Here is a 68,906-nt window from a genome sequence, read left to right on the forward strand (position 1 = left end):
TTGTCTTTTTTGGGAAAACTCTGTCCTCCGGGATCCACCTGAGACTCTTCTCAGGCATCTCCCAGAGTCTTTTGACCCCTGTTTTAGGGAGCTGAGATCCCGGGAAGCAGCCCCAGACTCCTCCAGGGAAGCTTCCCGAGGGGTTTCGTCTTTCTTATGGAAACTCTGTCCTCCGGGATCTCCTTGTGGCTCCTTCCAGGCATCTTCCGGAGTCTTTTGACCCCTGTTTTCGGGATGTGAGATCCCGGGAAGCAGCCCCAGACTCCTCCAGGGAAGCTTCCCGAGGTTTTTCTTCTCTTTTAGGGAAACTCTATCCTCCAGGATCCACCTGAGACTCCTCCCAGGCATCTTCCAGAGTCTTTTGACCCCTGATTTTGGGATGTGAGATCCCGGGAATCAGCCCCAGACTTCTCCAGGGAAGCTTCCCGAGGGGTTTCTTCTTTCTTAGGAGAACTCTGTCCTCCGGGATCCACCTGAGACTCCTCCCAGGCATCTTCCAGAGTCTTTTGACCGCTGTTTTAGGGAGCTGGGATCCCGGGAAGGAGCCCCAGACTCCTCCAGGGAAGCTTCCCGAGGGGTTTTTGTCTTTTTTGGGAAAACTCTGTCCTCCGGGATCCACCTGAGACTCCTCCCAGGCATCTCCCAGGGTCTTTTGACCCCTGTTTTCGGGATGTGAGATCCCGGGAAGCAGCCCCAGACTCCTCCAGGGAAGCTTCCCGAGGGGTTTCTTCTTTTTTAGGAAAACTCTGTCCTCCGGGATCTCCTTGTGGCTCATTCCACGCATCTTCCGGAGTCTTTTGACCCCTGTTTTCGGGATGTGAGATCCCGGGAAGCAGCCCCAGACTCCTCCAGGGAATCTTCCCGAGGGGTTTTTGTCTTTTGTTGGAAAATTCTGTCCACCGGGGTCCACCTGAGACTCCTCCCAGGCATCTCCCAGAGTCTTTTGACCCCTTTTTTTAGGGAGCTGAGATCCCGGGAAGCAGCCCCAGACTCCTCCAGGGAAGCTTCCCGAGGGGTTTCTTCTTTTTTATGGGAAAACTCTGTCCTCCGGGATGCACCTGAGACTCCTTCCAGGCATCTTCCGGAGTCTTTTGACGCCTGTTTTTGGATATGAGATCCCGGGAAGCAACCCCAGACTCCTCCAGGGAAGCTTCCCGAGGGGTTTTTGTCTTTTTTGGGAAAACTCTGTCCTCCGGGATCCACCTGAGACTCCTCCCAGGCATCTCCCAGAGTCTTTTGACCCCTGTTTTCGGGAGCTGATATCCTGGGAAGCAGCGCCAGAGTTCTCCAGGGAAGCTTCCCGAGGGGTTTCTTCTTTTTTATGGGAATACTGTGCTCCGTAATTCCGCTGTGGCTCCTCCCAGGCATCTTCCAGAGTCTTTTGACCCCTGTTTTCGGGATGTGAGATCCCGGGAAGCAGCCCCAGACTCCTCCAGGGAAGCTTCCCGAGGGCTTTCTTCTTTTTTAGGAAAACTCTATCCTCTGGGATCCACCTGAGACTCCTCCCAGGCATCTCCCAGAGTCTTTTGACCCCTGTTTTCGGGAGCTGATATCCTGGGAAGCAGCGCCAGACTCCTCCAGGGAAGCTTCCCGAGGGGTTTTTGTCTTTTTTGGGAAAACTCTGTCCTCCGGGATCCACCTGAGACTCCTCCCAGGCATCTCCCAGAGTCTTTTGACCCCTGTTTTTGGGAGCTGAGATCCCGGGAAGCAGCCCCGGACTCCTCCAGGGAAGCTTCCCGAGGGGTTTCGTCTTTCTTATGGAAACTCTGTCCTCCGGGATCTCCTTGTGGCTCCTTCCAGGCATCTTCCGGAGTCTTTTGACCCCTGTTTTCGGGATGTGAGATCCCGGGAAGCAGCCCCAGACTCCTCCAGGGAAGCTTCCCGAGGTTTTTCTTCTCTTTTAGGGAAACTCTATCCTCCAGGATCCACCTGAGACTCCTCCCAGGCATCTTCCAGAGTCTTTTGACCCCTGATTTTGGGATGTGAGATCCCGGGAATCAGCCCCAGACTTCTCCAGGGAAGCTTCCCGAGGGGTTTCTTCTTTTTTAGGGAAATACTCTCCTCCGGAATTCCCCTGTGGCTCCTCCCAGGCATCTTCCAGAGTCTTTTGACCCTTGTTTTATGGAGCTGAGATCCCGGGAAGCAGCCCCAGACTCCTCCAGGGAAGCTTCCAGAGGGGTTTCTTCTTTTTTAGGAAAACTGTACCCTCCGGGATCCACCTGAGACTCCTCCCAGGCATCTCCCAGAGTCTTTTGACCCCTTTTTTTAGGGAGCTGAGATCCCGGGAAGCAGCCCCAGACTCCTCCAGGGAAGCTTCCCGAGGGGTTTCTTCTTTTTTAGGAAAACTCTGTCCTCCGGGATGCACCTGAGACTCCTTCCCCGCATCTTCCGGAGTCTTTTGACGCCTGTTTTCGGGATGTGAGATCCTGGGAAGCAGCCCCAGACTCCTCCAGGGAAGCTTCCCAAGGGGTTTCTTCTTTCTTAGGGAAACTCTGTCTTCTGGGATCACCTTGTGGCTCCTTCCAGGCATCTTCCGGAGTCTTTTGACCCCTGTTTTCGGGATGTGAGATCCCGGGAAGCAGCCCCAGACTCCTCCAGGGAAGCTTCCCGAGTGGTTTTTGTCTTTTTTGGAAAAACTCTGTCCTCCGGGATCCACCTGTGGCTTCCCCCAGGCATATTCCGGAGATTTTGACCCCTTTTTTCAGGATGTGACATCCCGGGAAGCAGCCCCAGACTCCTCCAGGGAAGCTTCCCGAGGCGTTTCTTCTTTTTCAGGAAAACTCTATCCTCCGGGATCCACCTGAGACTCCTCCCAGGCATCTCCCAGAGTCTTTTGACCCCTTTTTTTAGGGAGCTGAGATCCCGGGAAGCAGCCCCAGACTCCTCCAGGGAAGCTTCCCGAGGGGTTTCTTCTTTTTTATGGGAAAACTCTGTCCTCCGGGATCCACCTGAGACTCCTCCCAGGCATCTCCCAGAGTCTTTTGATGCCTGTTTTCGGGATGTGAGATCCCGGGAAGCAGCCCCAGACTCCTCCAGGGAAGCTTCCCGAGGGGTTTCTTCTTTTTTAGGAAAACTCTGTCCTCCGGGATCCACCTGAGACTCCTCCCAGTCATCTCCCAGAGTCTTTTGACCCCTGTTTTCGGGATGTGAGATCCCGGGAAGCAGCCCCGGACTCCTCCAGGGAAGCTTCCCAAGGGGTTTCTTCTTTCTTATGGAAACTCTGTCCTCCGGGATCTCCTTGTGGCTCCTTCCAGGCATCTTCCGGAGTCTTTTGACCCCTGTTTTCGGGATGTGAGATCCCGGAAAGCAGCCCCAGACTCCTCCAGGGAAGCTTCCCGAGGTTCTTCTTCTCTTTTAGGGACACTCTATCCTCCAGGATCCACCTGAGACTCCTCCCAGGCATCTCCCAGAGTCTTTTGACCCCTGTTATTGGGATGTGAGATCCCGGGAAGCAGCCCCAGACTCCTCCAGGGAAGCTTCCCAAGGGGTTTCTTCTTTTTTAGGGAAACTCTGTCCTCCGGGATCACCTTGTGGCTCCTTCCAGGCATCTTCCGGAGTCTTTTGACCCCTGATTTCGGGATGTGAGATCCCGGGAAGCAGCCCCAGACTTCTCCAGGGAAGCTTCCCGAGGGGTTTCTTCTTTCTTAGGAAGACTCTGTTCTCTGGGATCCAGATGTGGCTCCTCCCAGGCATCTCCCAGAGTCTTTTGACCCCTGTTTTCAGGAGCTGAGATCCCGGGAAGCAGCCCCAGACTCCTCCAGGGAAGCTTCCCGAGGGGTTTCTTCTTTTTTATGGGAACACTGTGCTCCGTAATTCCGCTGTGGCTCCTCCCAGGCATCTTCCAGAGTCTTTTGACCGCTGTTTTAGGGAGCTGGGATCCCGGGAAGGAGCCCCAGACTCCTCCAGGGAAGCTTCCCGAGGGGTTTTTGTCTTTTTCAGGAAAACTCTGTCCTCCGGGATCCACCTGAGACTCCTCCCAGGCATCTCCCAGAGTCTTTTGACCCCTGTTTTAGTGAGCCGAGATCCCGGGAAGCAGCCCCAGATGTGAGATCCCGGGAAGCAGCCCCCGACTCCTCCAGGGAAGGTACCCGAGGGGTTTCTTCTTTTTTAGGGAAACTCTCTCCTCCGGGATCCACCTGAGATTCCTCCCAGGCATCTCTCAGAGTCTTTTGACCCCTGATTTCGGGATGTGAGATCCCGGGAAGCAGCCCCAGACTCCTCCAGGGAAGCTTCCCGAGGGGTTTCTTCTCTTTTAGGAAAACTCTGTCCTCTGGGATCCACCTGAGACTCCTCCCAGGCATCTCCCAGAGTGTTTTGACCCCTTTTTTTGGGATGTGAGATCCCGGGAAGCAGCCCCAGACTCCTCCAGGGAAGCTTCCCGTGGGGTTTCTTCTTTTTCAGGGAAATACTTTGCTCTGGAATCTCCATGTGGCTCCTCCCAGGCATCTCCCAGAGTCTTTTGACCCCTGTTTTAGGGAGCTGAGATCCCGGGAGGCAGCCCCAGACTCCTCCAGGGAAGCTTCCCGAGGGTTTTTTGTCTTTTTTGGGAAAACTCTGTCCTCCGGGATCCACCTGAGACTCCTCCCAGGCATCTCCCAGAGTCTTTTGACCCCTGTTTTTGGGAGCTGAGATCCCGGGAAGCAGCCCCGGACTCCTCCAGGGAAGCTTCCCGAGGGGTTTCTTCTTTTTTAGGGAAACTCTGTTCTCCGGGATCTCCTTGTGGCTCCTCCCAGGCATCTCCCAGGGTCTTTTGACCCCTGTTTTCGGGATGTGAGATCCCGGGAAGCAGCCCCAGACTCCTCCAGGGAAGCTTCCCGAGGTTTTTCTTCTCTCTTTTAGGGAAACTCTGTCCTCCGGGACCCACCTGAGACTCCTCCCAGGCATCTCCCAGAGTCTTTTGACCCCTGTTTTTGGGATGTGAGATCCCGGGAAGCAGCCCCAGAATCCTCCAGGGAAGCTTCCCGAGGGGTTTTTGTCTTTTTTGGGAAAACTGTGTCCTCCGGGATCCACCTGAGACTCCTCCCAGGCATCTCTCAGAGTCTTTTGACCCCTGATTTCGGGATGTGAGATCCCGGGAAGCAGCCCCAGACTCCTCCAGGGAAGCTTCCTGAGGCGTTTCTTCTTTCTTAGGGAAACTCTTTCCTCCGGGATCACCTTGTGGCTGCTTCCAGGCATCTTCCGGAGTCTTTTGACCCCTGATTTTGGGATGTGAGATCCCGGGAAGCAGCCCCAGACTTCTCCAGGGAAGCTTCCTGAGGGGTTTCTTCTTTCTTAGGAAAACTCTGTTCTCTGGGATCCACCTGAGACTCCTCCCAGGCATCTCCCAGAGTCTTTTGACCCCTGTTTTCGGGATGTGAGATCCCGGGAAGCAGCCCCAGACTCCTCCAGGGAAGCTTCCCGAGGGGTTTCTTCTTTTTTATGGGAATACTGTGCTCCGTAATTCCGCTGTGGCTCCTCCCAGGCATCTTCCAGAGTCTTTTGACCCCTGATTTCGGGATGTGAGATCCCGGGAAGCAGCCCCAGACTCCTCCAGGGAAGCTTCCCGAGGGGTTTTTGTCTTTTTTGGGAAAGCTCTGTCCTCCGGGATCCACCTGAGACTCCTCCCAGGCATCTCCCAGAGTCTTTTGACCCCTGTTTTCGGGAGCTGATATCCCGGGAAGCAGCCCCAGACTCCTCCAGGGAAGCTTCCCGAGGGGTTTTTGTCTTTTTTGGGAAAACTCTGTCCTCCGGGATCCACCTGAGACTCCTCCCAGGCATCTCCCAGAGTCTTTTGACCCCTGTTTTTGGGAGCTGAGATCCCGGGAAGCAGCCCCGGACTCCTCCAGGGAAGCTTCCCGAGGGGTTTCGTCTTTCTTATGGAAACTCTGTCCTCCGGGATCTCCTTGTGGCTCCTTCCAGGCATCTTCCGGAGCCTTTTGACCCCTGTTTTCGGGATGTGAGATCCCGGGAAGCAGCCCCAGACTCCTCCAGGGAAGCTTCCTGAGGTTTTTCTTCTCTTTTAGGGAAACTCTATCCTCCAGGATCCACCTGAGACTCCTCCCAGGCATCTTCCAGAGTCTTTTGACCCCTGATTTTGGGATGTGAGATCCCGGGAATCAGCCCCAGACTTCTCCAGGGAAGCTTCCCGAGGGGTTTCTTCTTTCTTAGGAAAACTCTGTTCTCTGGGATCCACATGAGGCTCCTCCCAGGCATCTCCCAGAGTTTTTTGACCCCTGTTTTAGGGAGCTGAGATCCCGGGAAGCAGCCCCAGACTCCTCCAGGGAAGCTTCCCGAGGGGTTTCTTCTTTTTTATGGGAACACTGTGCTCCGTAATTCCGCTGTGGCTCCTCCCAGGCATCTTCCAGAGTCTTTTGACCGCTGTTTTAGGGAGCTGGGATCCCGGGAAGGAGCCCCAGGCTCCTCCAGGGAAGCTTCCCGAGGGGTTTTTGTCTTTTTTGGGAAAACTCTGTCCTCCGGGATCCACCTGAGACTCCTCCCAGGCATCTCCCAGGGTCTTTTGACCCCTGTTTTCGGGATGTGAGATCCCGGGAAGCAGCCCCAGACTCCTCCAGGGAAGCTTCCCGAGGGGTTTCTTCTTTTTTAGGAAAACTCTGTCCTCTGGGATCCAGCTGTGGCTCCTCCCAGGCATCTCCCAGAGTCTTTTGACCCCTGTTTTCGGGATGTGAGATCCCGGGAAGCAGCCCCAGACTCCTCCAGGGAAGCTTCCCGAGTGGTTTTTGTCTTTTTTGGAAAAACTCTGTCCTCCGGGATCCACCTGTGGCTTCCCCCAGGCATATTCCGGAGATTTTGACCCCTGTTTTCAGGATGTGACATCCCGGGAAGCAGCCCCAGACTCCTCCAGGGAAGCTTCCCGAGGCGTTTCTTCTTTTTCAGGAAAACTCTATCCTCCGGGATCCACCTGAGACTCCTCCCAGGCATCTCCCAGAGTCTTTTGACCCCTTTTTTTAGGGAGCTGATATCCCGGGAAGCAGCCCCAGACTCCTCCAGGGAAGCTTCCCGAGGGGTTTCTTCTTTTTTATGGGAAAACTCTGTCCTCCGGGATCCACCTGAGACTCCTTCCAGGCATCTTCCGGAGTCTTTTGACGCCTGTTTTCGGGATGTGAGATCCCGGGAAGCAACCCCAGACTCCTCCAGGGAAGCTTCCCGAGGGGTTTTTGTCTTTTTTGGGAAAACTCTGTCCTCCGGGATCCACCTGAGACTCCTCCCAGGCATCTCCCAGAGTCTTTTGACCCCTTTATTAGGGAGCTGAGATCCCGGGAAGCAGCCCCAGACTCCTCCAGGGAAGCTTCCCGAGGGGTTTCTTCTTTTTTAGGAAAACTCTGTCCTCTGGGATCCAGCTGTGGCTCCTCCCAGGCATCTCCCAGAGTCTTTTGACCCCTGTTTTCGTGGTGTGAGATCCCGGGAAGCAGCCCCAGACTCCTCCAGGGAAGCTTCCCGAGGGGTTTTTGTCTTTTTTGGGAAAACTCTGTCCTCCGGGATCCACCTGAGACTCCTCCCAGGCATCTCCCAGAGTCTTTTGACCCCTGTTATTGGGATGTGAGATCCCGGGAAGCAGCCCCAGACTCCTCCAGGGAAGCTTCCCAAGGGGTTTCTTCTTTTTTAGGGAAACTCTGTCCTCCGGGATCACCTTGTGGCTCCTTCCAGGCATCTTCCGGAGTCTTTTGACCCCTGATTTCGGGATGTGAGATCCCGGGAAGCAGCCCCAGACTCCTCCAGGGAAGCTTCCCGAGGGGTTTCTTCTTTTTTATGGGAACACTGTGCTCCGTAATTCCGCTGTGGCTCCTCCCAGGCATCTTCCAGAGTCTTTTGACCGCTGTTTTAGGGAGCTGGGATCCCGGGAAGGAGCCCCAGACTCCTCCAGGGAAGCTTCCCGAGTCGTTTTTGTCTTTTTTGGGAAAACTCTGTCCTCCGGGATCCACCTGAGACTCCTCCCAGGCATCTCCCAGAGTCTTTTGACCCCTGTTTTAGTGAGCCGAGATCCCGGGAAGCAGCCCCAGATGTGAGATCCCGGGAAGCAGCCCCCGACTCCTCCAGGGAAGGTACCCGAGGGGTTTCTTCTTTTTTAGGGAAACTCTCTCCTCCGGGATCCACCTGAGATTCCTCCCAGGCATCTCTCAGAGTCTTTTGACCCCTGATTTCGGGATGTGAGATCCCGGGAAGCAGCCCCAGACTCCTCCAGGGAAGCTTCCCGAGGGGTTTCTTCTCTTTTAGGAAAACTCTGTCCTCTGGGATCCACCTGAGACTCCTCCCAGGCATCTCCCAGAGTGTTTTGACCCATTTTTTTGGGATGTGAGATCCCGGGAAGCAGTCCCAGACTCCTCCAGGGAAGCTTCCCGTGGGGTTTCTTCTTTTTCAGGGAAATACTTTGCTCTGGAATCTCCATGTGGCTCCTCCCAGGCATCTCCCAGAGTCTTTTGACCCCTGTTTTAGGGAGCTGAGATCCCGGGAGGCAGCCCCAGACTCCTCCAGGGAAGCTTCCCGAGGGTTTTTTGTCTTTTTTGGGAAAACTCTGTCCTCCGGGATCCACCTGTGGCTCCTCCCAGGCATCTCCCAGAGTCTTTTGACCCCTGTTTTTGGGAGCTGAGATCCTGGGAAGCAGCCCCGGACTCCTCCAGGGAAGCTTCCCGAGGGGTTTCTTCTTTCTTATGGAAACTCTGTCCTCCGGGATCTCCTTGTGGCTCCTTCCAGGCATCTTCCGGAGTCTTTTGACCCCTGTTTTCGGGATGTGAGATCCCGGGAAGCAGCCCCAGACTCCTCCAGGGAAGCTTCCCGAGGTTTTTCTTCTCTTTTAGGGAAACTCTGTCCTCCAGGATCCACCTGCGACTCCTCCCAGGCATCTCCCAGAGTCTTTTGACCCCTGTTTTTGGGAGCTGATATCCCGGGAAGCAGCCCCAGACTCCTCCAGGGAAGCTTCCCGAGGGGTTTCTTCTTTTTTAGGAAAACTCTGTCCTCTGGGATCCAGCTGTGGCTCCTCCCAGGCATCTCCCAGAGTCTTTTGACCCCTGTTTTCGGGATGTGAGATCCCGGGAAGCAGCTGCAGACTCCTCCAGGGAAGCTTCCCGAGGGGTTTCTTCTTTTTTATGGGAATACTGTGCTCCGTAATTCCGCTGTGGCTCCTCCCAGGCATCTTCCAGAGTCTTTTGACCCCTGTTTTCGGGATGTGAGATCCCGGGAAGCAGCCCCAGACTCCTCCAGGGAAGCTTCCCGAGGGGTTTTTGTCTTTTTTGGGAAAGCTCTGTCCTCCGGGATCCACCTGAGACTCCTCCCAGGCATCTTCCAGAGTCTTTTGACCCCTGATTTTGGGATGTGAGATCCCGGGAATCAGCCCCAGACTTCTCCAGGGAAGCTTCCCGAGGGGTTTCTTCTTTCTTAGGAAAACTCTGTTCTCTGGGATCCAACTGAGACTCCTCCCAGGCATCTCCCAGAGTATTTTGACCCCTGTTTTTGGGAGCTGATATCCCGGGAAGCAGCCCCGGACTCCTCCAGGGAAGCTTCCCGAGGGGTTTCGTCTTTCTTATGGAAACTCTGTCCTCCGGGATCTCCTTGTGGCTCCTTCCAGGCATCTTCCGGAGTCTTTTGACCCCTGTTTTCGGGATGTGAGATCCCGGGAAGCAGCCCCAGACTCCTCCAGGGAAGCTTCCTGAGGTTTTTCTTCTCTTTTAGGGAAACTCTATCCTCCAGGATCCACCTGAGACTCCTCCCAGGCATCTTCCAGAGTCTTTTGACCCCTGATTTTGGGATGTGAGATCCCGGGAATCAGCCCCAGACTTCTCCAGGGAAGCTTCCCGAGGGGTTTCTTCTTTCTTAGGAAAACTCTGTTCTCTGGGATCCACATGAGGCTCCTCCCAGGCATCTCCCAGAGTTTTTTGACCCCTGTTTTAGGGAGCTGAGATCCCGGGAAGCAGCCCCAGACTCCTCCAGGGAAGCTTCCCGAGGGGTTTCTTCTTTTTTATGGGAACACTGTGCTCCGTAATTCCGCTGTGGCTCCTCCCAGGCATCTTCCAGAGTCTTTTGACCGCTGTTTTAGGGAGCTGGGATCCCGGGAAGGAGCCCCAGACTCCTCCAGGGAAGCTTCCCGAGGGGTTTTTGTTTTTTTTGGGAAAACTCTGTCCTCCGGGATCCACCTGAGACTCCTCCCAGGCATCTCCCAGGGTCTTTTGACCCCTGTTTTCGGGATGTGAGATCCCGGGAAGCAGCCCCAGACTCCTCCAGGGAAGCTTCCCGAGGGGTTTCTTCTTTTTTAGGAAAACTCTATCCTCTGGGATCCACCTGAGACTCCTCCCAGGTATCTCCCAGAGTCTTTTGACCCCTGTTTTTGGGAGCTGATATCCCGGGAAGCAGCCCCAGACTCCTCCAGGGAAGCTTCCCGAGGGGTTTTTGTCTTTTTTGGGAAAACTCTGTCCTCCGGGATCCACCTGAGACTCCTCCCAGGCATCTCCCAGAGTGTTTTGACCCCTGTTTTTAGGGAGCTGAGATCCCGGGAAGCAGCCCCAGACTCCTCCAGGGAAGCTTCCCGAGGGGTTTCTTCTTTTTTAGGAAAACTCTGTCCTCTGGGATCCAGCTGTGGCTCCTCCCAGGCATCTCCCAGAGTCTTTTGACCCCTGTTTTCGGGATGTGAGATCCCGGGAAGCAGCCCCAGACTCCTCCAGGGAAGCTTCCCGAGGGGTTTTTGTCTTTTTTGGGAAAACTCTGTCCTCCGGGATCCACCTGAGACTCCTCCCAGGCATCTCCCAGAGTCTTTTGATGCCTGTTTTCGGGATGTGAGATCCCGGGAAGCAGCCCCAGACTCCTCCAGGGAAGCTTCCTGAGGGGTTTTTGTCTTTTTTGGGAAAACTCTGTCCTCCGGGATCTCCTTGTGGCTCCTTCCAGGCATCTTCCGGAGTCTTTTGACCCCTGTTTTCGGGATGTGAGATCCCGGGAAGCAGCCCCAGACTCCTCCAGGGAAGCTTCCCGAGGGGTTTCTTCTTTTTTAGGAAAACTCTGTCCTCTGGGATCCAGCTGTGGCTCCTCCCAGGCATCTCCCAGAGTCTTTTGACCCCTGTTTTCGGGATGTGAGATCCCGGGAAGCAGCCCCAGACTCCTCCAGGGAAGCTTCCCGAGGGGTTTTTGTCTTTTTTGGGAAAACTCTGTCCTCCGGGATCCACCTGAGACTCCTCCCAGGCATCTCCCAGAGTCTTTTGATGCCTGTTTTCGGGATGTGAGATCCCGGGAAGCAGCCCCAGACTCCTCCAGGGAAGCTTCCCGAGGGGTTTTTGTCTTTTTTGGGAAAACTCTGTCCTCCGGGATCTCCTTGTGGCTCCTTCCAGGCATCTTCCGGAGTCTTTTGACCCCTGTTTTCGGGATGTGAGATCCCGGGAAGCAGCCCCAGACTCCTCCAGGGAAGCTTCCCGAGGTTTTTCTTCTCTTTTAGGGAAACTCTATCCTCCAGGATCCACCTGCGACTCCTCCCAGGCATCTCCCAGAGTCTTTTCACCCCTGTTTTTGGGAGCTGATATCCCGGGAAGCAGCCCCAGACTCCTCCAGGGAAGCTTCCCGAGGGGTTTCTTATTTTTTAGGAAAACTCTGTCCTCTGGGATCCAGCTGTGGCTCCTCCCAGGCATCTCCCAGAGTCTTTTGACCCCTGTTTTCGGGATGTGAGATCCCGGGAAGCAGCCGCAGACTCCTCCAGGGAAGCTTCCCGAGGGGTTTCTTCTTTTTTATGGGAATACTGTGCTCCGTAATTCCGCTGTGGCTCCTCCCAGGCATCTTCCAGAGTCTTTTGACCCCTGTTTTCGGGATGTGAGATCCCGGGAAGCAGCCCCAGACTCCTCCAGGGAAGCTTCCCGAGGGGTTTTTGTCTTTTTTGGGAAAGCTCTGTCCTCCGGGATCCACCTGAGACTCCTCCCAGGCATCTCCCAGAGTCTTTTGACCCCTGTTTTCGGGAGCTGATATCCCGGGAAGCAGCCCCAGACTCCTCCAGGGAAGCTTCCCGAGGGGTTTTTGTCTTTTTTGGGAAAACTCTGTCCTCCGGGATCCACCTGAGACTCCTCCCAGGCATCTCCCAGAGTATTTTGACCCCTGTTTTTGGGAGCTGATATCCCGGGAAGCAGCCCCGGACTCCTCCAGGGAAGCTTCCCGAGGGGTTTCGTCTTTCTTATGGAAACTCTGTCCTCCGGGATCTCCTTGTGGCTCCTTCCAGGCATCTTCCGGAGTCTTTTGACCCCTGTTTTCGGGATGTGAGATCCCGGGAAGCAGCCCCAGACTCCTCCAGGGAAGCTTCCTGAGGTTTTTCTTCTCTTTTAGGGAAACTCTATCCTCCAGGATCCACCTGAGACTCCTCCCAGGCATCTTCCAGAGTCTTTTGACCCCTGATTTTGGGATGTGAGATCCCGGGAATCAGCCCCAGACTTCTCCAGGGAAGCTTCCCGAGGGGTTTCTTCTTTCTTAGGAAAACTCTGTTCTCTGGGATCCACATGAGGCTCCTCCCAGGCATCTCCCAGAGTTTTTTGACCCCTGTTTTAGGGAGCTGAGATCCCGGGAAGCAGCCCCAGACTCCTCCAGGGAAGCTTCCCGAGGGGTTTCTTCTTTTTTATGGGAACACTGTGCTCCGTAATTCCGCTGTGGCTCCTCCCAGGCATCTTCCAGAGTCTTTTGACCGCTGTTTTAGGGAGCTGGGATCCCGGGAAGGAGCCCCAGACTCCTCCAGGGAAGCTTCCCGAGGGGTTTTTGTCTTTTTTGGGAAAACTCTGTCCTCCGGGATCCACCTGAGACTCCTCCCAGGCATCTCCCAGGGTCTTTTGACCCCTGTTTTCGGGATGTGAGATCCCGGGAAGCAGCCCCAGACTCCTCCAGGGAAGCTTCCCGAGGGGTTTCTTCTTTTTTAGGAAAACTCTATCCTCTGGGATCCACCTGAGACTCCTCCCAGGTATCTCCCAGAGTCTTTTGACCCCTGTTTTTGGGAGCTGATATCCCGGGAAGCAGCCCCAGACTCCTCCAGGGAAGCTTCCCGAGGGGTTTTTGTCTTTTTTGGGAAAACTCTGTCCTCCGGGATCCACCTGAGACTCCTCCCAGGCATCTCCCAGAGTGTTTTGACCCCTGTTTTTAGGGAGCTGAGATCCCGGGAAGCAGCCCCAGACTCCTCCAGGGAAGCTTCCCGAGGGGTTTCTTCTTTTTTAGGAAAACTCTGTCCTCTGGGATCCAGCTGTGGCTCCTCCCAGGCATCTCCCAGAGTCTTTTGACCCCTGTTTTCGGGATGTGAGATCCCGGGAAGCAGCCCCAGACTCCTCCAGGGAAGCTTCCCGAGGGGTTTTTGTCTTTTTTGGGAAAACTCTGTCCTCCGGGATCCACCTGAGACTCCTCCCAGGCATCTCCCAGAGTCTTTTGACCCCTGTTTTCGGGAGCTGATATCCCGGGAAGCAGCCCCAGACTCCTCCAGGGAAGCTTCCTGAGGGGTTTTTGTCTTTTTTGGGAAAACTCTGTCCTCCGGGATCTCCTTGTGGCTCCTTCCAGGCATCTTCCGGAGTCTTTTGACCCCTGTTTTCGGGATGTGAGATCCCGGGAAGCAGCCCCAGACTCCTCCAGGGAAGCTTCCCGAGGTTTTTCTTCTCTTTTAGGGAAACTCTATCCTCCAGGATCCACCTGCGACTCCTCCCAGGCATCTCCCAGAGTCTTTTCACCCCTGTTTTTGGGAGCTGATATCCCGGGAAGCAGCCCCAGACTCCTCCAGGGAAGCTTCCCGAGGGGTTTCTTATTTTTTAGGAAAACTCTGTCCTCTGGGATCCAGCTGTGGCTCCTCCCAGGCATCTCCCAGAGTCTTTTGACCCCTGTTTTCGGGATGTGAGATCCCGGGAAGCAGCCGCAGACTCCTCCAGGGAAGCTTCCCGAGGGGTTTCTTCTTTTTTATGGGAATACTGTGCTCCGTAATTCCGCTGTGGCTCCTCCCAGGCATCTTCCAGAGTCTTTTGACCCCTGATTTCGGGATGTGAGATCCCGGGAAGCAGCCCCAGACTCCTCCAGGGAAGCTTCCCGAGGGGTTTTTGTCTTTTTTGGGAAAGCTCTGTCCTCCGGGATCCACCTGAGACTCCTCCCAGGCATCTCCCAGAGTCTTTTGACCCCTGTTTTCGGGAGCTGATATCCCGGGAAGCAGCCCCAGACTCCTCCAGGGAAGCTTCCCGAGGGGTTTTTGTCTTTTTTGGGAAAACTCTGTCCTCCGGGATCCACCTGAGACTCCTCCCAGGCATCTCCCAGAGTCTTTTGAGCCCTGTTTTTGGGAGCTGATATCCCGGGAAGCAGCCCCGGACTCCTCCAGGGAAGCTTCCCGAGGGGTTTCGTCTTTCTTATGGAAACTCTGTCCTCCGGGATCTCCTTGTGGCTCCTTCCAGGCATCTTCCGGAGTTTTTGACCCCTGTTTTCGGGATGTGAGATCCCGGGAAGCAGCCCCAGACTCCTCCAGGGAAGCTTCCTGAGGTTTTTCTTCTCTTTTAGGGAAACTCTATCCTCCAGGATCCACCTGAGACTCCTCCCAGGCATCTTCCAGAGTCTTTTGACCCCTGATTTTGGGATGTGAGATCCCGGGAATCAGCCCCAGACTTCTCCAGGGAAGCTTCCCGAGGGGTTTCTTCTTTCTTAGGAAAACTCTGTTCTCTGGGATCCACATGAGGCTCCTCCCAGGCATCTCCCAGAGTTTTTTGACCCCTGTTTTAGGGAGCTGAGATCCCGGGAAGCAGCCCCAGACTCCTCCAGGGAAGCTTCCCGAGGGGTTTCTTCTTTTTTATGGGAACACTGTGCTCCGTAATTCCGCTGTGGCTCCTCGCAGGCATCTTCCAGAGTCTTTTGACCGCTGTTTTAGGGAGCTGGGATCCCGGGAAGGAGCCCCAGACTCCTCCAGGGAAGCTTCCCGAGGGGTTTTTGTCTTTTTTGGGAAAACTCTGTCCTCCGGGATCCACCTGAGACTCCTCCCAGGCATCTCCCAGGGTCTTTTGACCCCTGTTTTCGGGATGTGAGATCCCGGGAAGCAGCCCCAGACTCCTCCAGGGAAGCTTCCCGAGGGGTTTCTTCTTTTTTAGGAAAACTCTATCCTCTGGGATCCACCTGAGACTCCTCCCAGGTATCTCCCAGAGTCTTTTGACCCCTGTTTTTGGGAGCTGATATCCCGGGAAGCAGCCCCAGACTCCTCCAGGGAAGCTTCCCGAGGGGTTTTTGTCTTTTTTGGGAAAACTCTGTCCTCCGGGATCCACCTGAGACTCCTCCCAGGCATCTCCCAGAGTGTTTTGACCCCTGTTTTTAGGGAGCTGAGATCCCGGGAAGCAGCCCCAGACTCCTCCAGGGAAGCTTCCCGAGGGGTTTCTTCTTTTTTAGGAAAACTCTGTCCTCTGGGATCCAGCTGTGGCTCCTCCCAGGCATCTCCCAGAGTCTTTTGACCCCTGTTTTCGGGATGTGAGATCCCGGGAAGCAGCCCCAGACTCCTCCAGGGAAGCTTCCCGAGGGGTTTTTGTCTTTTTTGGGAAAACTCTGTCCTCCGGGATCCACCTGAGACTCCTCCCAGGCATCTCCCAGAGTCTTTTGATGCCTGTTTTCGGGATGTGAGATCCCGGGAAGCAGCCCCAGACTCCTCCAGGGAAGCTTCCCGAGGGGTTTCTTCTTTTTTAGGAAAACTCTGTCCTCCGGGATCCACCTGAGACTCCTCCCAGTCATCTCCCAGAGTCTTTTGACCCCTGTTTTCGGGATGTGAGATCCCGGGAAGCAGCCCCGGACTCCTCCAGGGAAGCTTCCCAAGGGGTTTCTTCTTTCTTATGGAAACTCTGTCCTCCGGGATCTCCTTGTGGCTCCTTCCAGCCATCTTCCGGAGTCTTTTGACCCCTGTTTTCGGGATGTGAGATCCCGGGAAGCAGCCCCAGACTCCTCCAGGGAAGCTTCCCGAGGTTCTTCTTCTCTTTTAGGGACACTCTATCCTCCAGGATCCACCTGAGACTCCTCCCAGGCATCTCCCAGAGTCTTTTGACCCCTGTTATTGGGATGTGAGATCCCGGGAAGCAGCCCCAGACTCCTCCAGGGAAGCTTCCCAAGGGGTTTCTTCTTTTTTAGGGAAACTCAGTCCTCCGGGATCACCTTGTGGTTCCTTCCAGGCATCTTCCGGAGTCTTTTGACCCCTGATTTCGGGATGTGAGATCCCGGGAAGCAGCCCCAGACTTCTCCAGGGAAGCTTCCCGAGGGGTTTCTTCTTTCTTAGGAAGACTCTGTTCTCTGGGATCCAGATGTGGCTCCTCCCAGGCATCTCCCAGAGTCTTTTGACCCCTGTTTTCAGGAGCTGAGATCCCGGGAAGCAGCCCCAGACTCCTCCAGGGAAGCTTCCCGAGGGGTTTCTTCTTTTTTATGGGAACACTGTGCTCCGTAATTCCGCTGTGGCTCCTCCCAGGCATCTTCCAGAGTCTTTTGACCGCTGTTTTACGGAGCTGGGATCCCGGGAAGGAGCCCCAGACTCCTCCAGGGAAGCTTCCCGAGGGGTTTTTGTCTTTTTTGGGAAAACTCTGTCCTCCGGGATCCACCTGAGACTCCTCCCAGGCATCTCCCAGAGTCTTTTGACCCCTGTTTTAGTGAGCCGAGATCCCGGGAAGCAGCCCCAGATGTGAGATCCCGGGAAGCAGCCCCCGACTCCTCCAGGGAAGGTACCCGAGGGGTTTCTTCTCTTTTAGGGTAACTCTCTCCTCCGGGATCCACCTGAGATTCCTCCCAGGCATCTCTCAGAGTCTTTTGACCCCTGATTTCGGGATGTGAGATCCCGGGAAGCAGCCCCAGACTCCTCCAGGGAAGCTTCCCGAGGGGTTTCTTCTCTTTTAGGAAAACTCTGTCCTCTGGGATCCACCTGAGACTCCTCCCAGGCATCTCCCAGTGTCTTTTGACCCCTGTTTTTGGGAGCTGAGATCCCGGGAAGCAGCCCCGGACTCCTCCAGGGAAGCTTCCCGAGGGGTTTCTTCTTTCTTATGGAAACTCTGTCCTCCAGGATCTCCTTGTGGCTCCTCCCAGGCATCTTCCGGAGTCTTTTGACCCCTGTTTTCGGGATGTGAGATCCCGGGAAGCAGCCCCAGACTCCTCCAGGGAAGCTTCCCGAGGGGTTTCTTCTTTTTTAGGGAAATAATGTGTCCTGCAATTCCGCTGTGGCTCCTTCCACGCATCTTCCGGAGTCTTTTGACCGCTGTGTTTGGGATGTGAGATCCCGGGAAGCAGCCCCAGACTCCTCCAGGGAAGCTTCCTGAGGGGTTTCTTCTTTTTTAGGGAAATACTGTGCTCCTGAATTCCGCTGTGCCTCCTCCCAGGCATCTCCCAGAGTCTTTTGACCCCTGTTTTTAGGGAGCTGCGATCCCGGGAAGCAGCCCCAGACTCCTCCAGGGAAGCTTCCCGAGGGGTTTCTTCATTTTTAGGAAAACTCTGCCCTCCGGGATCCACCTGAGACTCCTCCCAGGTATCTCCCAGAGTCTTTTGACCCCGGTTTTCGGGAGCTGATATCCCGGGAAGCAGCCCCGGACTCCTCCAGGGAAGCTTCCCGAGGGGTTTCTTCATTTTTAGGAAAACTCTGCCCTCCGGGATCCACCTGAGACTCCTCCCAGGCATCTCCCAGAGTCTTTTGTCGCCTGTTTTTGGGATGTGAGATCCCCGGAAGCAGCCCCAGACTCCTCCAGGGAAGCTTCCCGAGGGGTTTCTTCTTTTTTAGGGAAATACTTTCCTCCAGAATTCCTCTTTGGCTCCTTCCAGTCATCTTCCAGAGTCTTTTGAACCCTGTTTTATGGAGCTGAGATCCCAGGAAGCAGCCCCAGACTCCTCCAGGGAAGCTTCCCAAGGTTTTTCTTCTTTTTTAGGAAACCTCTGTTGTCTGGGATCCACCTGAGACTCCTCCCAGGCATCTCCCGGAGTGTTTTGACCCCTGTTCGTGGGATGTGAGATCCTGGGAAGCAGCCCCAGACTCCTCCAGGGAAGCTTCCCGAGGGGTTTCTTCTTTTTTAGGAAAACTCTGTCCTTCAGGATCCACCTGAGACTCCTCCCAGGCATCTCCCAGAGTCTTTTGACCCCTGTTTTTGGGATGTGAGATCCCGGGAAGCAGCCCCAGACTCCTCCAGGGAAGCTTCCCGAGGGGTTTCTTCGTTTTTAGGTAAGCTCTGTCCTCCGGTATCTCCTTGTGGCTCCTTCCAGGCATCTTCCGGAGTCTTTTGACCCCTGGTTTCGGGATGTAATATCCTGGGAAGCAGCCCCGGACTCCTCCAGGGAAGCTTCCCGAGGGGTTTTTGTCTTTTGTTGGAAAATTCTGTCCTCTGGTGTCCACCTGAGACTCCTCCCAGGCATCTCCCAGAGCGTTTTGACCCCTGTTTTAGTGAGCCGAGATCCCGGGAAGCAGCCCCAGCCTCCTCCAGGGAAGCTTCTAGAGGGGTTTCTTCTCTTTTAGGAAAACTCTGTCCCCTGGGATCCAGCTGTGGCTCCTCCCAGGCATCTCCCAGAGTGTTTTGACCCCTGTTTTTGGGATGTGAGATCCCGGGAAGCAGCCGCAGACTCCTCCAGGGAAGCTTCCCGAGGGGTTTCTTCTTTTTCAGGGAAATACTTTGCTCTGGAATCTCCATGTGGCTCCTCCCAGGCATCTCCCAGAGTCTTTGACCCCTGTTTTTAGGGAGCTGAGATCCTGGGAAGCAGCCCCAGACTCCTCCAGGGAAGCTTCCCGAGGGGTTTCTTCTTTTTTAGGGAAATACTGTGTCCTGGAATTCCGCTGTGGCTCCTCCCAGGCATCTTCCAGAGTCTTTTCACCGCTGTGTTTGGGATGTGAGATCCCGGGAAGCAGCCCCAGACTCCTCCAGGGAAGCTTCCCGAGGGGTTTTTTCTTTCTTAGGAAAACTCTGTCCTCCGGGATCTCCTTGTGGCTCCTCCCAGGCATTTTCCAGAGTCTTTTGACCCCTGTTTTCGGGATGTGAGATCCCGGGAAGCAACCCCAGACTCCTCCAGGGAAGCTTCCCGAGGGGTTTCTTCTTTTTTAGGAAAACTCTGTCCTTCGGGATCCACCTGAGACTTCTCCCAGGCATCTCCCAGAGTCTTTTGACCCCTGTTTTTAGGGAGCTGAGATCCTGGGAAGCAGCCCCAGACTCCTCCAGGGAAGCTTCCTGAGGGGTTTCTTCTTTTTTAGGGAAACTCTGTCCTCTGGGATCCACCTGAGACTCCTCCCAGGCATCTCCCAGAGTGTTTTCCCCTCCGGTTTCGGGATGTGAGATCCCGGGAAGCAGCCCCCGACTCCTCCAGGGAAGCTTCCCAAGGGGTTTCTTCTTTTTTAGGGAAACTCTCTCCTCCGGGATCCACCTGAGACTCCTCCCAGGCATCTCCCAGAGTCTTTTGACCCCTGTTATTGGGATGTGAGATCCCGGGAAGCAGCCCCAGACTCCTCCAGGGAAGCTTGCCGTGGGTTTTTCTTCTTTTTTAGGAAAACTCTGTCCCCTGGGATCCACCTGAGACTCCTCCCAGGCATCTCCCAGAGTCTTTTGACCCCTGTTTTCGGGATGTGAGATCCCAGGAAGCAGCCCCAGACTCCTCCAGGGAAGCTTCCCGAGGGGTTTCTTCTTTTTTAGGGAAACTCTGTCCTCTGGGATCCACCTGAGACTCCTCCCAGGCATCTCCCAGAGTCTTTTGTCGCCTGTTTTTGGGATGTGAGATCCCCGGAAGCAGCCCCAGACTCCTCCAGGGAAGCTTCCTGAGGGGTTTCTTCTCTGTTAGGAAAACTCTGTCCTCCGGGATCCACCTGAGGCTCCTCCCAGGCATCTCCCAGAGTCTTTTGTCGCCTGTTTTCGGGATGTGAGATCCCGGGAAGCAGCCCCAGACTCCTCCAGGGAAGCTTCCCGAGGGGTTTTTCTCTTTTTTGGGAAAACTCTGTCCTCCGGGATCCACCTGAGACTCCTCCCAGGCATCTCCCAGAGTCTTTTGACCCCTGGTTTTGGGAGCTGAGATTCCGGGGAGCAGCCCCAGCCTCCTCCAAGTGAGATACACAATATTTTTTTTCTTTTTTCAGAAAGATCCTTACTCCAGGATCTGGCTGAAACTCGTCCCCGCCATGTCTTGGAGTCTTACGAACTGTTCTTTAGGGACCTGAGATTACAGGTACCAGCCCCAGGCTGCTTCAAGGAATATATCCAAGACGATTTTTTTTTCCTGTAACGTCTATGGTCTCCGTCTACCTGTGAATCCTCCCAGTATCTCCCACAGTGTTTTGGCCTTTTGATTCTGGGCCCTGAGATTCAAGGTAGAAGCCCCAGACTCCTCCAAGGGAGCTACTTGAGATGATTTTTCTTTTTGTACAATTGTTAATCCTCCAGGATCCACCTTGGCCTTGTCTCAGGCACGTCCCAGGTTCTCCTGACCTCTGCTTTAGGGACCTGAAATCCGAGATGGCAGCCCTGGACTCCTTCAGAGAATCTTCCTGAGATTTTGTTTCCTCTTTTTTACCAGGGAAGGTACCCCAGGGGATTTTTATTCTTTAGAGGAAAACTCCCTCCTCTGGGATCCACCTGAGACTCCTCCCAGGCATCTCCTGGAGTCTTTTGATCTCGTTCTAGGGACCTGAGATCCCGGTTACAGCCCCAGATGCCTCCAAGTGAGATACCCGATATGTTTTTCCTCCTTTCAAGACAATGCTCTCTGCTCCGGGACCCACCCTTGACTCCTCCCAGGCATCTCTCGGACCCCAGACTCTCCAAGGCACCTTCCTTCTCTTTTGCAGAGTTATATGTGCTTCAGGACCCACCGACCCTCCCATTTGGGGTAGGTCAGGGTTTGAGTTCTCTTCTGTGAGTTCACAAACCCACAGCTCCAGGGACGCAGGGGCTGGGAAAGGCATTCCACGTGGAGCAAGCCCTGCACCAGCATTTCGGGACAGTGAGGGCAAGCAATTTAATGTGACCAATTTGAATGGAACAATCCAGGAATTCCTTACTTACAGAAACTCACTTGGTTACAGCCCACGCTAAGGGATGCTGGACTAAACTCACACTCCTTTTCTTTGGAGGAATTCTGAAAGGAAAAGGAACCAAAGAACTGTTACACCATGTAGAATTCTGTTGTACAGGAGCTGTTTATTTGTTTGCTTGCTTTAAGAACTAAAGGTGGTTTCAAAACCCCAAAACGCAAGATAACCAAAGTACAGAACAAGACACTAGAGCTAAAACAAAGACATCTGTCTTGTCTGTACTATTGAGAGAAACCCTTGTCCAAGTCTGAGGCTAAGACCCCATCCAGCCACGCCTGGGCTCCATAAGGAGTTTAGAAAGCAAGGGGACCCACTCTGAACCTCGTGACTCAATGGGAGGCGCTTCCTCACTCTTTGGCTGTCCAGTCTCTGTAAGAATCAGTCTAACTTGATTCTGCCTGATTTTTCCTTTGTTTCTTCCATGCAGTAATTAATCATAGAATGGTTCTGGTTGGAAGGGACCTTTAGAGGCCATCTAGTGCAGCCCCCCTGCAATGAGCTGGGACATCTTCAACTAGATCAGGTTGCTCAGAGCCCCGTCCCACCTGACCTGGAATGTTTCCAGGGATGGGGCATCCCCCACCTCTCTGGGCAACCTGTCCCAGTGTCTCGCCACCCTCAGCATAAAAAAAAAGAAATCTTCCCAGATGCCCCATCCCTGCTCATCTCAGGGGGTTTGGACTAGGTGGCCTCCAAAGGTCCCTTCCAACCCAAACTATTCTGTGACTTCACTGATGTTTCCCTGTTGGCTCCTATGACCTCAGCAGCCCCGGCTCGTCTCCATAGGGCTCCAAGTGCGCTGCACCCAGCACGTCTCGGAGCAACAGGCTGAGGGCCCTCGCTGGCACCCCGTCCCTCTACCCGTAGCACGTTCCCACAGCTCGTCATGGGCAAGCCTGATACTGTCCCCCTCCCGCTTCAAGCCCAGTTTAAAGCTCTGGCAATGGGCCCTGACAGCTTGTGAGCAAAGACCCTCTTCCCCCGTTCAGAAAGGGGAATCCCATCTGACCCCAGCAAGCCTGGCACAGTGTAGGCCATCCCATTTGCAAAAAAACCCAAAATTGCAGTGGTGACACCAGCCTTGGAGCCATGTATTGCTAGACTGGGACTGCCTCTTTCTTCTAATGTTGCTGCGCGCAGCTGGAAGGAGAGAGGGAAAAATAACCCGTGCTCCAGATTCCCTTACCAACCGCCCCAGGGCCCTGAAGCCTCTTCTGGTTGCCCTTGGACTACGCATTGTGGCTTCACGGCCACCCACGTGGAAGGGCAGTAATAGGCACTAGTCCCAGGGCCGAACCAGGCTGGGAAGTTTCCTAGAGGTGTCCTTAGCCCGGGCCCCAGGGAGGCAGCAGCCTTCCCTGAGAGGAGGGCCTGTCCGGCGTATTGGACCCTCTGCTCTCCTTAGAAGGGCCTGGCCTACAACTGTCACCCGTCTCTTCTTCCTCCCAGAGGTGGTTGCGGCAGGGGGACAGGCCTTTCTGACCTTGGCAACACCTCTGGTGTAGATGGCTCCTCATCCACATCACCCACGGACTGGCCTCCCACATGCGGAGTGGAGCGCGGAGGACGTGCCTCTGTGGCGGGCGGGTCCCACAGCTGAGCTCCTCCGGCGAGGGTGGCGGCCACCGGCCGGACTCCCCTCTGGAGCCTCGCCAGGCCAAGGGCCGCGCCGCGCTCCGTGTGCCCGCTGCGCTCGCGGCGCTGCTGCTCGCTGGCACTCCCCGAGCTGCTTCGGAGAGGGGCGGAGGGTGGCCGAGACCCGCTGGGCCGCGGCCCGGCCCGGCCCCGGAGCGGCTCCCTCGGCGACCGGCCGCTGCCGCCGGTACCGCGCGTTTGAGCCTCCCGCCGTTGCCCCGGCAACGCCCAGACCTCGCCAACGGCTCTCGCGAGATCTGAGGGGCTCCCGCTCGGCTGTGTTCGGCCCCGCTCGCTTCCTCTCGGCTCTTTTCGGCCTCACTCGGCTCTGCTCGGCCCCGCTCGGTTCCTCTCGGCTCTCTTCGGCCGCGTTCGTCTCCGCTCTATCTCGCTCGGTTCCTCTCGGCTCTGCTCGGTCCCGCTCGCTTCCTCTCCGATCCGCTCGGCTCTGTTCGGACCGGCTCGGCTCGGCTCGGCTCGGCTCGGCTCGGCTCGGCTCGGCTCGGCTCGGCTCGGCCGGAGCAGCGGCAGAGCCGGCAGCAGGACAAGCGGCACCGGGCAGATGGGCTCCCCCCTTCTAGGGGGGGCAGGAGCACAAAAACGTCCTGCGCTAAGAGGAGAAGCGGAGACGCCTCTTCCCATCCCGACTTCTCTCGCCAAGGAGCTCTCTGCCCCCATCGCGCTGACTGCAGCAGCCGGGAGCATCGGGCTCCAGAGCCACCAGTGCCACCAGTACGGCACCAGTGCCGCCAGCCGCCGGGAGGGTCTGGCTTTTCCAGCCCTGACGGGATGCCAAGGAGAAGAGAGGGAAGAGTTCCCCCGGGAAACAGCCCGGCTTGCTCGTTTCTGCTCCTCCTTTCCCAAGTACCTTTCCCTTTCCTTTTAGAAGGCGGCCAAATCTGCCCCAGTCTTCACCTTTTTAGTGCTGTGAAGCAGAGTCCCGGCTAATACTGGAAACCTCTGCTGCTTCCTGGGGGGAAAGCGTGTTTTCTGCCAGGGGAAGGCTCAGTAAAGTAACACGCAGTTCCGAGTCGATGCTTGTTTTATTAGAACCTCATCTAAGAACTTTTCCACGTGACATTCCCGATGTATGACACTCGAGGATCACAATCTTAAAGCTTGTTGCTCTTTTTCCAAAAACTCTAGGCTGTGAAGAAAAGGACATTCTAACCCAACATCTTCAGGATGTTGAGTTGAGAAGATAAACAAAACAGACTTTCCGTTAAAGCGTTTAATAGGTAAGACAAGCAATGTGAAAAGCTGAATTACACGAGAAACAATACCACCTGACACTCACACTACAAGGTGACCTTTCCACCACAATCAGGACTTCCAGGTCAGTTCTTCCCACCAAAAAGATGCTGTAGTGGCGAAAAGATCATGCTGGGGAAGCAACAACAACAAGAGCACGTTATACTTCAAAGGCTTCTCTGAGAGTTGTACTAACAAGGTCATTTCTGTCCACTAGAAAGACACAGCCCCAGCGCAAAAGAAATCAGAGGAAGAGTGAAAAAATAGAGGAAACATGAAGAATAACTTGGCCACAAGGGTCTGGGCTCAGTAGTCAAAGGGACTGGCTACGTTAGGATTAAGAAGGACTTTTATTCCTTCCGAAACTAAGTCACCTATCAGTCACTGCCGATGGTCCACGTGTGCTGCACAGGGAACGCACCGCTCCCGCGGGATACAGCTCCACGGCTTCAGAGCGCTCCTTTGGCCAGCAGCGCCCAGCAACACTTTGCGCCGTTACTTTAGTTTGCGTTTCAAATGGTGTCTTTGAGAGTCAAGGTGGCCAAAGCCACAGTGGCTGAGCGGCCAAATAAAGGTCCTGCTTTATTTGGACCTGAAGGTCCATCCCGGGAAGGCCCTGTTAGAAGGGGGAGCGTTGAAGTCCTTTAGGAATGGGGCTGGAGATGGCTCTCCTCAGCTGATGAAAGCCCCGTTGGGTGGGGGCTGGGACTGGGGGCAGGAACCCTCCCGTGGCCGGGGGGGTGGTTCCCAAAGACAGCTCAGAAGAGGAACATTGACTGGGAACGTTGCCCCTGACCACAGGACATCCCTGAATGTTTCGTTGCCCTGGGAGACTTTGGTTTAACCCCAGAAAAGGCGTCTCCGTTCTTCAGGATCCCGCAGAATCGCCTGAACCGCCCCAATCAGGCCCAGCCTCCCCCACAGGCTCGGACACAGCCAGGCCTGCACCTGCTCAGAGCTGCGGTGTTAGTACCTTCTCCAGAACGTTGAGACACCTTTTCCTTTGGACTCCGCGCTTCCCTTGTTCGCCGTTGGGTCCGTTGGCTGCAGCAGCTGCACCGTGCCTTCAGCCTGACTGGCTGCTGTTCTTCGTTCGAGGTCAGATTCCCCAGATCCCCCTGCAAGGAACGGCAGAAGAACGAACCACAAGCTGGCTCTCTCCACACTCCCTGCGTACCAACGGCACACCCCGATACTGAGGGGGGGGTCCGGGCTCCGATGGCCGTGACGTTGGAAGGTGTCACGGCCATCCCCACGCAGACTGGCTTGGACATGGGCTCCCATCTCCCAGCCCGGCTCCCAAAGAGCCGCGTGGCCTCGCTCTGTGGCTGGGAGCGTGTGCCGCGGGGAGGGAGTCTCAGCCAAAATCCCTGCTGACCTACCGCTTCACGGTGGGTCTAATGCCTCATCTCGCCTGCTGAAAAATGCCAAACGTGCTTTTTAAAGGAAAACTCACACCAACGTAATCCTCGCAGCTTTGGAGGGAATCGGCCGGTTTGAATGGGACAATGCACAAACTCCTTACTTACAGAAAAGCGCTTGGTTACAGCCCACGCCAAGGAATGCTGGACTAAACTCACGCTCCTTTGCTTTGGAGGAATTCTGAAAGGAAAAGGAACCCAAGAACCATTACACCATGTCAAATTCCATCGGGCAGGAGATTTTTGCTTGTTCGCTCGCTGTAAGAACTAAAAGGCAAGGTCTACGCTCTTGTTCTGCCATTTGAATTTCTTTTCCTGCCACTACGAGGACTTTCTTCACCTATATATTTCCGCCTCTCCCTCCTCAGGACATTCGCACGCCCAACCTAAAGCTGTAATTCATTGAGTGGACTTTAACATAGCAGATAGGGAAAGAATAACAGCAGCTGTGGCACAGGCAGAGATTTTTAAAAAAGCACGAAGAGAGGTGCTGTGGGAAATAACAGCCACTGGACAATACAGGCCCCTGAACATCAGGCCTGCGAAGACACAGTCATAGGAAACAGAGTAACAGGGAAGGGACAAAAGCGAACAGCCACGGAAGCACGAGGTGAGCCAGGAATACCCAGGAGGAAGGCTATCAGCGAGACGAAGGAGCACAGACAACAAAATCAGCACGTAAGCTTCTTGAGGAGAGGATAAACCAGCTTTGTCACAGAGAGAGGAGAAGAGAAGAGGAGATCCGCTCCCCGATGGCGTTTCTCTTGCACTCAGCTCAGGCTGATGCAAAATTCCAAACTGTAGGTGGCCTGAGGTCTTTGCAGTTCAGTCTCGGAGCATTAACTAAGTCAGGAAAATTATCTGCAGTGACAGTCCGAGCGTCTCTCAGTTCTCTTTTCTCCTCCTTTGGCTGCTGGTGCACGCGCTAAGTGGAAAGCTGCGCAGGCTCAGCACCGCGCATCCTGACCAGACAGCCTGCTGGCGAGATCGCAGGCCGAGAAGGTATTTGGATGGGAGCTGGAAATGCCATCTCTGTCCCAGCCATGTGACGGCGGCACTTCCACGCTCCTCCTTCTGGATCGAGTGCCCGTCTTGTAACATCAGTCCTATGGGCACTAAGTAGACGGATTTCCTTCCTGTGTAACGAGACCCTTCCCTTTTTGAGATGCGTTCTGAAGCACCAGGTGGATCTGGATCCAAGGCCATGCGCTGCTGATAAAGGGAACAAGAGCCCTAGAGGAATGATCAGAAGAAGCCTGGGGAAGTACAGGGGCTACGGATACGTTTTTTCCTAAGCCTAATTTTTCTTCTGATCCTGAATACCAGAAGAAAGCAAATGGAAAGCAAATCAAACGGAAAGCAGGTCACAGAAGCACCTGGCGCTGATCTCCTAAAAAAACGCACTGAGGGAGAGACCATCTGCCCGTGATTTCAGGCGATGCTCGTGACACCTGCTCTGGTATTCATAAACACAACAGCTGGTGTCCGGACGTCCCTCTCAGTGCAACAGTGCTCTGACTCGTGCAGATTTCAGGTGCGAGTCGTGGTGGCACAAGCACCCGTTCCAGAGAAGGTTCTTCTCACCTGAATTGGTATTTGCTGAGAAGACGAGTCATTCCTCATGTCCTGGTTCCGACGGGGATAGGGTTAATTCTCCCCGGGCTCCGGCAGGGACACAGGTGTTCTATCCCATGGGAGCCATGCCCAGTCTGCAGCCAGCAGCTGCCGGGGAGGGGGCGGGAAGTCGCCGCTTGGGAGCGGGCTGGGGTGTCCCGGGACCGGTCGGTGAGCGGTGGAAAAGCTTATGTCATCTCCCGGGAAAACTCATCACTTGGCCAAGATTGACGAGCAGGAATAACAAATGCCTCAATGCAGGCGAAAAGGGAAAAACAAACTACCCGAAGGCATTTTTATACTTGCCACTTTAAGAATCTAGGACTAAACAGATGCTGTTGTCTCGTTCTGAATATTCCGTCGCTTACCGTTTCACATCCCTGCTTTGCTTTACTCCGACAGTCACCGTGCCTGGCTCCAGTCCTAAAAAGAAGTCAAAGGAGGAAGAACTGAGGTTACAAAACGTCACAAAAAGGAAGCAAACTTGTCAACGGCTACTCCAACTATTTAATTAGATATCAGGGTTTTGGTACCTCTAGACAAGAAGACAGATACCCTTAATCTGTCTTGGTCCTCATGCTTCAAAGTCTCCTTTCAAAAATGAAACTAGGCACTCCTTCCAGTGTCAGGCTTTCTGCTTTTCTAGTAAAACCAACGAGCAGTTCAAGAGGAAAAAGAAGCATTACATGACACGGAGAGTGGGATGAGCAGCAGGTTGAGAAAGGCCGCAAATCCTACAAGGTTACTGACACCAAGAGAAGGGCAGGGAGCAGAGAACCGCAGAAGCTCGTACAAGACTCGGTCATGGAGCAATGAGATGGCAGCGGAAACTCTGTGCAGAGAGGTACCAAGTGACGCACGTGGGGAAAACCAGCCCTGGATTCACACACAACATTGTGCCGATCAGTATCACTGGGGAGGGACACCTGGAGATTCTGAGAGCTCGACGCTCAATAGCACCCCAGGAAAACTCAAATACAAATCCCCCGTGAGGAATTATGAGCAAAAAACCTTGTCCAAACCAAAAAAAAAGACCAAGAGGTGGCCTGAGTAAAGCAGGCAAACTCCTTCCCAGGGCGACTGCTGAGACTGAACGAGCTCTTCAGTCTAACAGAGCGACTGGAAAAAAGTGATAGAGGGCTCGAAGCTGATGCCTCACCTCGCCAATTTAATTATGAAATCAAGAATACACTTTAAAATGATTTACTGGAATACGTAACTTCAGGGGCAAGACTCAGGACTAAGAGGGAGCTGCCAGACCGCATCACGACAGAGCCCTTTCTGGCCTCGTATTTTATGCATCTACAACTCACGTCTTGGCCAAAAGAGATCAGAATGTATTCTGGATCCTGGTCTCATTCTTCACTCGTTTCCAGCGGTTTTATTGTGACTAGGAACTGACGGGGGGGAGGGAAACTAAAGGACTACATTTATACGAGCAGGAAAAGAACCGGCTTCGGACTTCTCCCGTTATAATCTCGACATGAAATCCATCTGGGGAGCGGGCAGAATCTAAGGCAAAAAAGGAGATGATCTGACATGGTCTGTACATCGCCACGGAAGGGGAAGGTGAGCATCGACACCTCCCATCACAATGCTGCATCTGGGACTCTCTGCAGATACCTGCGAACACTGAGTACAGACACAAATTGTCTTTTTGTCAAACGCGACACTCTACGAAAGAAAGAAGGCGGCCAGACTATAACTAACAACGGCCTGCCTCGGAAAGGGAATCAAGAACGAAGCGTGAAGGGAGCCGCCATAACCAGCACTGCACCCTCGCGCTGAAGGCGGCCAACAGGCCCCTGAGGTGCATTAGGAGGCGTTTTGCCAGCAGCTCGAGGGAGGTGATCCTTCCCCTCTGCTCAGGGCTGCTGAGGGCTGGGTGCTGCTCCGTCCAGACTGGGCTCCCTGGGACAAGACGGGGACTCGCCGGGGGGAGCCCAGCAAAGGGCCACAAAGATGATGAAGGGACTGGAGCACTGTTCCGATGTGGAGAGGCTGGGAGAGCTGGGACTGTTCAGCCTGGAGATGGCTCAGGGGGGCTCTTACCAACGCACACCTGATGGGAGGGAAGGAAGAAGAGGGAGCCGCGCTGTCCACCTGAGGGGGGCACGTCCTGGGCAACCTGCTCTGGGTGACCCGGCCTGAGCAGGAGGGGTTGGACTCAGTGATATCAAAGGTGCCGTGCAACCTCAACGATTCCGTGAAAGCCACAGAGAGGGATCTCGGCCTCAAGACGAGCGGCAGCATTCACCAGCCGACCCAGAGGAACAGGCTGGTGTGCAGCTAGAAAGCTGCTCCCGGCCCTTCCCGTCCACCCCGGGCTCAGGTGTGCAACCCTGCTTTGTCTCGCTGCTGAGGTCCCATCCCGCTGCGACTCTCCAGAGAATGTGGACACAAAGGAGATAAACGGGGAGACCTCTAGTTAATGGCACGGGAACCCGAAAGCATAGGATAACTTTCTGCAAACATGGGCGATGCTGCTTAGGTTCTGTCACCTACGGAAAAGAAGGAAGAAGACAAATGGGGCAAAGGATTATATAGGGATGAAATTGGAGGAAGGTACAAGAGACGTTAAAAACACTGGTATGTGCCCTGGAGGACTATTTGGTAGTCAACTCACCTGTCCGTACCCAACGGTGGGCGTGAGGTCTCTGCTCCGACTTCCACTCTCCTCCTCTTCACCGCTTCTTCCGCTGCAGGACTTTCGGACGCTTCATTGCTTCTCTTGACCTTCAAAACATTGCTAACTTCGTATTGATAAAATTCGATTTTGACTTTTCTATTTTAGAACAAAATTCAGAGTTAATATACATTCATCTTTCGCAAAATCATTCGTCCTTATACAACAAAAACCGAAAAAGGCTTGAGGAAGAAGAGATCAGCTGCCTTATTCAAACAGAAGACGAGCACTGAGAGGCCATCCAGAGAATTATGCTCAACCGCTTTCACCACGAAATACTGCTTGCCATCTTCAGAGGAGGGCCAGGGAATGCCATTAGCAGGAATGTAATGCTGGCAGAGAGAGCGGGAGTTTCTTCCGGGCCATTTGGACAGGAACCCTTCACTAATTCACTCCAGTTTTAGTCACTTACCCGTATCGAAAACAAACCTACCCCGAGCTCTCATTCAACAAAAACTTTCCAAAGAAGCTTAACTTTGTTGTTTACGACACACACAGCACCTCGGAAACTACCTCCTGATTCAGCCATATCGACCCCATCCTACAGACTCTCCCGCTGAAGAGACCGGTTGACAGCTCAGCTCAGACTTGTAGAAAACACACTGAACCGAAGCCAGCAGGGCTCCTCAGGCAGGACTCCGTTCAAAGGCCGATGGAACCAACAGGACCATTTCTCCCAGCTTGGGTGGTTACGGGGGAGAATTCAGTGCCACCTTACGGTGCCTGATGGACAGCCAGAAACAGGAGAACTACAGCATTGCCGAGAGCTATGTTCTGCTTCTTCAGACTATTTAGTATATAACTTAAACCACAAACAACAAACCAAAAACAGGTACAAAACTTACAAGCGCATCACTGCCCTCGTTTCCTTCTTTACCTGTAACAGACGTATCACAAAATTTGGTGAATATTTGGTGACTGGACTGTCTTTAACCAGCTTAAAAGTACATTTTTGCATTGCACCTCACTTCCGGAGAACAAGACAAACTCCTCAGAAACCATGTTGGACTTGCATATGATACGTTGAAACCGAAAAACGGCAAACGCAGCTCTTTCAGAACTAGAATTCCTGCGAGGAATACCCGTGTCGATGGGATGGGGACAACTGCTTCTCTTGAAGCGTCAAAGGAGTCTTCAGAAGAGAAGAGGGAACATTTGCCAATCACACAAGAGACGTTATTACCAGAATTACTGTAATAATTTAGAAAAACAAATGCATTCTTTCTTTGGGACAACAGAAACAAAGAGTGTGGAGTTCAATGTCAACAAACGTCATCAAGCACAAGGAGGCAAAACACAGGTTCCATCTACACGTGCTGGCTCCAGCCGAGCTACCGACATTAAAGAACGAAGGTCGGGAGCCGCTGGGCGCTGCTTCATCCACATACTAGCTGAAGAGTCAGCAGGGCTTGGGAAGGCAAAGGGAGAGTCAGGAAATGTCAGGAAAGCAATACAGGACACGAGAGAACACACTGTTCCGCTCTATTTCAAATCCACGGTACGGCCGTGCTGCGTGCAGTTTTGCTCCCTCCAATTCAAAGACACGGTAGGTGAAAGGAAAGGGAAAAGCGAGACACAGATGAGAGATGTTTCCAGAAATGATGCAAACGTAACCATAGTGACTTACCACAAGGTACATTCTGCTGAAATGAGTTGAGTTCTAGATAGACAGTGCAAATGTAGGGATAAGGCACGAGAAGGACGTTCTCATGTTTGAATCTCATCTCCGATAATCTCTCCCATTTATTCAGATCTGCGAACGATGATAAGAACAGAGCACTAACATTCCAAAGGAGCAGGCATCCTGACAACGTCTCCTTGGAAAGCTGCAAAAGTCACACCACAGGGCACATGTGCCGAAGGCAGCAAATACAATCTGGCGGTAGGAACCGCGGGAAACACCACGAGCGACACCTTACAAGAAACACTTGTCCAGGTGATCCTCTCCCAGAGCTCGCACAGCTGGGGAGTAACTAAGAGCTACGCTCCAGCGAGGAGCCCGACACCCAGACTGCAGGACACCTCATCACGCCAGGCCTCTGAGCTGGCACTTCTCACTAGGGCCCAGCGCTGGCTGCGCGTGGGCATGGACTGCCAAGTTCTGGAAACACAAGCCCACGAGCCAAACCCTCCTCGAGCATGCAGGCAAGACTGGCTGAGCTCTAGCCACGCAAACCAACAACCCCAACATTTGTTTGGGCGCTTCCTGTCTGACGATGCTCTTGGCCGCTTTCTCTTCCTGGCAGGAACAGGAATAAGTTGCTCTCCTACGTACCAGCTTCTGACAGAGAGCGAGGACGACCTCCTCCTTGCCTGCTACTACGAGGTGCGGCAATAGCGCGCTCTTCCAAGACTGGAAGGGAACGCCTTGGAGGAGGAAACACCTGGATGTCCATTACTCCTGGGCACCCAGAACCACAGGAGGGGATGCCAAAGGGCCTGATCCGATGCCCAAACTGACACACCTCAGGACTGAAAAGGCTTCTCATTCGACCAGTTTACTTTTCTCTTCAACAAGAGCCTCAGCAGAGTAACTGCTTTTGAACCCTTTACACTACGGCACCTACAATATTTAATCCTAAGGTACCTTAAGAGAAAACTACCGCGGTCTTCTCTACGAGTGGCCAACGTTGCTGAGCCTGCAGGGAGCATCTGACGTTTGTCAGCCTTTTTATGCACTAGCTTTGCTTGCAATCGCATTAGGTGGGCTTCCTGGGACTTTATCAATACACATGCATTTTCTCTGGCTAAATCTGATTCGGAATGCAGGGGCGTTCATCTGAAATCCCCGCAAAACTCTCTTTTCACATCAGTTCTCTGGTGAAGGCAACAACTGAGGAGGACCTTCAGCTAAGGTAAAACTGCAAAGCTCAAAGGAGTCGTACTCCAGCTAAAGCTCTGCACGCCACTGGACACGAAGGTCGAATTACACAGTGCCCAACAGAGACAACTCATTGAACCTCTTCTTTTACGAACAGGAAAGAAAGGATACACGGAAAGACAGTGAAGTGGTCTGTAGAAAATGGATGTAAATCATCAAGATTTCCAAGGATTACTCGAATCGCTTCCTGGGGAGGCCAAAAAAAGAAACGAGAGAAGAATATTAACAATACAGCCACAATTCGACTGTGAAGTACAGTTTCAAGGCACGGAAAAAATTTACAATTACTTTACAGCTTGCACGAATCAGGGAAGAGCAGGTTCTAGCTATTTTGCTTTTCCTCCTCCCCTTCTTCTCCCCACTCCCTCCCATCACCCAGAGTGCGCTGCACTCACAGGCTCATAGAAACTGAAGTGAATTAATATCGTAGTCTTGAGCTAACGCAGAAGCATCGCTATGGAGAACGGAGGCGTGCTTTTAAATTTAAGAAATTCTGCATTTCAGAATTCTCCTTTTTGCCAGCAAAACACATGCAGCGTTGACCTCTTTCAAAAGTGAACATATTCCTCTTTTTCTGAATATTGACCAAGTTCAGTTACAGAGGAACTGCAATTCAGCCCCAGCTAACTCCTGCTTTACCATCGGGAAACTTTTTCTAGTAATACCTTTCAGTATTTTCAAAAGCAAAAAAGACCAAAATAATCAAATGATTATTTTCTGCATCAATTAAAATCAGCATATTTTCATCCATAATATTTATAATGCTATTACTCTACTCTGAAGGGGTTTTTTTAAAGTAAGTAATGGGAGCATTTCTGAGCAGGCAGGATATTTGACTCATTGTCTCGGGAACGGCAGGAGGTTTCTTCTGTCTCAGGAAGAAGACGACAACAACAGAGCTCATCAGCGGTCACCAAGCTCGGTCACAAAGTACTGGCATCATCAACAGAACGTCCACTGCTCCCACCAGCTCCTCAGCTGCGAGGAAAGCGCGTGCAATTGAGCCTTAGATCAGCTGCTGCCCCGCTGGCTCACCAGTACCACCACAGCTCCTGAACAAAGGGGAGGGTGCCGCAGCTCGTCAGGCCTGAGCACTTCAAAGCACTGCTCAGGTCTGGGGCTGAAGTTTCACGTATCCAGTTTTAACAGTCGGTCGCTTCTTGGAAATACTTCAAATAAAACCATTACTCTTCTACGCTAACGCTGCCTGTTGGTGACGGCTTCTCATTTGCCACATTTTTTCACCCTCGTGCTCTCCAGGGAAGTTCCCCATCGCTCTCACTCGAAACGCTGCATTGGACAAAATGTCCTCAGTCCCGTAACAAACAAAACATTTGCTCAGCTTAACGTGCAGACAAAGTGCCAGGGACCTGCTTCCTCTCCTACCTCTAACTCCTTGACAGCACTTCCAGCGTTGAGATCAGGAGCACTGTGAAACAAACAGAGACAGTTCATCCCAGCCTCATCAAAGAGCAACGCAGCTGCATTCGTTGGAAGAGTTTAAACATCCACAAATCATCATTCCCACTGCACACAGAAAATACTTAGCAGGCAGATGAACTCCTGATTTACTGTTTGTAAAAAACATCTGGTATTCCACAAGGACTGTTTCTTTTCAATTTTCTGCCCCTTTGCGTTTTGCGTGAGGATACAATGGACGGGAGATCAGATCTTTTCAGGTGATCCTCAGGAACCTCTAGGACTGGGGTTTTGACAAGGCGCCCTCAAACCAGCACCTCTGTCTTCCAGCCGATGGCGATGCCAGTCCCCGCAACGGACTAAAAGCAGGAACCAGCAGGACACATCTCTGAATCCCCTCCACGGCGCAAACCTGCAGAGGAACGGGCCTTCACAGCATTGGACCTAAGCCCTGCGATGCTGGGAGCTGTGTACTGCCTGCATCAAGCTGTCTCCTGCTTTTCTCAGCCAGCTTCTCAAAGCTGTTTGCGGCTAGGTGTCGGCCAACAATCAAATGCAGAGGGAGAGAGGTCCCAAAGAAAATCCGAACCCATTAAAAAGTAAAGAAATCACATAACTGTTGCTTGGAAGTAAGTAAATACAGTGGAGCGTAAGGAATTATGGCACACGAGTGCTCCCTGGTACGTGCTCTGGGAGGCAGCCATTCTCCTATCCTCCACATTCAGGGTCCCCAGCCCTGAACCTTCTGACTGCCCCAGGATCTTCTGAACGCTACACGACACCACAACACACCTTCCTCTCCAAAATCAACACGGAGAACTAAACGAGGAAGGTTAATCCTCCTGGATCCGACACTATTGCAGCAAAATGCTCAAGCAAAGCTAAAGAAACGACTGCGTTTCAACTCATCCCAAAATAAAGTCATGCAACAGAATTTCAAAGAGCCAGCCTACAAAGGAAAAAGGAGACAAGCGTGGCACAAGATCGGAGGTAGCTTCAGGTCTGGAGACAGACCAGGTGGCACGATGTTCATAGCACACGCTCCTCCATCCTGCTGCAGCCAACAACAGCCACCTCCCGAGCGAACCCAGGCTCTGGCAATGGCTGCGCGCGTCTGATTGCAAAAGGAAATCCACGCACACTCATGAAACCACCCTCGAGGCAGGTGCTCGAGTCATTGCCTGTGGCATTTCAGCCCTGCTGCAACCTCACGGCCATGACAAGGGGGGTTTGGGGACGGCACGGTGCTGTTCTTTTTCTCTGACACAGGGATACTCGCTGGCTCAAAAGGATCTCAGTTCTAGTTCCTGCACGGTTGCCACCGTCTCAAGAGAGAGTTAACTCAACAGTCTGTAAGACCTTCCAAAAGCCTCTGAGGGCACCAGCCTCCAACTGCTGTCTGCTGATGACCACAGCCCTGCAGGATGTACACGGGGAGCCACATTATGCTGAGCCACTGCTTTGGGCTGCTTTTATTTGGGAATACTATTGTTCTTAACGATTAATCAGAGGCTGAGACAGCAACAACTCATCAAGTTTCAGACCAAGTTTGAGCTCTACAGAACACTCCTTCAGCAGGACACAATCTAGAAGCACTTGCTTTGGAATACCAGCCTTAAACCCGAGCAGCTCCAGTTCCTTTTCCAGAGTAGCTCAAACACCTGTGACTATTACGGAGCGCAGCCTCCACGATTCTGAGTCCCCTCTCAAACGAAAAGCTCCAGAGCTCCTTGAGGAAGCTGGTCAAGGTTTTGCCCACTCACAAAAGCACTTGCCCATCATCTCTGTGTGTCTGACCAGCAGGCACAAGAAGGTTCCTCCAGGGCAATACCCTCGGGGAAAGTCTTTTTTTCACCTCTACAAGATCATCCTCTTGACTTGTCTGACATCTTCCCCACGTGGTGGGGATCTGACCCAGCACCCTGTGCTTTAGTTACCAACTGACCAAAGGGATATCCCACAGCACAGGACGTCACGCTTAGCAATAAAACCAGGGAAAGAAGGAGGAAGGGGGGACGCTCAGCGTTATGGTGTTTGTCTTCCCAAGCAACTCTTAGGTGTGATGGAGCCCGGCTTTCCTGGAGATTAAACACCCGCCCGCCGATGGCAAGCAGAGAACGAATTCCTGATTTTGCTTTGTTTGCACGCACGGCTTTTGCTTTACTAATTAAAGTCTTTATCTCAACCCACTTTATCCTTATTTCTACCCCTCCGATTCTCTCCCTCACCCCACTGCGGGGCACCGAGTGAGCGGCTGTGCGGGGCTTCCTTGTCAGCTGGGACTAAAGCACTACAAAGACTCTAGGGCTTTTCAGGTAAACACAGAATCACAAAACGCTGTCGGTAAAAACAGCCTCTCTGTCCACTGAAGCACAAAACCCACACGTGGCAGTGAAACAGGAGCGTTTTTTACAGCTCAAATTACTCTCTTGAGCCAATGCTCAGCCTGTGCAAGCCCAGCAGCAACTTTTAAGTGACCACTTTCGGGGTCAGTGAAAGAAGGCAGGAAAGGAGGAGCCCCCAGACCTGAGTTTAGTGTCTCATACTCACTCACTGCTACCCGCAGCCGCCAAACCGCGGGGTGACTTTGCAGCTTTAACACGCTTACCTGCTGAAGTTGCCATACCGGATTTTAAATTTGTACACAAGCCCGCCTGCATGAAGGAACCTTGTTTCAGGCAACGGGTAGGTAAACGGTTTCAGCGACATCTTTCTTTCTCCCAGGATACAGCCTAGGGGAGCAGGAGAGTCAAAGGTCAATGGCTAAAACCCTCCACCAGATCTCACTCTGTCCTACGAGAAGAAGGGATGGCGCGCAGTGTTTCCTCGAGAGGCCATCTGCCGAGAGAACAGGCTTCCCACCCGCGTCTCCTACCAGTCCGACAATCGCCGATTCGGGCATTCCAATAAAGCAGGGTGGGTTTGGGCAGGCTTCGAGGACGGGCTTGCAGCAGACAGCCACCCGCCTCCAGCTGCGCTGCTCGGGCGGTGTCCCCACCAACGGCCCCGAGGCCGTACGGGCCCCTTGCCCCGGGGGAAGGCAACAAGGCCCGGGCAGGGCCGTGTGGCAGCCCGGGACCGACCCCGGCCCTGAGGGACCCCCGGCGGCGGCGGCGGCCCCCGCAGCCCCTGCGGGTGCGGCCCGGAGAAACGCGTCCCCCCCCGCCGCCCCCCGGCCTCTGCCGGACGCCAGCGGCGAGAGGCAGCGCCTGCGGCCCCCGCAGCCCCGGGGCGCAGGGAGGGCCCGGGGCCGACCGGGCACGCCGGGGGAAGGCCGGGCCCCGCCGCGGACGCTGGCGCCGCTCCCCGGCCTGCCCCGGGGGGAGATGTCGCCGCCGCCTCCGCGGCCCCGCTGCCGGCCCCGACGCCCCCGGGCAGCCCCGGCGCTGGCGCCCAGCGGGCGGAGGCCCCGCCGCGCCCGCCCGTGCCTCAGGCGGGGCCGGGCCCGCGGCCGGAGCCGAGCCCAGCCGAGGGCAGCCGGGCGGGGCCGAGCCGGGCCCGTACCCGCTCCCTCCGCTCCGGCCGCCCGCTCTGCACCGGCCGCTGCTGCTGCTGCGCTTCAGAGGTGTAATAAATAGAATCATGTTTGTTAATCAAATCAGGCTTTCTTAAAGGCTGGTGAAAACTTACACTGTTTCGACTCTTCACATACTTGAATCGCAGGCATCCAGCGGGCTGTCTGGGGCACTTTGATACCTCAAGGCCTAAATCACAGGCATCTGGTGTGTTTTAACACTTCAAAGGGAAGAGCTAAGTTGTGAGACAAGCTGAAAAGAGTCTCCCCAAGGACACTGATAAAGATGAGGAGCCTTCAGCCCCACGACCATCAGGAGGCGGGACAAGACCGACCCCCTAGCAACACGTCGCTCAGACACGGAATATACCAGGATTGACACATATACGGGAACCAGAAGAGTATAGAATCAACTACTTTCGGGGAGTGGGTGTGCGCCGTTGGCGGAGCAAAGACTCCCCGGCCGCCCAGCGCTGTTTTGCTTGTTGCCGCTTGCTTAATAAACTAATTCGATTAATTGGACTGGTTCCTGTCAATTATTGGGCCACAATCTATAACAAATTTGGTGCCGTGACTCGGATAGAGGCAATTTGGCTGTAAACCTCACGGGGGGGCGCCCCGCTGAGTAAGCGGCCCCTGTTGGGGGTTTTTACACCCAAAACCTCTACCGACAAACTCGAAATTCGGCAGTAAGCAAATAAAAGCCGGCAACCCCGTAAACTTTGTGCACGAAGACCCGAACGAAGACTCAGGAGTGAGTAAGTATAGGCCGGTGATCCGTTCGGTTGGGGTTGGGTATCCCGTAGTGTGCCTGTGTGAGACGTCCACTTGAGGACGAAGCAAGTGCGGACCCCTTAGTAGTGCGGTTCCCATCTACCGCGAGGGACTGGGCCACGAACAGGGGGAAAAGATTGTGTGTGTGTGTGAAGGCACTCTGGAAAATGGGACAGAAGAAAAGCAAGCCTTCTGATCCCATGGGTGGGTCGGTGCCTAAGGTTAGGTTACCCCAGATACCGCCAGACAGTTCGTTAGGATTAATGATTAAATATTGGGATGATTACCCTTCTAGGCAGGGTAAGGATAAAGCAAAAATGATACGTTATTGTATGGAAGTTTGGGGTGGGAAACAAATTAGAAGTGACCACCTGTATTGGCCCGTTTTTGGGTCCTTTGAAGATTGGATATGCCAGGCTTTACATATTTATGTTAATTCTAAGGAACCCTTTAGCCTGGAGGAGAGTGAATATGCACACTTGTGGATAAGGTCAGAGACTAGAGTAAATCTATATCACTTGAGAGAGAAGAAACAGGGGGGTAGGAAAAAAAAAAAAACCAATTTGTAGCTAAATCATGGACGGACATTAGAAAGAAGCTGGAGAAAGTGGAGGATTGGCAGGATAGGGGTTTGGATGAATTGTTAAGGGAAGCCCAGAAAGTGTATGTCCGCAGGGAGGAGGAAATACATAAGAGACAAGCCAGAATGTTGGTAGCTGCAGTCAGAGAAGGGCAAAGGATGTCAACCCCTGGAAAAGGGTTTGAAGCTCGCCAGATAAGACAGGAGACCCGAAAACCTTTAAGAGGGAGAGAATGGGAAACTGTGGTTTGTTTTTATTGTGGAGGAAAAGGGCATGTTAAAAAGGACTGCAGAAAGAGAATGATGGATGAGAAAATGTTCAAAGACTAGGGGTGTCAGGGGCTCTATTTGCTGGGAACCCGAGAAAAAAAAAAAAAAAAACCAAAAAAAAAACCAAACCACCAGAGCCCTTGATAAAACTAAAAGTGGGTCCCCAGCAACAAGAAATTGAGTTCCTAGTGGACTCGGGAGCAGAAAGATCTACCGTTCAAAAATTGCCCCAAGGATGTAAAATATCCTCGGCGACTATACAGGTTATTGGAGCAAAAGGAGAACCTTTTGGAATACCCGTAATAAAGAATGTGTTTTTTGAAACCCATTCTAAGGTAGGGGTGGGGTCCCTGCTACTCATGCCTGAAGCAGGCTATAATTTATTGGGCCGAGATTTGATGATTGAATTAGGAATTGGCTTAGAAGTAAAAAATGAAACACTAAAAAAAAAATAAAATTAAACTGTGTCCCTTACGAGTAATAGATGAAGAGAAAATAAATCCTGAAGTCTGGTACACCCCGGAAACAGTAGGTAAGTTAGATATTGAACCCTTTTCAGTAACAATAAGGAACCCAGAAATACCAGTCAGAATAAAACAATACCCCCTTCCTAGAGAAGGGAGACTAGGTTTGAAACCTGAGATCCAAAGATTACTTGAAAAGGGCTTGCTAGAACCCTGTATGTCTCCTTTTAATACTCCCATCCTGCCTGAAAAAAAAAAAAAAAAAAAAAAAAAAAAAAAAAAAAAAAGCCGGATGGAAAATATAGGTTAGTACATGACTTACGAGAAATTAACCAGAGAACAATAGCTAGATTCCCGGTGGTGGCGAATCCACACACCCTCCTGAGTCAAATAGGGCCCGATAATCAATGGTATAGTGTAATAGATCTGAAGGATGCATTCTGGGCATGCCCTCTCAAAGAAGATTGCCGAGATTACTTTGCTTTTGAATGGGAAGACCCAGATAACCATCGGAAACAATTACGGTGGACGGTATTGCCCCAAGGGTTTACCGAATCTCCGAACTTGTTCGGACAAGCCTTAGAACAAATCCTGAAGGGGTATGAGTTAAGTGAAGGAGTCACGCTGGTCCAATATGTGGATGATTTGCTCCTAGCTGGTGATAGCGAAGAAAAAGTGAGGCAGGAAAGTATTAAGTTACTCAATTTTTTGAGTTTACAAGGATTGAAGGTATCAAAATCAAAACTACAATTTGTTGAGAAAGAAGTAAAATATCTGGGACACAGACTAAGCAAGGGAACTAAGAAATTAGACCCCGAAAGGGTGAATGGCATATTGTCATTACCGGCTCCTAGAACTAAAAGACAGGTTAGGCAATTATTAGGTCTCTTTGGCTATTGCAGGCAATGGATTGAGAACTATAGCAAAAAGGTGAAGTTCCTCTATACCAAATTAACTAAGGATGGATTATGGAAATGGTCGGAGGATGATGATAAACAATTAGAAACACTAAAAACTGATTTAGTAAATGCCCCGGTTTTGAGCCTGCCAGATGTAAAGAAACCATTTTATCTATTTATCAGTGTTGATGAAGGGACCGCATTTGGGGTATTAGCACAAGAATGGGCAGGAAGAAAGAAACCTGTGGGATACTTATCTAAACTCCTGGACCCTGTAAGTAGGGGTTGGCCTACCTGCCTTCAAGTGGTAGTAGCCGCAGCCCTTTTGGTAGAGGAAGCCCATAAAATTACCTTTGGAGGAGAATTGAGGGTATTATCACCTCACAACATCAGGGGAATTTTGCAACAAAAAGCTGACAAATGGATAACAGATGCTCCTAAAATATAAATGCATCCTAATTTCCTCTCCCAAACTGGAACTCGAGGTAACAAGCGTGCAGAATCCAGCACAGTTTTTGTATGGGGAGCCGAGTGACAAAATAAATCATGATTGTCTTTACAACATTGAGGAGCAAACAAAAATCAGACCAGATTTAGATGAGGAAGAACTTGGAGAAGGAGAAAAGCTATTTGTAGATGGATCATCCCGGGTAGTTGAAGGAAAGAGAAAATCAGCATTTGCAATCATTGATGGGAAAACATTTAGTGTAATAGAATCAGGACCTCTGAGCCCTAGTTGGTCTGCACAGGCTTGTGAACTATATGCTGTATTAAGAGCCTTGCAACTTTTAAAAGGTAAAATTGGAACCATATATACTGATTCAAAATATGCCTTTGGCGTAGTGCATACTTTTGGAAAAATTTGGGAAGAAAGGGGTTTAATAAATTCTCAAGGAAAAGGATTAATACACCAGGAATTAATAATCCAGGTCTTACAAGCATTACGAGGACCAGCGGGAATAGCCGTAGTACATTTAAAAGGACACCAAAAAGGATTAAGCCCATTAGTCAGAGGAAACAATCTTGCTGATCAAGAAGCAAAAAGAGCGGCATTAATGGTGATCCAGACTAAAAGAACTCGGGAGGACTGTATAACTTGTGGAAAGGAATCAGACGAATTCCCATGTTATGAGTGTTGGAAGGATTTTGGAATCGATGCAGTCCCTTGCAGATGTCTAATTTATGATGAGTGTGACAACCCCAAGTATAGCCATTGCCATCTACACGGAAAAATTCACTCAATCCTGAGTTTTACAGTGCAGGAAAAAGATAAGCTGACTCAGATGGGAATCAGGGAGACAGAAAAAGGAAAGTGGAAACTCCCGGATGGCCGGAAAGTTCTCCCAAAACCTCTGGCTTTGAAAATCATGCAAAAATTCCATGAGAACACCCATTGGGGAACTCAGGCGTTAGTGGGTCAGTTTGCCACAAAGTATGTGTGCATTGGTATATACAATATAGCAAAGAGAACAGTTAGCGAATGTATGACATGCAAAAGGGTCAATAAACATCAGTTACGGGGAAAAAGCCCTGGGGGGAAGGGAACTGGCTCACAGACCATTTGCTAAAATCCAGCTAGACTTCACTGAACTTCCAAAGGTGGGACGATATAAATACTTATTAGTAATCATAGACCACCTAACCCATTTTGTGGAAGCTTTCCCGACAGCTAGAGCCACCGCTCAAACCGTAGTGAAGACTTTGCTGGAAAATATAATCCCTAGGTATGGATCCATTGAGGTAATAGACTCTGATAGGGGCTCCCATTTTGTTTCAAAAATAGCAAGGGAAGCTCTCTCCTCTTTGGGGACAAAATGGGAATATCATACTCCCTGGCATCCACAAAGCTCGGGAAAGGTAGAAAGAGTAAATGGGGAAATAAAGAAACAGCTCACAAAATTGATGTTAGAAACTAAGATGTCATGGGTAAAGTGCCTCCCCTTAGCACTATTGAATATAAGAACACAGCCCCGAACTGATGTAGGAATTTCCCCCTTTGAAATGTTATATGGGATGCCATACGATTTAGAAATTCCGCAGGACCACCCCCAACTTGAAAATTCACAAATTAGACCTTATATAATTCAACTCATGGCCAGGAGAGTAAAGCTGCGGAATAAGGGCTTAGTAGTACAGAGACCCCCCTTGGATGTAGCCATGCATAACATAAAGCCAGGAGACAAAGTGCTAATCAAATCATGGAAAGAGTCCTCATTAACCCCCCCCCGCGTTGGGAAGGGCCCTATCTCGTTTTACTCACCACAGAAACAGCCATCCGGACAGCAGAGAGAGGCTGGACTCATGCGAGCCGCGTAAAAGGACCATTAAAAAAACTATTCTTGGGAAGTGACAAGCCCGCCTGGAGATCTGAAGATTGCCTTCCGGAGGTTGTAAATGGACACACATATAACTGTGGTACAAGTGAGCGACTACAGCATATCGGTGGGGTACGGTTACGGTGATACAGGGGACATAAGAATCAAGTGTGACATTCTGAGCTGTAATTGTTATCCTTTTTATTTGTTTTATTTGTAAAGGGTGTCGAGAACGGAGGGGGACCCATTGCCGTTACGGGATACCCCCTCGAGGGGTTTGCCAACCTTGTGGGGACAAAGAGCGTGAGCTCACCAAATTGGCTCTAAACATAAAAATATTTAATGGTGAAATCCAGGAGCAATCTAGTGAATGGCGGGAGATATTTGCACAGGGTATTAAACCCGAGTACTATTACTATCACCCTAGCGAACCTGCTCCATTTGTAATTGACATTATTAAAGTGTGTTGTCGCAAGACACTTAAAGGGGTTCAGTGCGATTCACCTGAAATGCACAGAAGCAAGCGACTAAAAATTGCATTTATTCTCCTGAAGACTACCCCTGCTGCCGAGAAGATGATACCCCTCGTGGCTCGAAGCAACCGAGTTGACGAGCGAGGCAGAGGAGTACAAAGCTGTGGAGAACAGAACCCAAAGAGTGGGACTGTACAAAGCCACTGGGAGGACTGCCTCAGTGTTAACCAAGGGAATCGCAGGAAATGCCCCGGGAGGAGTGATAGCACTGAAAAGGACTGGGTAATTGGAGTGAGTCTTCAAACTAAACTTATTAGCCGGCCGGGTTTCCACCCTTCTCGCCACACTCTAATTTTAATTTTACTAAATCTTGTAGGTGTCTTATTGTTTGCACAGCAAGGGGGGTTGTGTGTTGCTCTGGATGAGGAATGCTGCGTATATGCAGATCACACTGGAGTAGTTAGAGACACCATGACAAAACTACGAGAAGGATTAGAAAAAAGAAAGAAAGAAAGAGAAGCACAGCAAAGTTGGTATGAATCCTGGTTCAATTATTCCCCATGGATGACTACGCTATTGTCTACCATCGCGGGACCTATGCTACTATTAATTTTGGGATTAACATTTGGCCCTTGTATATTGAACAGAGTAATTGAAATTGTAAAGGGCAGACTGGAAGCTGCCCATTTAATGCTTCTCAGGGCTAAATACGAGTCATTAGATCAGGAACCAGCAATAGAAGAAACATTAGCTTTAAGTCACGCTGAACTCCAAAGATTTGATGAACAAAATGGTAAATAAAAAAAAAAAAAAAAAAAAAAAGGGGGGATTGTAATAAATAGAATCATGTTTGTTAATCAAATCAGGCTTTCTTAAAGGCTGGTGAAAACTTACACTGTTTCGACTCTTCACATACTTGAATCGCAGGCATCCAGCGGGCTGTCTGGGGCACTTTGACACCTCAAGGCCTAAATCACAGGCATCTGGTGTGTTTTAACACTTCAAAGGGAAGAGCTAAGTTGTGAGACAAGCTGAAAAGAGTCTCCCCAAGGACACTGATAAAGATGAGGAGCCTTCAGCCTCACGACCATCAGGAGGCGGGACAAGACCGACCCCCTAGCAACACGTCGCTCAGACACGGAATATACCAGGATTGACACATATACGGGAACCAGAAGAGTATAGAATCAACTACTTTCGGGGAGTGGGTGTGCGCCGTTGGCGGAGCAAAGACTCCCCGGCCGCCCAGCGCTGTTTTGCTTGCTGCCGCTTGCTTAATAAACTAATTCGATTAATTGGACTGGTTCCTGTCAATTATTGGGCCACAATCTATAACAGAGGCGGCTGCGTTTGGGGCTGGGGGCACCCCAGAGGGTCGAGCGTGAGCCCAGAGCCCGGAGGAGTTGGCCTTTGCCCTGTGGCAGGTCTCGCAGCTGCCTTCAGAGGGGTCCGGGCTCTGCCCCGGCCTCGCAGGCCAGAGTTAAGCAGACACAACTGAAAACACAAACTGTCAAGCAGACACAACTGAAAAGCTCTGATGAGCAGTGACCCAGCTGAGCAATGATCAAAAAGAAGCCACTTTTGATGGCACTGAAGCCTAACCGATACAGTCGCTGGTACAAAAATTCTTGAAATGTGGCCTACTAAGAGAACGTGAGTCCGAGTCCGATACTCCTGTATTACCAGTTCAGAAAGCAGATGGAAAGTCTTACAGATTAGTACGGGACTTGAGAGCTATTAATCCCATGGTCCAGGATATCCACCCTGTGGCAGCAAACCCACAGCGACTGTTAGCCACTCTCACTGACGACCAAGGGTGGTTTACAGCGTTAGATTTGAAAGATGCCCTTTTCTGCATCCCGCGTGAACCTGAGGGTCAGGAATTGTTTGCCTTTGAGTGGGAAAATCCTGAAACGGGACCTCTGAACCACTACAAGAGAAGTGGAAAGGACCCTTTCAAGTCCTGTCAACTTCATCCACTGCAGTTGAGCTGGACGGAAAAGGACCGCGGATTCATTACTCTAGAATTACAAAGGCCCCTGAATCTTGGACAGCAGAACAACAATCTCCTCTGAATATTAAAATAAAGAGAAACTAATCCTTTGTTAAAAGACATAATGGAACATAGACCTTTGGATGATATCAAGAAATGAATTTATTTAGGGTGAGACTATTAATGAGTATGATAATCACAGTTGTGGGACAGTGGGTCGAGAGAAACATTGGAATAAAGGGAAATGATTGAGAAAGTAACACAGTTTTAGGGTTCGTTGCAGGGTTTGGGAGGATGCACAACCTCTCGAGTGTAACTGCTTGCGTACCAATGCCAAGATCGGCATCTCATTCTCTACCTTGGGGGCGACACCGATAAATATGACCTATTTAGAAAAACTAGGTAACGTCACCCAGGCAACCCAGAGGGCAAACGCAACCTATTATTTAGACAAAAACAACCAACGCCGTCGTAGAGGAGCTGATGTATTACAAGACCCTACTTTAGGGAGAGCAGGAGATAATCGTACTGTGTTTGGACATCCAAACGGAACCCACTGTCCCGCAGGGTCCAATCACACGAATGACGGATTTTTGAACTGGGTGGTAGAGAATGCAGTCGCTGGACCAAAACTTAGTCTGGAATTCCATGCTTTGTGTGTCGCCACCACCGACGCTACAAATACCGCCGTGTTGCCAGAATGTAAGACGTTAAGACAACCTTCAGGGACTTGGAAAAATAGAGTAGAAGAACATTGGAAATATACGGGAATAGGGACTTGGAGTTTTGCCTGGGGATCGAAGCCCAAATCAGAAGCTGTAGTTGCCTGGAATCCTTCTTACAGTTGCTCAGTTATTACTTGTCACATAAACCAGCCGAATATGAGCCGCTGCGATTTCATGAGGCTTCCTGAAATAACTGAAAGGGCATTGAATATGAGCGTTACTTGTAGCTCCTCACCAAGCAGGTGTTTGGAAAATGGAAAGACAGGAATTCCAGCTGCTGGCTATACTGTTTGTGTTCTAAGCAATGGTCACCGGCGACCTTTTTAACTTGGGCTAAACAGACGGACCAAGTGACATTAGGGATGCTAACTTGCTGTCCCTCATGGAAAGAATCACCTCTCCAGGTACAGCACTGGGCTCGAGGAAAGAGAGCTGCAGGCTCAGGAGAGAGCTGGAAACCCCCAAGTACTGCCACACAAGTAGGATGGGGCTTTCGAGCTTTTCTGTTCCCTGGAATGATGGATTAGAGAACAGATACACAGTGGCCAATTTAGCGCTACAAGTAGAAGTCCCGGCCAGCGCAGCAGCACAAAGTCTAAAGGAACTGAATGCGCAAGTTCAGGCAAATTCGCAGGTAACACTTCAGAAGAGGTTGGCTTTGGACTTGTCGCTGCTTAAAGAACACGGAGCGTGTGGATACTTGAAACTGGCTCACGGTCGCTGCTGCGTCCATATTCCAAATGGAACAGAAAACCTAAATGATCCGCTTGAGGCTATGGAGAGGCAGCAAGGCAATCTCAAGATCTCAGACGAAGTGCGGAGGATGCATGGATAAACAAATTACCAGCAAAATTAGGGGGTTTCTCACCTGCAGGATGGCTGGCCTCATTAGTGCAGAGAAGCATAGTTATTGTAGTTGTAATAATTGTATTTGTTCTGATTCTAGCGTGTAAAGAAAGGCACGGAAAGAGCTATTTGGGGATAAAAGTTGGGTTTCTGATCTCTGTGTAGAAGCCTGTAGAACAGTCTAAGTATTGCTTTAGTTTTACTTTGAGTAGTGTAAGTACTACTGTAGTTTGTAAATAATGTAAGTATTGCTTTGGCTTTGGTAGTAATGAGGGTTGAAGCCTAAAAGCTACGAACCCTCAAAAGAAAAGGAGGGGTTGATACTGTCGCTGGTGATAGAGCAGCCTCGAAGAGCACGAAAGGACACGGACACAGCTGGGGGGGAAGGTCCCTCAGGCCTTACTGGTCCCGAGTTAAAAAGAACACCTGGGTCCCTCCTGACTGCAATAACGTCGCTGAGTCCGAAATGCTTTGGGAGCGGCTGGGTTAGAGATCTGCCGGGTTTAGCTGCACAGAAGGAAGCCTTGAGACATCATACCCTCGAGCAGAGTAGATGGGGAGAGATGCTAGAAGAAGCGAGTTTGGCGAGAACAGGAGTCGCAGACTAAGCCAAAAGACGAACTGAGTGTGCGCGAAGGCCGAGCCCAACCAGCGGACACGGGGAGGAAGACTATGGACGACCAGCAGAGGGCCCTGGAAGACCAGCAACGGACAGGGATGCGCATGCCTCAAGGACGTTTACATATATTCATGAGTTCTAGGGGATAGTATGAACGAATACGTGAACCATTTCTGGGAAATGCAATGAATCCGTATATTCCGATTGCTTATAACCTTTGTAGTTGAGCAACTCGGGGCGCACACGAGGCGGAGCGATCCCCTGTGCGCCCAGCGCTGCCATAAAGAACGCCTGCTTTGACACTCCAAAATTGAGTCTTAGAGAGTCCTTAATCGCCGGCTCACGGTAACACAGGAGTGTTATCCCTTTGTTACCAACGACGGGCCGCTGCTTTGTTTGTAACAATATGCTAATTAAAATGTCGTTTGTTTCCTACTAACCCTCTCACTGGGTGAGAAACAGCTAATTACTGACCTTCTGACTTTGTGAGAAAATAGTCACTGAGCTGACGCTACAGGTAGTGATAATGAGGAGACAGCCAGAAGTAGCTCATCACCAAGGATGGGATAACGAGTAGTTAATCGCTTCAGGGTTCTTCTATGCGTCAAGTGTGTGTTCCTGTACGATTGGGACAGAGCTGGGGCTGCTTCAAGGAACATCCTTATCATCCTCAAGGGGTTGGCAAACTTTTACTGGCCTGAGACGACTTGACACCTTAAAAGGGTGATGTGAGGAAGGGTCTCCTCACCCAAACGACCACCGAGACGCTCACGCTTGCGCAGAAGTGTTTTGCTGACACAGTAAAACTTAATACGCGTGTGCAAAAAGGCCGTTCGGTCATCCTAAAGAATCTGTAAGCCCGGGTGGAGTTACCTATTAGGCAGGCGGAATTAGGAGAATCTTTTGTGTATAAATAACGGGTGAATATCCCCGGTAAGGTGTGCTCGGTTGGTGGGTTTTCCCCCTAGCACCCGACGTCGAATAAAGCAACATCTCCTCTCTAAACTACTTCAGGTTTCGAGGGCTTTTACTTCAGGCAACACCTTTGCTGTGTGAAGGACACACTTTCCACTAAAACAAAGAGCTCCACCTCGTTAAAGCATGCGGCACCCAGCGCTCACTGGCTGCTGACGGCCCAGCCCGGGGAACCGGCTCAGACAAGCGCTCGCACCACTTTGGTGCTGCTCGGGGGCATCTGGCCTCCTCCTGCCTCTCAGGAAAGGTCTACAGATCCCAAACACAGCTCTGAGATGAAAAAAAAAGGAAAAGAAAGAGACGGTGTTCATTTAAAGATACAGGTACTGAGAAGGTCTCAAGCTTCTGGAGTACCATTTGCATTTTCTTACACAAACGATCCAGCGCAGGGTCAGCAGAGCCGGGAGACAAATGCAGCCGCCGTGGAGCCCCTGCCCTGGCGAGGCCGGGTCTGCGGTGCCGGGCCCGACCTGGGGCTCCCAACGGACACTTAGGGGCGACACGGACCAGGAGCAAAACCTTGGCCAAAGCCGGGGGGAAGCACGTCCCGGCCCCGGGAGCCCTGAGTGTCCCCTGGGAGTGCAAAGCCTGGCAGCTGCCCTTCCTCCCGCTCCTCCCGCTGCAGCCGGCGCCGGCGACCCCAAACGCCCCGGGGGCCGGGCTGAGCCACGACAGGAATGGCCCCGGGCCCAGAGCCCCGCGGCTGCGAGCGGAGCGCGAGGGGCCACCGGCTGCGGGCCGGGGCCAGCGCGGGTCCCTGCAGCACGGCGCCCGCCACGGGCACAGCACTCCCCAACCCCCACTGCTCTCGCCCAGCCACGAGCACAGCCCCATCCTCAACCCCCCCAGCAGCACGGGGCTGAGTCGCCATCAGTGTGGGGCCACAGGCCCTCGCCGGGGACGCCGTGGGCACGAGCGCGGGCTCGGAGACCTCCTGCCCAGGGCCTGCCCGTGCGGAGCGGGACGAGGAGCTGCAGCGCCCGGTGCGCGGGGCCCAGGGGCCGGTTCCTGCCCGCGGGAAGCGTTGGTTTTGCAAGGGAGAAAAGCCGTTTTCCGTCAGAGGTGACACGGGAAGGGAATGACGAGACACAGGGGCTCCAGCAAAGGCTCCTGGAACGGCTCTTCTGGCACAGACAAAAGGACGAACTGATTCCCAGCGGATCAGTGCCCAGAGGGGTGGGCACACGTTTAACCAGGGCTAATGACATTGAGCCATTTCACCAGAAAAGGAACCAAATAAACAGCTCAGCCGCGCCCTCCAGGTGGAGAAGAGAAGGAAAGAGCGGCGGGACATCGGGAAGGGTCTGAGGCGCTGGGACAGGCCGTGAGCCCTGGAGCACCGAACCGAGGGGAAACGGGAGGGGAAATTGGGCCGGGATCAGGGGATAGAAAGGTGTGCTTCAGGCACCAGAAGTGGGCCTGCTTGCTAGGCCGCCCGCTCGTGCAAGAACGTGAACAAAAGCGTGCTTCACAGAGGATTCTGCCCGAGCCCATTTTATTCGGACCGAAACGCATTTCTCCCACCGCCATCACACGGCGCCCGCGGGCACCGGCTCGGCTGGGTTCGGCTGGGCTCGGCTCAACTCGGCTGGGCTCGGCTGGTTTCGTCTGGTCTCGCTGGGGTTCGGCTGGGCTGGGTTCGGCTGGGCTCGGCTGGGTTCGTCTGGGCTCGGCTCCGCTCGGGTGCGAGCCCTGCGGGCCGGGCCGGGCCGTGCGGCGGGAGGCCCGGGGAGCGGCGGGGCAGGTCTGGGCGCGGAGGGGGCCGGGGGGTCCCGGTGGATGCGGGCGGGGGCTGCGGGCAGCGGGCGAGTGGGCCTTGCTGGGCGGAGGCCGAGGAGGCGGCGGCGGGGCCCGAGGGCGGGAGCACCGCGGCTCCCCGCGGGAGCAGGCCGAGGCGCAGGCCGAGGCCGGGCCGGCGGGTGCCCCCGGGTGCGGGGCCGGGCCCGGGCCCGAGCGCTCTCCCGGGGGGCAGCTCCTCCTGCCGCCGCCGGCCCCGACGGGCCCTGCGGGCTGGGCCGGAGCGCGGCCGCGGCAGAGCCTGCCGCCGCCCGGGGGAAGGGGCCGGGTGCGGGCCAGGCTGGGGGCAGCGGTGCTCCCCCCGCTCCCCGCAGCCCCTGCGGAGCCCCGCGCGCGGCCCTGCCCCCGCCCGCCGCTGCTGGGGCCGGGCTCTGGCAGGGCGGCAGGCAGCGGGCTGCCCGCTGGGCAGGGGGGGTGCGGAGAGGGGCCGGGCTCTGGCGACAGGCCAGACAGCAGGGAAGGGCTGTCCAGAAATGGCCGCCAGGAGCCCTGGCGAGGGGCCGTGCTCAGTGCTGCAGAGAAGGCAAAAAACCCCCGGGGCCGTGTGCCGGTTGGCCCGGGGGAAGAAATTCCTTCCTGAGCCCAGAACCGGCGATCGGCTGCTCCCGGAGCGTGTGAGCAAGAGCTGCCGCCCGTCCCCCCGGGGCTGCCCTGGCTCCAGGGGACACCAGCACTGCCCGACCCCTTCCCTCCTCCCGCTGGAGGCATCTCGGGGGCTTCCCAGCACGGACACCTCAGACGGGTTTCTGCCTCTGCCGGCTCTCTCTCATCCCAGATGGCTACCAAGAGCTCCTGCCAGGCAGCGATGGGAGCTGCTGGGCGTCTTTGCACGGAAAGCGTTGTTATAGATTGAGGCCCAATAATTGACAGGAACCAGTCCAATTAATCGAATTAGTTTATTAAGCAAGCGGCAACAAGCAAAACAGCGCTGGGCGGCCGGGGAGTCTTTGCTCCACCAACGGCGCACACCCACATCCCGAAAGTAGTTGATTCTATACTCTTCTGGTTCCCGTATATGTGTCAATCCTGGTATATTCCGTGTCTGAGCGACGTGTTGCTAGGGGGTCGGTCTTGTCCCGCCTCCTGATGGTCGTGGGGCTGAAGGCTCCTCATCTTTATCAGTGTCCTTGGGGAGACTCTTTTCAGCTTATCTCACAACTTAGCTCTTCCCTTTGAAGTGTTAAAACACACCAGATGCCTGTGATTTAGGCCTTGAGGTGTCAAAGTGCCCCAGACAGCCCGCTGGATGCCTGCGATTCAAGTATGTGAAGAGTCGAAACAGTGTAAGTTTTCACCAGCCTTTAAGAAAGCCTGATTTGATTAACAAACATGATTCTATTTATTACAGCGTCCTCCAGGATCTACCCGGAACTCCTGGCAGGGATGCCCCAGAGTGTTTTGGCCTGGGTAGCAGCCCCAGACTCCTCCGAGAAAGCTTCCTTAGCTGGTGGTTTTTTGTGGGGGAAACTCTCTCCTCCAGGATCTACCCAAAACCTCTGCGGTGCATCTTCCAGAGTCTTCTAACCTCTGGATTCGGGACCTGAGATCCCGGGAAGCAGCCCCAGACTCCTCCAGGGAAGCTTCCCGAGGGGTTTCATCTTTTTTAGGGAAATACTGTCCTCCGGAATTTCCGTATGGCTCCTCCCGAGCATCTCCCAGAGTCATTTAATCCCTGTTTTCGGGATGTGAGATCCCGGGAAGCAGCCCCAGACTCCTCCAGGGAAGCTTCCCGAGGGGTTTCGTCTTTTTTAGGGAAAACTCTGTCCTCCGGGATCCACCTGAGACTCCTCCCAGGCATCTCCCAGAGTCTTTTGTCGCCTGTTTTCGGGATGTGAGATCCCGGGAAGCAGCCCCGGACTCCTCCAGGGAAGCTTCCCAAGGGGTTTATTCTTTCTTATGGAAACTCTGTCTTCCGGGATCTCCTTGTGGCTCCTTCCAGGCATCTCCCAGAGTCTTTTGAGCCCTGTTTTAGGGAGCTGAGATCCCGGGAAGCAGCCCCAGACTCCTCCAGGGAAGCTTCCCGAGGGGTTTCTTCTTTTTTAGGGAAACTCCCTCCTCCGGGATCCACCTGAGACTCCTCCCAGGCATCTCCCAGAGTGTTTTGACCCCTTTTTTTGGGATGTGAGATCCGGGGAAGAAGCCGCAGACTCCTCCAGGGAAGCTTCCCGAGGGGTTTCTTCTCTTTTAGGAAAACTCTGTCCTCCGGGATCCACCTGAGACTCCCCCCAGGCATATCCCAGATTCTTTTGACCCCTGTTTTTAGGGAGCTGAGATCCCGGGAAGAAGCCCCAGACTCCTCCAGGAAGCTTCCCGAGGGATTTCTTGTTTTTTAGCGGAATACTGTGCTCTGGAATTCCGCTATGGCTCCTCCCAGGCATCTTCCAGAGTCTTTTGACCCCTGTTTTCAGGATGTGAGATCCCGGGAAGCAGCCCCCGACTCCTCCAGGGAAGCTTCCCGAGGGGTTTTTGTCTTTTTTGGGAAAACTCTGTCCTCTGGGATCCACCTGAGACTCCTCCCAGGCATCTCCCAGAGTCTTTTGAGCCCTGTTTTAGGGAGCTGAGATCCCGGGAAGCAGCCCCAGACTCCTCCAGGGAAGCTTCCCGAGGGGTTTCTTCTTTCTTAGGGAAACTCTGTCCTCCGGGATCTCCTTGTGACTGCTTCCAGGCATCTTCCGGAGTCTTTTGACCCCTGATTTCGGGATGTGAGATCCCGGGAAGCAGCCCCAGACTCCTCCAGGGAAGCTTCCCGAGGGGGTTTTCTCTTTTTTAGGAAAACTCTGTCCTCCGGGATCCACCTGAGACTCCTCCCAGTCATCTCCCGAGTCTTTTGACCCCTGTTTTATGGAGCTGAGATCCCGGGAAGCAGCCCCAGACTCCTCCAGGGAAGCTTCCCGAGGGGTTTTTGTCTTTTTTGGGAAAACTCTGTCCTCCGGGATCCACCTGAGACTCCTCCCAGGCATCTCCCAGAGTCTTTTGACCCCTGTTTTCGGGAGCTGATATCCTGGGAAGCAGCCCCGGACTCCTCCAGGGAAGCTTCCCAAGGGGTTTCTTCTTTCTTATGGAAACTCTGTCCTCCGGGATCTCCTTGTGGCTCCTTCCAGGCAACTTCCGGAGTCTTTTGACCCCTGTTTTTGGGATGTGAGATCCCGGGAAGCAGCCCCAGACTCCTCCAGGGAAGCTTCCCGAGGGGTTTCTTCTTTCTTAGGGAAACTCTGTCTTCCGGGATCTCCTTGTGGCTGCTTCCAGGCATCTTCCGGAGCCTTTTGACCCCTGATTTTGGGATGTGAGATCCCGGGAAGCAGCCCCAGACTCCTCCAGGGAAGCTTCCCGAGGGGTTTCTTCTTTTTTATGGGAACACTGTGCTCCGTAATTCCGCTGTGGCTCCTCCCAGGCATCTTCCAGAGAATTTTGACCGCTGTTTTAGGGAGCTGGGATCCCGGGAAGGAGCCCCAGACTCCTCGACGCAAGCTTCCTGAGTGGTTTTTGTCTTTTTTAGGAAAACTCTGTCCTCCGGGATCCACCTGTGGCTCCCCCCAGGCATATTCCGGAGATTTTGACCCCTGTTTTCAGGATGTGAGATCCCGGGAAGCAGCCCCAGACTCCTCCAGGGAAGCTTCCCGAGGGGTTTCTTCTTTCGTAGGGAAACTCTGTCCTCCGGGATCTCCTTTTGGCTGCTTCCAGGCATCTTCCGGAGTCTTTTGACCCCTGATTTTGGGATGTGAGATCCCGGGAAGCAGCCCCAGACTTCTCCAGGGAAGCTTCCTGAGGGGTTTCTTCATTCTTAGGAAAACTCTGTTCTCTGGGATCCACCTGAGGCTCCTCCCAGGCATCTCCCAGAGTATTTTGACCCCTGTTTTAAGGAGCTGAGATCCCGGGAAGCAGCCCCAGACTCGTCCAGGGAAGCTTCCCGAGGGGTTTCTTCTTTTTTATGGAAACTCTGTCCTCCGGGATCTCCTTGTGGCTCCTCCCAGGCATCTTCCAGAGTCTTTTGACCCCTGTTTTCGGGATGTGAGATCCCGGGAAGCAGCCCCAGACTCCTCCAGGGAAGCTTCCCGAGGGGTTTCTTCTTTCTTAGGGAAACTCTGTCTTCCGGGATCTCCTTGTGGCTGCTTCCAGGCATCTTCCGGAGTCTTTTGACCCCTGATTTTGGGATGTGAGATCCCGGGAAGCAGCCCCAGACTCCTCCAGGGAAGCTTCGCGAGGGGTTTCTTCTTTCTTAGGGAAACTCTGTCCTTCGGGATCTCCTTGAGGCTGCTTCCAGGCATCTTGCGGAGTCTTTTGACCCCTGTTTTTGGGATGTGAGATCCCGGGAAGCAGCCCCAGACTCCTCCAGGGAAGCTTCCCGAGGGGTTTCTTCTTTCTTAGGGAAACTCTGTCCTCCGGGATCTCCTTGTGGCTGCTTCCAGGCATCTTCCGGAGTCATTTGACCCCTGATTTCGGGATGTGAGATCCCGGGAAGCAGCCCCAGACTCCTCCAGGGAAGCTTCGCGAGGGGTTTCTTCTTTCTTAGGGAAATTCTGTGCTCCGGGATCTCCTTGTGGCTGCTTCCAGGCATCTTCCGGAGTCTTTTGACCCCTGTTTTCGGGATGTGAGATCCCGGGAAGCAGCCCCAGACTCCTCCAGGGAAGCTTCCCGAGGGGTTTCTTCTTTCTTAGGGAAACTCTGTCTTCCGGGATCTCCTTGTGGCTGCTTCCAGGCATCTTCCGGAGTCTTTTGACCCCTGATTTTGGGATGTGAGATCCCGGGAAGCAGCCCCAGACTCCTCCAGGGAAGCTTCGCGAGGGGTTTCTTCTTTCTTAGGGAAACTCTGTCCTTCGGGATCTCCTTGAGGCTGCTTCCAGGCATCTTGCGGAGTCTTTTGACCCCTGTTTTTGGGATGTGAGATCCCGGGAAGCAGCCCCAGACTCCTCCAGGGAAGCTTCCCGAGGGGTTTCTTCTTTCTTAGGGAAACTCTGTCCTCCGGGATCTCCTTGTGGCTGCTTCCAGGCATCTTCCGGAGTCATTTGACCCCTGATTTCGGGATGTGAGATCCCGGGAAGCAGCCCCAGACTCCTCCAGGGAAGCTTCGCGAGGGGTTTCTTCTTTCTTAGGGAAATTCTGTGCTCCGGGATCTCCTTGTGGCTGCTTCCAGGCATCTTCCGGAGTCTTTTGACCCCTGATTTCGGGATGTGAGATCCCGGGAAGCAGCCCCAGTCTCCTCCAGGGAAGCTTCCCGAGGGGTTTCTTCTTTTTTAGGAAAACTCTATTCTCTGGGATCCACCTGAGGCTCCTCCCAGGCATCTCCCAGAGTATTTTGACCCCTGTTTTTAGGGGCTGAGATCCCGGGAAGGAGCCCCAGACTCCTCCAGGGAAGCTTCCCGAGTCGTTTTTGTCTTTTTTAGGAAAACTCTGTCCTCCGGGATCTCCTTGTGGCTCCCCCCAGGCACATTCCGGAGATTTTGACCCCTGTTTTCAGGATGTGAGATCTCGGGAAGCAGCCCCAGACTCCTCCAGGGAAGCTTCCCGAGGGGTTTTTGTCTCTTTTGGGAAAACTCTGTCCTCCGGGATCCACCTGAGACTCCTCCCAGGCATCTCCCAGAGTCTTTTGAGCCCTGTTTTAGGGAGCTGATATCCCGGGAAGCAGCCCCAGACTCCTCCAGGGAAGCTTCCCGAGGTTTTTCTTCTCTTTTAGGGAAACTCTATCCTCCGGGATCCACCTGTGGCTCCTCCCAGGCATCTCCCAGAGTCTTTTGACCCCTGTTTTTGGGATGTGAGATCCCGGGAACGAGCCCCAGACTCCTCCAGGGAAGCTTCCCGAGGGGTTTCTTCTTTCTTAGGGAAACTCTGTCCTCCGGGATCTCCTTGTGGCTGCTTCCAGGCATCTTCCGGAGTCTTTTGGCCCCTGATTTTGGGATGTGAGATCCCGGGAAGCAGCCCCAGACTTCTCCAGGGAAGCTTCCTGAGGGGTTTCTTCTATCTTAGGAAAACTCTGTTCTCTGGGATCCACCTGAGGCTCCTCCCAGGCATCTCCCAGAGTATTTTGACCCCTGTTTTAGGGAGCTGAGATCCCGGGAAGCAGCCCCAGACTCCTCCAGGGAAGCTTCCCGAGGGGTTTCTTCTCTTTTATGGAAAATCTATCCTGGAGGATCCACCTGAGACTCCTCCCAGGCATCTCCCAGAGTCTTTTGAGCCCTGTTTTATGGAGCTGAGATCCCGGGAAGCAGCCCCAGACTCCTCCAGGGAAGCTTCCCGAGGGGTTTCTTCTTTCTTAGGGAAACTCTGTCCTCCGGGATCTCCTTGTGGCTGCTTCCAGGCATCTTCCGGAGTCTTTTGACCCCTGATTTCGGGATGTGAGATCCCGGGAAGCAGCCCCTGACTCCTCCAGGGAAGCTTCCCGAGGGGTTTCTTCTTTTTTATGGGAACACTGTGCTCCGTAATTCCGCTGTGGCTCCTCCCAGGCATCTTCCAGAGTCTTTTGACCGCTGTTTTAGGGAGCTGGGATCCCGGGAAGGAGCCCCAGACTCCTCCAGGGAAGCTTCCCGAGTCGTTTTTGTCTTTTTTAGGAAAACTCTGTCCTCCGGGATCCACCTGTGGCTCCCCCCAGGCATCTTCCAGAGTCTTTTGACCCCTGTTTTTGGGATGTGAGATCCCGGGAAGCAGCCCCAGACTCGTCCAGGGAAGCTTCCCGAGGGGTTTCTTCTTTTTTAGGAAAACTCTGTCCTCTGGGATCCAGCTGTGGCTCCTCCCAGGCATCTCCCAGAGTCTTTTGACTCCTGTTTTTGGATATGAGATCCCGGGAAGCAGCCCCAGACTCCTCCAGGGAAGCTTCCCGAGGGGTTTTTGTCTTTTTTGGGAAAACTCTTATCCTCCAGGATCCACCTGAGACTCCTCCCAGGCATCTTCCAGAGTCTTTTGAGCCCTGTTTTAGGGAGCTGAGATCCCGGGAAGCAGCCCCAGACTCCTCCAGGGAAGCTTCCCGAGGGGTTTTTGTCTTTTTTGGGAAAACTCTGTCCTCCGGGATCCACCTGAGACTCCTCCCAGGCATCTCCCAGAGTCTTTTGAGCCCTGTTTTAGGGAGCTGAGATCCCGGGAAGCAGCCCCAGACTCCTCCAGGGAAGCTTCCCGAGGGGTTTCTTCTTTTTTAGGAAAACTCTGTCCTCTGTGATCCAGCTGTGGCTCCTCCCAGGCATCTCCCAGAGTCTTTTCACCCCTGATTTCGGGATGTGAGATCCCGGGAAGCAGCCCCAGACTCCTCCAGGGAAGCTTCCCGAGGTTTTTCTTCTCCTTTAGGGAAACTCTATCCTGGAGGATCCACCTGAGACTCCTCCCAGGCATCTCCCAGAGTCTTTTGAGCCCTGTTTTAGGGAGCTGAGATCCCGGGAAGCAGCCCCAGACTCCTCCAGGGAAGCTTCCCGAGGGGTTTCTTCTTTCTTAGGGAAACTCTGTCCTTCGGGATCTCCTTGAGGCTGCTTCCAGGCATCTTGCGGAGTCTTTTGACCCCTGTTTTTGGGATGTGAGATCCCGGGAAGCAGCCCCAGACTCCTCCAGGGAAGCTTCCCGAGGGGTTTCTTCTTTCTTAGGGAAACTCTGTCCTCCGGGATCTCCTTGTGGCTGCTTCCAGGCATCTTCCGGAGTCATTTGACCCCTGATTTCGGGATGTGAGATCCCGGGAAGCAGCCCCAGACTCCTCCAGGGAAACTTCGCGAGGGGTTTCTTCTTTCTTAGGGAAATTCTGTCCTCCGGGATCCACCTGAGACTCCTCCCAGGCATCTTCCGGAGTCTTTTGACCCCTGATTTCGGGATGTGAGATCCCGGGAAGCAGCCCCAGTCTCCTCCAGGGAAGCTTCCCGAGGGGTTTCTTCTTTTTTAGGAAAACTCTATTCTCTGGGATCCACCTGAGGCTCCTCCCAGGCATCTCCCAGAGTATTTTGACCCCTGTTTTTAGGGGCTGAGATCCCGGGAAGGAGCCCCAGACTCCTCCAGGGAAGCTTCCCGAGTCGTTTTTGTCTTTTTTAGGAAAACTCTGTCCTCCGGGATCTCCTTGTGGCTCCCCCCAGGCACATTCCGGAGATTTTGACCCCTGTTTTCAGGATGTGAGATCCCGGGAAGCAGCCCCAGAATCCTCCAGGGAAGCTTCCCGAGGGGTTTTTGTCTCTTTTGGGAAAACTCTGTCCTCCGGGATCCACCTGAGACTCCTCCCAGGCATCTCCCAGAATCTTTTGAGCCCTGTTTTAGGGAGCTGATATCCCGGGAAGCAGCCCCAGACTCCTCCAGGGAAGCTTCCCGAGGTTTTTCTTCTCTTTTAGGGAAACTCTATCCTCCAGGATCCACCTGAGACTCCTCCCAGGCATCTCCCAGAGTCTTTTGAGCCCTGTTTTTGGGATGTGAGATCCCGGGAAGCAGCCCCAGACTCCTCCAGGGAAGCTTCCCGAGGGGTTTCTTCTTTCTTAGGGAAACTCTATCCTCCGGGATCTCCTTGTGGCTGCTTCCAGGCATCTTCCGGAGTCTTTTGGCCCCTGATTTTGGGATGTGAGATCCCGGGAAGCAGCCCCAGACTTCTCCAGGGAAGCTTCCTGAGGGGTTTCTTCTTTCTTAGGAAAACTCTGTTCTCTGGGATCCACCTGAGGCTCCTCCCAGGCATCTCCCAGAGTATTTTGACCCCTGTTTTAGGGAGCTGAGATCCCGGGAAGCAGCCCCAGACTCCTCCAGGGAAGCTTCCCGAGGGGTTTCTTCTTTCTTAGGGAAACTCTGTCCTCCGGGATCTCCTTGTGGCTGCTTCCAGGCATCTTCCGGAGTCTTTTGACCCCTGATTTCGGGATGTGAGATCCCGGGAAGCAGCCCCTGACTCCTCCAGGGAAGCTTCCCGAGGGGTTTCTTCTTTTTTATGGGAACACTGTGCTCCGTAATTCCGCTGTGGCTCCTCCCAGGCATCTTCCAGAGTCTTTTGACCGCTGTTTAGGGAGCTGGGATCCCGGGAAGGAGCCCCAGACTCCTCCAGGGAAGCTTCCCGAGTCGTTTTTTCTTTTTTAGGAAAACTCTGTCCTCCGGGATCCACCTGTGGCTCCCCCCAGGCATCTTCCAGAGTCTTTTGACCCCTGTTTTTGGGATGTGAGATCCCGGGAAGCAGCCCCAGACTCGTCCAGGGAAGCTTCCCGAGGGGTTTCTTCTTTTTTAGGAAAACTCTGTCCTCTGGGATCCAGCTGTGGCTCCTCCCAGGCATCTCCCAGAGTCTTTTGACTCCTGTTTTTGGATATGAGATCCCGGGAAGCAGCCCCAGACTCCTCCAGGGAAGCTTCCCGAGGGGTTTTTGTCTTTTTTGGGAAAACTCTTATCCTCCAGGATCCACCTGAGACTCCTCCCAGGCATCTTCCAGAGTCTTTTGACCCCTGTTTTTGGGATGTGAGATCCCGGGAAGCAGCCCCAGACTCCTCCAGGGAAGCTTCCCGAGGGGTTTTTGTCTTTTTTGGGAAAACTCTGTCCTCCGGGATCCACCTGAGACTCCTCCCAGGCATCTCCCAGAGTCTTTTGAGCCCTGTTTTAGGGAGCTGAGATCCCGGGAAGCAGCCCCAGACTCCTCCAGGGAAGCTTCCCGAGGGGTTTCTTCTTTTTTATGGGAATACTGTGCTCCGTAATTCCGCTGTGGCTCCTCCCAGGCATCTTCCAGAGTCTTTTGACCGCTGTTTTCGGGTTCTGAGATCCCGGGAAGGAGCCCCAGACTCCTCCAGGGAAGCTTCCCGAGTCGTTTTTGTCTTTTTTAGGAAAACTCTGTCCTCCGGGATCTCCTTGTGGCTCCTTCCAGGCATCTTCCGGAGTCTTTTGACCCCTGTTTTCGGGATGTGAGATCCCGGGAAGCAGCCCCAGACTCCTCCAGGGAAGCTTCCCGAGGTTTTTCTTCTCTTTTAGGGAAACTCTATCCTCCAGGATCCACCTGAGACTCCTCCCAGGCATCTCCCAGAGTCTTTTGAGCCCTGTTTTTGGGATGTGAGATCCCGGGAAGCAGCCCCAGACTCCTCCAGGGAAGCTTCCCGAGGGGTTTCTTCTTTTTTAGGGAAACTCTGTCCTCCGGGATCTCCTTGTGGCTGCTTCCAGGCATCTTCCGGAGTCTTTTGACCCCTGATTTTGGGATGTGAGATCCCGGGAAGCAGCCCCAGACTCCTCCAGGGAAGCTTCCTGAGGGGTTTCTTCTTTCTTAGGAAAACTCTGTTCTCTGGGATCCACCTGAGGCTCCTCCCAGGCATCTCCCAGAGTATTCTGACCCCTGTTTTAGGGAGCTGAGATCCCGGGAAGCAGCCCCAGACTCCTCCAGGGAAGCTTCTCGAGGGGTTTCTTCTTTTTTAGGAAAACTCTGTCCTCTGTGATCCAGCTGTGGCTCCTCCCAGGCATCTCCCAGAGTCTTTTGACCCCTGATTTCGGGATGTGAGATCCCGGGAAGCAGCCCCAGACTCCTCCAGGGAAGCTTCCCGAGGGGTTTCTTCTTTCTTAGGGAAACTCTGTCCTCCGGGATCTCCTTGTGGCTGCTTCCAGGCATCTTCCGGAGTCTTTTGACCCCTGATTTCGGGATGTGAGATCCCGGGAAGCAGCCCCAGACTCCTCCAGGGAAGCTTCCCGAGGTTTTTCTTCTCTTTTAGGGAAACTGTATCCTCCAGGATCCACCTGAGACTCCTCCCAGGCATCTTCCAGAGTCTTTTGAGCCCTGTTTTTGGGATGTGAGATCCCGGGAAGCAGCCCCAGACTCCTCCAGGGAAGCTTCCCGAGGGGTTTCTTCTTTCGTAGGGAAACTCTGTCCTCCGGGATCTCCTTGTGGCTGCTTCCAGGCATCTTCCGGAGTCTTTTGACCCCTGATTTTGGGATGTGAGATCCCGGGAAGCAGCCCCAGACTCCTCCAGGGAAGCTTCCCGAGGGGTTTCTTCTTTTTTAGGAACACTCTGTTCTCTGGGATCCACCTGAGGCTCCTCCCAGGCATCTCCCAGAGTATTTTGACCCCTACTTTAGGGAGCTGAGATTCCGGGAAGCAGCCCCAGATTCCTCCAGGGAAGGTTCCCGAGGGGTTTCTTCTTTTTTAGGGAAACTCCCTCCTCCGGGATCCTCCTGAGACTCCTCCCACGCATCTCCCAGAGTCTTTTGACCCCTGTTTTTGGGATGTGATATCCCGGGAAGCAGCCCCAGACTCCTCCAGGGAAGCTTCCCGAGGGGTTTTTGTCTTTTTTGGGAAAACTCTGTCCTCCGGGATCCACCTGAGACTCCTCCCAGGCATCTCCCAGAGTCTTTTGAGCCCTGTTTTAGGGAGCTGATATCCCGGGAAGCAGCCCCAGACTCCTCCAGGGAAGCTTCCCGAGGTTTTTCTTCTCTTTTAGGGAAACTCTGTCCTCCGGGATCCACCTGAGACTCCTCCCAGGCATCTCCCAGAGTCTTTTGAGCCCTGTTTTTGGGATGTGAGATCCCGGGAACGAGCCCCAGACTCCTCCAGGGAAGCTTCCCGAGGGGTTTCTTCTTTCTTAGGGAAACTCTGTCCTCCGGGATCTCCTTGTGGCTGCTTCCAGGCATCTTCCGGAGTCTTTTGGCCCCTGATTTTGGGATGTGAGATCCCGGGAAGCAGCTCCAGACTTCTCCAGGGAAGCTTCCTGAGGGGTTTCTTCTTTCTTAGGAAAACTCTGTTCTCTGGGATCCACCTGAGGCTCCTCCCAGGCATCTCCCAGAGTATTTTGACCCCTGATTTCGGGATGTGAGATCCCGGGAAGCAGCCCCAGACTCCTCCAGGGAAGCTTCCCGAGGGGTTTCTTCTCTTTTATGGAAAATCTATCCTGGAGGATCCACCTGAGACTCCTCCCAGGCATCTCCCAGAGTCTTTTGAGCCCTGTTTTAGGGAGCTGAGATCCCGGGAAGCAGCCCCTGACTCCTCCAGGGAAGCTTCCCGAGGGGTTTCTTCTTTTTTATGGGAACACTGTGCTCCGTAATTCCGCTGTGGCTCCTCCCAGGCATCTTCCAGAGTCTTTTGACCGCTGTTTTAGGGAGCTGGGATCCCGGGAAGGAGCCCCAGACTCCTCCAGGGAAGCTTCCCGAGGGGTTTCTTCTTTTTTAGGGAAACTCTGTCCTCCGGGATCCACCTGTGGCTCCCCCCAGGCATATTCCGGAGATTTTGACCCCTGTTTTCAGGATGTGAGATCCCGGGAAGCAGACCCAGACTCCTCCAGGGAAGCTTCTCGAGGGGTTTTTGTCTTTTTTGGGAAAACTCTGTGCTCCGGGATCCACCTGAGACTCCTCCCAGGCATCTCTCAGAGTCTTTTGACCCCTGATTTCGGGATGTGAGATCCCGGGAAGCAGCCCCAGACTCGTCCACGGAAGCTTCCCGAGGGGTTTCTTCTTTTTTAGGAAAACTCTGTCCTCTGGGATCCAGCTGTGGCTCCTCCCAGGCATCTCCCAGAGTCTTTTGACTCCTGTTTTTGGATATGAGATCCCGGGAAGCAGCCCCAGACTCCTCCAGGGAAGCTTCCCGAGGGGTTTTTGTCTTTTTTGGGAAAACTCTTATCCTCCAGGATCCACCTGAGACTCCTCCCAGGCATCTTCCAGAGTCTTTTGACCCCTGATTTTGGGATGTGAGATCCCGGGAAGCAGCCCCAGACTCCTCCAGGGAAGCTTCCCGAGGGGTTTTTGTCTTTTTTGGGAAAACTCTGTCCTCCGGGATCCACCTGAGACTCCTCCCAGGCATCTCCCAGAGTCTTTTGAGCCCTGTTTTAGGGAGCTGAGATCCCGGGAAGCAGCCCCAGACTCCTCCAGGGAAGCTTCCCGAGGGGTTTCTTCTTTTTTATGGGAATACTGTGCTCCGTAATTTCGCTGTGGCTCCTCCCAGGCATCTTCCAGAGTCTTTTGACCGCTGTTTTCGGGAGCTGAGATCCCAGGAAGGAGCCCCAGACTCCTCCAGGGAAGCTTCCCGAGTCGTTTTTGTCTTTTTTAGGAAAACTCTGTCCTCCGGGATCCACCTGTGGCTCCCCCCAGGCATATTCCGGAGATTTTGACCCCTGTTTTCAGGATGTGAGATCCCGGGAAGCGGCCCCAGACTCCTCCAGGGAAGCTTCCCGAGGGGTTTCTTCTTTCTTAGGGAAACTCTGTCCTCCATGATATCCTTGTGGCTGCTTCCAGGCATCTCTCAGAGTGTTTTGACTCCTGATTTCAGGATGTGAGATCCCGGGAAGCAGCCCCAGACTCCTCCAGGGAAGCTTCCCGAGGTTTTTCTTCTCTTTTACGGAAACTCTATCCTCCGGGATCCACCTGAGACTCCTCCCAGGCATCTCCCAGAGTCTTTTGAACCCTGTTTTTGGGATGTGAGATCCCGGGAAGCAGCCCCAGACTCCTCCAGGGAAGCTTCCCGAGGGGTTTCTTCTTTCGTAGGGAAACTCTGTCCTCCGGGATCTCCTTGTGGCTGCTTCCAGGCATCTTCCGGAGTCTTTTGACCCCTGATTTTGGGATGTGAGATCCCGGGAAGCAGCCCCAGACTCCTCCAGGGAAGCTTCCTGAGGGGTTTCTTCTTTCTTAGGAAAACTCTGTTCTCTGGGATCCACCTGAGGCTCCTCCCAGGCATCTCCCAGAGTCTTTTGACCCCTGTTTTCGGGAGCTGAGATCCCGGGAAGCAGCCCCAGACACCTCCAGGGAAGCTTCCCGAGGGGTTTCTTCTTTTTTAGGAAAACTCTGTCCTCTCTGATCCAGCTGTGGCTCCTCCCAGGCATCTCCCAGAGTCTTTTGACCCCTGATTTCGGGATGTGAGATCCCGGGAAGCAGCCCCAGACTCCTCCAGGGAAGCTTCCCGAGGGGTTTCTTCTTTCTTAGGAAAACTCTGTTCTCTGGGATCCACCTGAGGCTCCTCCCAGGCATCTCCCAGAGTATTTTGACCCCTGTTTTAGGGAGCTGAGATCCCGGGAAGCAGCCCCAGACTCCTCCAGGGAAGCTTCCCGAGGGGTTTCTTCTCTTTTATGGAAAATCTATCCTGGAGGATCCACCTGAGACTCCTCCCAGGCATCTCCCAGAGTCTTTTGAGCCCTGTTTTAGGTAGCTGATATCCCGGGAAGCAGCCCCTGACTCCTCCAGGGAAGCTTCCCGAGGGGTTTCTTATTTTTTATGGGAACACTGTGCTCCGTAATTCCGCTGTGGCTCCTCCCAGGCATCTTCCAGAGTCTTTTGACCCCTGTTTTAGGGAGCTGGGATCCCGGGAAGGAGCCCCAGACTCCTCCAGGGAAGCTTCCCGAGGGGTTTCTTCTTTTTTAGGGAAACTCTATACTCTGGGATCCACCTGAGACTCCTCCCAGGCATCTCTCAGAGTCTTTTGACCCCTGTTTTTGGGATATGAGATCCCGGGAAGCAGCCCCAGACTCCTCCAGGGAAGCTTCACGAGGGGTTTCTTCTTTTTTAGGGAAACTCTGTCCTCCGGGATCACCTTGTGGCTGCTTCCAGGTATCTTCCGGAGTCTTTTGACCCCTGATTTTGGGATGTGAGATCCCGGGAAGCAGCCCCAGACTTCTCCAGGGAAGCTTCCCGAGGGGTTTTTGTCTTTTTTGGGAAAACTCTGTCCTCCGGGATCCACCTGAGACTCCTCCCAGGCATCTCCCAGAGTCTTTTGAGCCCTGTTTTAGGGAGCTGAGATCCCGGGAAGCAGCCCCAGACTCCTCCAGGGAAGCTTCCCGAGGGGTTTCTTCTTTTTTATGGGAATACTGTGCTCCGTAATTCCGCTGTGGCTCCTCCCAGGCATCTTCCAGAGTCTTTTGACCGCTGTTTTCGGGTTCTGAGATCCCGGGCAGCAGCCCCAGACTCCTCCAGGGAAGCCTCCCGAGTCGTTTTTGTCTTTTTTAGGAAAACTCTGTCCTCCGGGATCCACCTGTGGCTCCCCCCAGGCATATTCCGGAGATTTTGACCCCTGTTTTCAGGATGTGAGATCCCGGGAAGCGGCCCCAGACTCCTCCAGGGAAGCTTCCCGAGGGGTTTCTTCTTTCTTAGGGAAACTCTGTCCTCCATGATATCCTTGTGGCTGCTTCCAGGCATCTCTCAGAGTCTTTTGACTCCTGATTTCAGGATGTGAGATCCCGGGAAGCAGCCCCAGACTCCTCCAGGGAAGCTTCCCGAGGGGTTTCTTCTTTCGTAGGGAAACTCTGTCCTCCGGGATCTCCTTGTGGCTGCTTCCAGGCATCTTCCGGAGTCTTTTGACCCCTGGTTTCGGGATGTGAGATCCCGGGAAGCAGCCCCAGACTCCTCCAGGGAAGCTTCCCGTGGTTTTTCTTCTCTTTTAGGGAAACTCTATCCTCTGGGATCCACCTGAGACTCCTCCCAGGCATCTCCCAGAGTATTTTGACCCCTGTTTTCGGGAGCTGAGATCCCGGGAAGCAGCCCCAGAGTCCTCCAGGGAAGCTTCCCGATGGGTTTCTTCTTTTTTAGGAACACTCTGTTCTCTGGGATCCACCTGAGGCTCCTCCCAGGCATCTCCCAGAGTATTTTGACCCCTACTTTAGGGAGCTGAGATTCCGGGAAGCAGCCCCAGATTCCTCCAGGGAAGCTTCCTGAGGGGTTTCTTCTTTCTTAGGGAAACTCCCTCCTCCGGGATCCTCCTGAGACTCCTCCCAGGCATCTCCCAGAGTCTTTTGACCCCTGTTTTCGGGATGTGAGATCCCGGGAACCAGCCCCAGACTCCTCCAGGGAAGCTTCCCGAGGGGGTTTTCTCTTTTTTGGGAAAACTCTATCCTCCGGGATCCACCTGAGACTCCTCCCAGGCATCTTCCAGTGTCTTTTGACTCCTGTTTTCGGGATGTGAGATCCCGGGAAGCAGCCCCAGACTCCTCCAGGGAAGCTTCCCGAGGGGTTTTTTCTTTTTTAGGAAAACTCTATACTCTGGGATCCACCTGAGACTCCTCCCAGGCATCTCCCAGAGTCTTTTGACGCCTGTTTTAGGGAGCTGAGATCCCGGGAAGCAGCCCCAGACTCCTCCAGGGAAGCTTCCCGAGGGGTTTCTTCTTTTTTAGGAAAACTCTGTCCTCCGGGATCCACCTGAGACTCCTCCCAGGCATTCCCCGAGTCTTTTGACCCCTGTTTTCGGGAGCTGAGATCCTGGGCAGCAGCCCCAGACTCCTCCAGGGAAGCTTCCCGAGGGGTTTTTGTCTTTTTTGGGAAAACTCTGTCCTCCGGGATCCACCTGAGACTCCTCCCAGGCATCTCCCAGAGTCTTTTGAGCCCTGTTTTTGGGATGTGAGATCCCGGGAAGGAGCCCCAGACTCCTCCAGGGAAGCTTCCCGAGGGGTTTCTTCTTTTTTATGGGAATACTGTGCTCCGTAATTCCGCTGTGGCTCCTCCCAGGCATCTTCCAGAGTCTTTTGACCGCTGTTTTAGGGAGCTGGGATCCCGGGAAGGAGCCCCAGACTCCTCCAGAGAAGCTTCCCGAGGTTTTTCTTCTCTTTTAGGGAAACTCTATCCTCCAGGATCCACATGAGACTCCTCCCAGGCATCTCCCAGAGTCTTTTGAGCCCTGTTTTAGGGAGCTGAGATCCCGGGAAGCAGCCCCAGACTCCTCCAGGGAAGCTTCCCGAGGGGTTTCTTCTTTTTTAGGAACACTCTGTTCTCTGGGATCCACCTGAGGCTCCTCCCAGGCATCTCCCAGAGTATTTTGACCCCTACTTTAGGGAGCTAAGATTCCGGGAAGCAGCCCCAGATTCCTCCAGGGAAGCTTCCCGAGGGGTTTCTTCTTTTTTAGGGAAACTCCCTCCTCCGGGATCCTCCTGAGACTCCTCCCAGGCATCTCCCAGAGTCTTTTGAGCCCTGTTTTTGGGATGTGAGATCCCGGGAAGCAGCCCCAGACTCCTCCAGGGAAGCTTCCCGAGGGGTTTCTTCTTTTTTAGCAACACTCTGTTCTCTGGGATCCACCTGAGGCTCCTCCCAGGCATCTCCGAGAGTATTTTGACCCCTGATTTCGGGATGTGAGATCCCGGGAACGAGCCCCAGACTCCTCCAGGGAAGCTTCCTGAGGGGTTTCTTCTTTCTTAGGGAAACTCTGTCCTCCGGGATCTCCTTGTGGCTGCTTCCAGGCATCTTCCGGAGTTTTTTGACCCCTGATTTCGGGATGTGAGATCCCGGGAAGCAGCCCCAGACTCCTCCAGGGAAGCTTCCCGAAGGGTTTTTCTCTTTTTAAGGAAAACTCTGTCCTCCGGGATCCACCTGAGACTCCTCCCAGGCATCTCCCAGAGTCTTTTGACCCCTGATTTCGGGATGTGAGATCCCGGGAAGCAGCCCCAGACTCCTCCAGGGAAGCTTCCCGAGGGGTTTCTTCTTTTTTAGGAAAACTCTGTCCTCCGGGATCCACCTGAGACTCCTCCCAGGCATATCCCGAGTCTTTTGACCCCTGTTTTCGGGAGCTGAGATCCCGGGAAGCAGCCCCAGACTCCTCCAGGGAAGCTTCCCGAGGGGTTTTTGTCTTTTTTGGGAAAACTCTATCCTCCAGGATCCACCTGAGACTCCTCCCAGGCATCTTCCAGAGTCTTTTGACCCCTGTTTTTGGGATGTGAGATCCTGGGAAGCAGCCCCAGACTCCTCCAGGGAAGCTTCACGAGGGGTTTCTTCTTTTTTAGGGAAACTCTGTCCTCCGGGATCACCTTGTGGCTGCTTCCAGGCATCTTCCGGAGTCTTTTGACCCCTGATTTCGGGATGTGAGATCCCGGGAAGCAGCCCCAGACTCCTCCAGGGAAGCTTCCCGAGGGGTTTTTGTCTTTTTTGGGAAAACTCTTATCCTCCAGGATCCACCTGAGACTCCTCCCAGGCATCTTCCAGAGTCTTTTGACCCCTGTTTTTGGGATGTGAGATCCCGGGAAGCAGCCCCAGACTCCTCCAGGGAAGCTTCCCGAGGGGTTTTTGTCTTTTTTGGGAAAACTCTGTCCTCCGGGATCCACCTGAGACTCCTCCCAGGCATCTCCCAGAGTCTTTTGAGCCCTGTTTTAGGGAGCTGAGATCCCGGGAAGCAGCCCCAGACTCCTCCAGGGAAGCTTCCCGAGGGGTTTCTTCTTTTTTATGGGAATACTGTGCTCCGTAATTCCGCTGTGGCTCCTCCCAGGCATCTTCCAGAGTCTTTTGACCGCTGTTTTCGGGTTCTGAGATCCCGGGAAGGAGCCCCAGACTCCTCCAGGGAAGCTTCCCGAGTCGTTTTTGTCTTTTTTAGGAAAACTCTGTCCTCCGGGATCCACCTGTGGCTCCCCCCAGGCATATTCCGGAGATTTTGACCCCTGTTTTCAGGATGTGAGATCCCGGGAAGCGGCCCCAGACTCCTCCAGGGAAGCTTCCCGAGGGGTTTCTTCTTTCTTAGGGAAACTCTGTCCTCCATGATATCCTTGTGGCTGCTTCCAGGCATCTCTCAGAGTCTTTTGACTCCTGATTTCAGGATGTGAGATCCCGGGAAGCAGCCCCAGACTCCTCCAGGGAAGCTTCCCGAGGTTTTTCTTCTCTTTTACGGAAACTCTATCCTCCGGGATCCACCTGAGACTCCTCCCAGGCATCTCCCAGAGTCTTTTGAGCCCTGTTTTTGGGATGTGAGATCCCGGGAAGCAGCCCCAGACTCCTCCAGGGAAGCTTCCCGAGGGGTTTCTTCTTTCGTAGGGAGACTCTGTCCTCCGGGATCTCCTTGTGGCTGCTTCCAGGCATCTTCCGGAGTCTTTTGACCCCTGATGTAGGGATGTGAGATCCCGGGAAGCAGCCCCAGACTCCTCCAGGGAAGCTTCCTGAGGGGTTTCTTCTTTCTTAGGAAAACTCTGTTCTCTGGGATCCACCTGAGGCTCCTCCCAGGCATCTCCCAGAG

General features: G+C 53.4%; 1 protein-coding gene and 1 long non-coding RNA gene across 3 annotated transcripts; both read right to left on the reverse strand.

Moving 5' to 3' along the window:
* Window positions 1-23,094: 23,094 nt before the first annotated feature.
* LOC128917281 (membrane-anchored junction protein-like) lies at window positions 23,095-37,003 on the reverse strand. 2 transcript variants are annotated; one of them, XM_054220038.1, is made up of 7 exons: window positions 36,481-37,003; window positions 33,840-33,882; window positions 32,565-32,640; window positions 31,200-31,325; window positions 30,418-30,449; window positions 29,513-29,622; window positions 28,033-29,387 (listed from the first exon to the last, which is right to left on the reverse strand). In XM_054220038.1, the coding sequence occupies exons 1-7, from the start codon at window positions 36,579-36,581 to the stop codon at window positions 29,384-29,386; spliced, it is 492 nt and encodes a 163-aa protein (XP_054076013.1). In that variant the 5' UTR covers window positions 36,582-37,003; the 3' UTR covers window positions 28,033-29,383. The 2 variants fall into 2 exon arrangements, with proteins under 2 accessions (XP_054076014.1, XP_054076013.1); XM_054220039.1 differs by lacking the exons at window positions 28,033-29,387; window positions 29,513-29,622; window positions 30,418-30,449; window positions 31,200-31,325 and adding an exon at window positions 23,095-23,466 and having other exon boundaries at window positions 32,594-32,640.
* On the reverse strand, window positions 23,583-25,000 carry LOC128917282 (uncharacterized). Its single transcript, XR_008469242.1, has 3 exons — window positions 24,825-25,000; window positions 23,898-23,983; window positions 23,583-23,747 (listed from the first exon to the last, which is right to left on the reverse strand). It is a non-coding gene; the product is annotated as an uncharacterized LOC128917282 (long non-coding RNA).
* Window positions 37,004-68,906: the final 31,903 nt, after the last annotated feature.

This window comes from Rissa tridactyla, chromosome 13 (assembly GCF_028500815.1).
Source record: "Rissa tridactyla isolate bRisTri1 chromosome 13, bRisTri1.patW.cur.20221130, whole genome shotgun sequence".
NCBI classification, from domain to species: Eukaryota; Metazoa; Chordata; class Aves; order Charadriiformes; family Laridae; genus Rissa; species Rissa tridactyla.

Bases quoted from the DNA above. Each gene is read 5' to 3' on its own strand.
- LOC128917281 (XM_054220038.1), bottom strand. From the start codon at position 36,581: ATGTCGCTGAAACCGTTTACCTACCCGTTGCCTGAAACAAGGTTCCTT. The intron at 32,641-33,839 runs GTAGGAGAGGAA...TGGCCTCCCCAG, and splicing joins GTGCTGTCAAGGAGTTAGAG to GAAGCGATTCGAGTAATCCT. The intron at 31,326-32,564 runs GTATCCTTTCTT...CATCGTTCGCAG, and splicing joins CCACTTCACTGTCTTTCCGT to ATCTGAATAAATGGGAGAGA.